The sequence below is a fragment of the Lygodium microphyllum genome, chromosome 9 (genome assembly GCF_053477565.2).
Source record: "Lygodium microphyllum isolate KBCC chromosome 9, Lygodium_microphyllum_v1.1.10, whole genome shotgun sequence".
Classification (NCBI taxonomy): domain Eukaryota; kingdom Viridiplantae; phylum Streptophyta; class Polypodiopsida; order Schizaeales; family Lygodiaceae; genus Lygodium; species Lygodium microphyllum.
In genome coordinates this window covers 77,670,600-77,742,688 of record NC_141143.1, presented here as the reverse complement: position 1 = coordinate 77,742,688, position 72,089 = coordinate 77,670,600, and the positions used below count along the sequence as shown (strand labels likewise).

Sequence of the window (72,089 nt, the reverse complement as noted above, 5' to 3'; positions counted from 1 at the left end):
GAGATACTCGGCACCCATCATATAATGGTATGGATGCTTTCTCTCTAAGCGGATCAGAAGCCTCGACATCCATGGGAATCAATGCATCGATCATTGCCTCTATCTTAGGCTCCAAGATTGTAGGTAGGCCTGGAAGGCTGCCTGTCTCCTCTGGCATTGATGGTATAGATTGGCCTTGCAAGTGGTAGATTGGCTCATGCACTCCATCCATCGCACGCCCACGAACTCTTCTAATTGGCTGCAAAGGGTGCACTCCTCCTTGGGACGAGACGTCACCTCCCTGGATAGAAAATTTGCCAGCCAAACCCAATATTATTGTATATGGTATTCAATTAGCTTGCGAGTACAATGCATGATTGATATTAACTTTTCTTACCGTTTCCTAAAAATCCGCAATCGCCCTGATCAATGATCTCAAATTGAAACTTGCCAAATTGTCGTACATGTTCACGCTGATTAAGATATGCCTCGCGATCTTGAACAACAGGACCTTCATCGTTTTCCATTTTGTCTACGTTACAACAAACAATTTGTTTTTGTTATCATTCTTTTTTTCTTTCTTAAATTATTCTGCTCTCCTTCCATCTCTCTCTTTTTTTTTCTTTCTTAAATTGCTATCCTCTCCTTCCATCTCTCTCTCTTTTTCTACGTTACAACTACGACCACGACCACGACTACGACTATGACCACGACCACGATCACGATCACAACCACGATCACCACGATCACCACGATCACGACTACGACCACGACTACGACTACAACCACGACCACGACCACGACCACGACCATGACCACGACTACGATCATGACTACGACTACGACTATGACCATGACCACAACCACAACCACGACCACGACTATGACTATGACCACAACCACAACCACGACCACAACCACAACTACGACGACTATGGCCACAACCACGACTACGACTACAACTACGACTACGACCACCACCACCACCACCACCACCACGACTATGACTACGACTATGACTACGACCACGGCTACGACTACGACTACGACCACAACCAACACCACGACTATGACTATGACAACCACGACCACGATCATGACCCAGGACCACGACCACGACTACGACGACCACGACTATGACCATGACCATGACCATAACCACGACCACGACTACGACCACCACGACCACGACTACAACTATGAATACGAATACGAATACGAATACGAATACGAATACGAATACGAATACGAATACGAATACGAATACAACCACGACCACGACTATGACTACGACTATGACTACGACCACGATCACGATCACGATCACCACAACTATGACCACGACCACAACCACGACCACAACCATGACCATGACCACGACCACGTCGTGGCGACCATGACCATGACCACGACCATGACTTCGACTACGACTACGACTATGACTACTTATATAGAGATGAAGAGAGAGACAAGAGTTGAAAGAAGAGAGAGAAGAAAGAGAGAGAGATCCGACTAGAGCATTTGACACTCATAGTGAACACACCGTGGAAAACACAAGCACAAATTGACATTGAATTATGGCAAGAAAATCCACCACAAAACAATAGTTATAATACTCAAGGTAGGATTTCAAAGTCTTATTGATTTCAATTGGTCATGGATGCCATACTATGGGTATGTTGCACTCACTAAGAATAGAATTGGCGATTCACCTCATCTTATCTCCATCATCAATAGAATTCTCCTTTACCATTTACAACTCACCCACCTTCTCTCCACACTATTGCACACTACAATCTCTATGAGGGCATGAGATTGGGATCTCCACAGATACCAAAGCATGATCTCTAGCTTGATGGTTGCATATATACTGCTACTACTCGTGAAATAAACCTTAAAATAGTTATTATGCTCAAATATATACTTGTTAGAGCAGAAATTTATTCCTAAGACTATTCTAAGGAAGAAAGAGGGTTAATGATAAAAGAGTGTCCTTCCTTGCAAGTGATTTTATATTATATTTATTAATTAAAATTGATAGTTGAGGATGAGTTTCCTAACAGATCTTATGGTGATGCTGTTTTAGTTTTTTGTATTTGTCTTTTTAAGAAGAGATTGATTTTTATGGAATATCCAAAGTTATTTTTGGATTTACGTTATGAAAAATGAATGTTTTTCATATACTGATAGGCTGATTGCCTTCATTGTATACTTGCGTGGTGGAGGCTAGGACAAGCCCCATGTATGAGAGGTCTCTTTGCAGGAAGAACATTATGCTAGGAGGCACAAGTATGCTAGGGCTCTCTAGCCATATATCCCTTAGGTTTGTTGAGGATCGGCCTAACCCCTATGAGCCTAGGATGAGCTTATTGTAAGGTTTTATTTACTTTTCTCTCTTTCTCTCCCTCTCTCATTTCCTCTCCCTCCCTCACCCTCACCCTCTTTTTCTCTCTTTCCCTATTAGGTTTAATGATTTTTCTCTCTCCTCTCCCTCTCATTTTTTCTCTCTCCTCTCCCTCTCTCATTTCCTCTCCCTCCCGCACCCTGACCCTCTCTTTCTCTCTTTCCCTATCAGGTTTAATGATTTTTCTCTCTTTTTCTCTCTCCCCTCTCTCTCATTTCCTTTTCTCTCTTCCTCTCCCTCTCTCATTTCCTCTCCCTCCCTCACCCTCACCCTCACCCTCATCCACACCCTCTCTTTCCCTCTTTTCCTATTATGTTTAATATATTTTCTCTATTTTTCTCTCTCCTCTCATTCTCTCATTTTTTCTCTCTCATTTCCCTATTATGTTTAATGTCTCCCTTCCTCTTTCACTCCCTCTCCCTCTCTCATTTCCTCTCCCTCCCCCTCTCTCTCTCTCCCTCCCTCTTCCTTTCCCATTTCCTCCCCCTCCCCCTCTCCCTCTCTTTCTCTCTCTCTCCCTCCCTCTCCCTCTCTCATTTCCTCCCCCTCCCTTTCCCATTTCCTCCCTCTCCCTCTCCCTCTCTTTCTCTCTCATTTCCTCTCCCTCTCTCAATATACACAAATTATACAAAAAAAAGTAAAAGAGAGAGAGAATGCACTCTCCCTCCCTCTCCTTCTCTCATTTCATCCCCCTCCCTCTTCCATTTCCTCCCTCTCCCTCTCTTTCTCTCTCATTTCCTCCCTCTCCCTCTCTCATTTCCTCCCTCTCCCTTTCCCTCTCTTTCTCTCTCTCTCTCTCCCTCCCTCTCCCTCTCTCATTTCCTCCCCTTCCCTCTCCCATTTCCTCCCTCTCCCTCTCCCTCTCTTTCTCTCTCATTTCCTCTCCCTCTCTCAATATACAAAAATTAAACCCTAAACAAGTAAAAGAGAGAGAGAATGGACTCATCGTAAAGATTCAAAGAAGGGTTTGGCAGCTCCTATTCGCGACAGCGGCTCCTCTTCGCGACGGTGGCTCCTCCTCTTCTTCGCGAACGACGGCGGCGGCGGTGATGGCGGTGGCAGCGGCGGCGGCGGTGAGATGCCTTCTTTCTCTATTTCTCTCCCTCTAAGCAAAATGGTCGCTCTCCCTCTCGAAAACTTTCACGAATGCACGAAATGAAACGCGCTTGGGTTTCGGTCCGTGTTTTTTTTCTCTGTGGAGCGTCACTATTTGTGTCGTATTTGCGACGCTAATAGTGACACAAATAGCAACGCCGCTATTTATCGTCGCTAATCGCCGTCGCTACGGCCTGATATCCTTGTAGTGTGAAACTATACTTATCACATATCTCCCTAATAAGCATTTGAAATGGTAGCTTTGGAACCACATTATTAAGAGCCTTATTGCCTTTCTAGATCTCTCATAGACATCTCACACCCTGTGAAAATCTCCTTTTATGTTTTGTTAGTGGTTTGAAAGTTTTGAAAGCTTGATGAATCTTTTGAGAAATATTTCAAGAATCAATATTTTGCTTCCTTGCAGTGACTTTTGTGAAAACAGACAAGAGGAAAGAGAGGTGAAGAAATCAAGAGCACACACACATAAAACAATCGAGACTTGAGCACACATAGAGATAGGGCTAAAATTTTCTTCTTCTTCTTTCTTCTTCTTCTTCCATACAAAAGAACTAAGTCTACAACATGATAAACGACTAATATGAAAGTATCACAACATATGTACATGTGGCTAAGTGTGAACCCACTAAGGACAGAAGAGGTGGCATAATGAATGTGCCATATCCAGGGATGGACTACATGGATATATTCTAGTTGTAGAATTGTTGGCGTATCCTCATGTCAATCACTTAACATGCCAGTGAATAATATTCTACCATGTCAACAAGGCACATAATGGATGCTATCTAATATAAAGCTCAATATCTCAACACTCCCCTCAAGCTCAACATGAGCTCATGAATTCCAAGCATAGTCCTAAAGTGTTGAAGCTCCAAGTCCTCATGGAAAATGTTAGTAGCTTGATCCTCTATGCTAACATTTTCCCTGAGGACAGAGGGCTAGGATACAATTGGCTAGGAATCTGTTCCCAAATGAAATGGCAATCGATCTCTATATATTTAATCCATGCATGATACATTGGGTTCCTAGCCAATTGTATGCTACTAAGGTTATCACTGTAAATGATAACCTTCTTGTCCACCTATATCCCCCAATCACCAAATAGCTTGCGTAACCAAGCTATCTCACATGCTGCAATTCTAACACCTTTGTACTCTACCTCTATACTAAACAATGTAACTGTCAATTGTTTATAGCTGCTCCAAGTAACAACAACACTACCAAAGGAAAACATAAAACCACTAGTAGATATTTTGTTTGAAATACTATCAAGCCAATTATATATGTGTAACCATACAAGTCCAATGGTACATCTATACCATAGAATAAGGCATATTCCAATGTGGACTTTACAATAACGCAATGTGTGCCACACTCTATCCAAATGTGTCTTCCATAGAAGTTACATAAACTGATTTCCCAAACCAACTATGTAGTTTAGATCTAGCCTAGTGATCATCTAGCATTAACATCCAAAGGTATAGAAATAGGCTTGCAATCAGCCATATCATACTTCTTCAACATATTCAATGCATATTGTCTCTGTGACAATCATATTACCCTATGTAGTCCTAATTATCTCTCTACCAAGAAAATAGTGCAACTCTCCCAAATCCTTTATCTTAAATTTAATATTCTGGATACTCTTCACATGGTCAATATCTATCTCACTATCACCTACAATGATCAAATCATCTACATATATAGTAATAACCATAATGCATATATTAGTCTCATACACATAGAGTGAGTGATCAATTTTGTGCTCTGCAAAAGCCAATGCTCACAAGGTATTCTATAATCATGTCATGCCATGCCATGGGTGCTTGCTTTAGCCTACACAAGGCCTTACAAAGCCTACATACATAATCTGGATTATTCACATCTACATAACCAGGTGGCTACTCCACATAAACTTCCTCTTGCAACTCCCCTTATCAAAAGATATTCTTAGCATCCATTTGCATGATTCAATCCTTTGATGTAGCCACTGCTATGATAGCCCTTATAGTGCCCATTTTTTCCATTGGAGCAAAAGTCTCCTCATAATCAATACCATGAGTCTTTGCATACCCTTTGGCAACCAGTCATGCCTTACAGCACTTAATAGATCCATCTGTAAACCCATTTACAGCCAATAGCTTTATTGCCTTCAGGTAAGGGCAATAACTTCCATGTATCATTATCTACAAGTGCAATCATTTCTTCATCCATAGAATGATCCCAATACTCATTATCCATTGCATCCTCAAAATATGTGGGTTTCATATCTTGCATAACCTTAGCCATGTATGCATAGTGATGAGCTACATAGCTATCATATTCCAATCATTGCATTGGCTTTTTTACTCTGCTTGACCTACATGGATTTGGATCACTACAATGCTCTTTAGCATCCTCTCGTGCCTTCTATACACCAGGTGTTTTAATAGACAGAATCCCAAACTCCTTATCCAAGCTGCTCAAAGCCATCTAAGTCAACATCAATGTGAGAGAAACCTAATGATACATCTATTATAATTTATCTTTTCTTGACATCTATGATGAACTTGGTGAAGTATCATGTGATCTCAATCTACCACTCCAAGGTTTTTCAATGGAACCATGACTAGGAGATGCTTGTGGTCCACTCAATGTCTGTGAATGCTTACCTATTTTTTACACAACCACACTCATATTCTCATGAGCCCCAAGTGCATTCTGCACACTACTATACCGACTACTCATTTCATCAAAAGCAATATCCTTGCTAAATCTCAACTCACGTATAACAAGGTTATAACATCTATATCCCTTTTGCTCAAGAGAATATCCCACAAGTACACATTTGTCTACTTTGAGATCCAATTCACTATGCAACTCATTAAGAATATCCACATAAGCAATACATCCAGATAGTTTCAAATGGGATAGATTTTTCTTTCTACCTATAAACTATTCGGGTGTTATACCATGTGTACAACAATAGTGGGTGTCCTGTTTATAATGTATACATTAGTAGCAATAGCTTCAACCCAATAATAATGAGGCAAGTTTCTTTTTGGCATCAATGTATATGTTATCTTTGCAATATGCCTATTCTTTTGCTCAGCAACTCCATTTTTCTACAAACTATATATATATATATATATATATATAGTCTCTATACACTACTTTTATGTAAAACAACAAAAAACTCATTAGAGATATATTTTCTCCCTTTATCTGATCTTAGGCGTTTAATATGCATTCTTGTCTCCTTCTCAACCAAAGCCTTAAAGATTTTAAAGTGAATGAATGCCTCACTTTTCTCATGCATAAAGTAAACCCATACTTTGTGAGTATGATCATCAATGAAGAAACATAATACTTAATCACTGAAAGTTGTGATCTTTGTAGGACCCCACACATCAAAATATATCAATTCAAGTGGCTTCTTGCATACATGGTTTTCATATGATGGTCAGTACATCACCTTTTTTTCTTTTGCATTCCACTCTTTCCATGCCTTTAATTCATCTGCAGTCGGAGGGATACCCAACTCTGATCCACAATCTATTTTGACTACATGTCTTTTAGCCACTACACATTCACATGATCAATTTTCTTATGTCAAATTTCAATATTAGCAACAACACCACCTGAATCTTGTGCAAACATGGCAACATCCATTTCAAACAACAAACTTATATCAAAAGTAAACAATATACCAATATGTTTCCCTTTTGCCATCAATCTGCAATCATTTTTTAGATCTTCTACATGACAACCATCATATGTGAACTAGACCTACAATCTATGTTTCACCATATGATCAATAGAAATCAAGTTTTTAATCATATTTGGTACATGCAACACATCAACCAAGTACTTAGTTTTACCATCTTACATACTCAAAGGAACATTTTTCACATGAGTAATGGGGTGAGTTGTATCATTCTCCGTCGCCTTATAGCTTGGAGGCTCTAGATTATACGTCTCTCTAAACCACTCTTCATGAGAAATCATGTGGATAGAGACAGCTAAGTCTACATACCATACATTACTCTTTAATGAACCATTAGCAATCATAGTATTCATAAAGTGTTGTGTAATAAACAATTGTTCACTTATGTCATCATTGTTTCTACTACTAGGTGCATAATTGCCTTATTGCTTTTTTCATTTCCTAATTTCAACCTTCTTTTTTAAATACCTTTTAGAAATGTGATTTTTTTTACCCAAATGCCAATATTTCTTGCTATCACTAGAATTATGTTGCCTATTAGAATATGCAACTTGGCCTCTTTGACTCCCCCTTCCTCGAGACTGCTCTCCTTTATTTTGTTGTACATCATAACTTTGACCACAACCACCACCTAGGCCTTTGCCATGACGTCTACCACTGCTAGTAGAGTAAAACTCTTGTTCAAACTTATTCTTGCCTTGAGAAGAAGAGAAATCCAAGCCAAGGTTCTTCTCCTCAAGTATCAGTATAGAAATCAAGTCTACAAAATCAAGGATGGCATCCCTCGTATTCATAGATAACCTAAAGCTCTTGTATTAATCTCCAAGTCCATTTAAGCATGTATGTACAACATTATTATCATCAACTACCACACATAGATCCAAAAGCTTTCACAATACTCTTGATTTTCAAGGCATAATCATTAATGGACAAGATCCCTTTTTTCACTTGGTTCTACTCTAACTTGAGCTATAGCTTTCTGGCCTTTATGTTTACTTCAAAAAGCCTTGTTAAATTTTTCCATACAATAGCAGGAGTATTAGATTCCTGCAAAGTAGCCATCATGCTACTTGTCACACTAACAGACAGCCAATACATGACTTTACTCTATGTCTGCTCCCAATCTTTCTTAGTCTTTACCTATTTTATAGTAGCATTTTGCACAAGAACTTCAAGTACTACTGCCATGACTCCTTCAATAATTCCAAACACCTTTGCCCTTTAAGAAATTTGTCATCTTGAACTTCCATGTAGAATAATTGTTTTTATCAAGCTTCTTGCTAAATATCTGGTTAAAGTTGTTAGATATTTTGATAAAACAACAACTTGCAAAAAATTGTAGTTTGCCAACAAGTAATTGATACCAAGTGCACCACAACTAAACATATAGCCTTTTTCAGTTACTACACAATAATAACTGCAATTTGCAATCTATATGTAGATGCCTTCTGTGTATGCAATACAAAAAACACTTGAAACCTTATATATTTTAAATATGTAATCTGTGCATCTATAAATGGCTGATACAACCGATATTGCAGTATATCCAAAAAAATTTCTCGGGATCACTTGCTAAAAATCACATCGAGAAAGCCCTAAAGGGTCCATTTTAAATATATGCACTATTATTCTTGCTCGTTAAGTTTCACTACATTCAGAGATTGCAACCTACCAACCTCGGGAACCTCCTGTCAGCTTTAACCCAAGGCAAATCAAGCAAGGTGGAAGAGCTTCTTATCCATTGCTTGTTTGCTTACTTTCATGCTCCAACACCTTCATCTCAACCTTCGATCAAGCACTTCGTGTAGCTTATGAGATAGTTCTAATACCATGAAAATAGATAAGAAGTGAGAGAGTTGAAGAAACCAAAAGCACACACACACAACAATGGAGACTTGAGCTCATAGAGAGATAGGACCAAATTCTTCCTCTTCTTCTTCTTTCTTCTTCGTCTTCCACAAAAAAAAACTAAGTCTACAACATGATGAAAGGCTAATATAAAAGTACCACAATGTATGTACATGCAATTGCTCACCAAATATGAACCCACTAAGGAAAGAAGAGATGGCACAATGAATGACTAAGGATGGACTACATGGGTATAGTCCATCTCTAGAATCACTGGCATATCCTCATTTGGTTCACCTAACATTCCAATTAATAATATTCTGCCACATCACCAAGATGTGTAGTGTGGATACTAGCTCATGTAGAGCTTTCCATCTCAATATTTTGTTTTAGCCATAGTTAAACTCACCAGCTACAAGATAAAAAAGTTGAACACTTAAATCGCATTTCATGTGACAAGCTTCATCAAAGAATTTAAAAAATTAGGTTTTATTGGCCCATATCTTATGATTGACAAAGTTTTTGTTTTGGAGGATCAAGAGTTGCCAAGATGTTCTTGTTGGAGCTAGCCTAGAGCTTGCTTGATATTAAATGAGCCTCATAAGGGGCAAAATGAACTTTGAATTGAAAGATTGGAATGAAATGGTGGAGTTTATCTCAATTAAAGAAAAATAACATTGAAATGATTTACTCCAATAGTGTTTGATTGCATGTGGTCTCCTTAAGCAACATTTACATGCCTCAAAAATAGCCCCACATATGAAAAAAATACTTTTAAAAATAAAAAAATATGAGATCTCTTTTTAGGTTAGCAAGCATCCTTTTTTACATAAGTTCCAAGAACAATGGTTCGATTACTAAATGCTTTTTTTAAAGTCTTTTTAAAATAAGATCTCATATAAGCTTTCCATTTTTGGAGATGCAATCTTCTTGTATCTCCATCAAGCTAAGCAAAGTCCTCCCATGCCCCATTAAAAAAAAACACACAACATCCATCACCTAGTGCTCCACAACATCAACAAATCAAAACTTGTAAGTAATCATTTCAACTCAAATCCTTTTTGAGTGTCTTGTGAAACATAAATTCTATTTTTATGGGTTATCTTTGTCTCAATTGCTTTCACATTTCATATGAATGGTTTAATAATGAACTTTTCTTATGGCTATTGTATAAAACACGAGTTTCATTGTGTGCTTTTCTCCTCCTTATGTCATATTTTGCGTTTTACACAACAAAAATTGTTAAGTTTACCTCACCATGTATTTTTCAATTTTTCTTTCTCAATTGAGTTTCTTGTTTGCACTTGCAAGCTTTTGCAAGGTAAGAATTCAAAAAGGAAGCTTTCCCCCTAAGGAGTGAAACAAAAAGTGTTGGAGGATACGTGTGATGATAAACTCTTTGATTTTCTTCAGAAGATAGAAAAATCATCCAAGTTTGTGTGTATTAGGGATAGCTAAATGCTCATTTTCATTTGTAAGAGCTCTTGGGAGATCTTGAAGAGAAACTTCAAGTATACAAGGAATATTATACTAGATATGCAAAGAGTTTTACAATTGATCATTTGTTCATTTTAGTGATGTGATTCAAGCAACCAATGCTCTTAGGAAAGCTTTGCTTACCAGGTTTAATCTTATTGATGAGGAATTTAGAAAGCATGAAACAAACTGCCATGAACAAAAGAATGTCTTTTGTTCCAAAAAGGGATAGGATTTCTTGTGTATCTCCAATATATGGAAGATGCTTCCTTAGAGAAAGTGTAAGATAAGAAGGGAGAATATATTACATGCATAGATGAAGAGGTTGAAGACAAAGAAGAGATGTTTCAAGAGAACATTGAGAACCATCTAGTGCAACATTTTGATCATGTTGTATTTAAGAGTGAGAACATCACAAAGATAGAAGAAAAGGAGATAGAATTCAGTACATAGATGGAAGAAGATCATATAGATTGGATCCCTACATTTCCTACTTACCTATTAAAAAAAGATATGTATTGCTCACTAATATTCAATACATTTTTTATCTTAGAGAATATCATTATTGAGGTATCCTAGCAGCATGGAGCCAAATTGACAAGGATTTCATAAGTTATGAATCATTCCCACTAGCAGCTCTTGATGTTGATGGGGAGAATTTCCAAGAAAGCTCCATAGCCTTTCCTTCATGTATTAATCAAATTGTGGAATATGGAAAGAAGAGACTACCCACAGAAGAAGGCTCCTTAAATGTCTAGAAAAGTTGGCATTGAGGACATGGGATATGAAGAAATATTGAAGCCTCCATTAGAGGAGAAGTCAAAGAACTCAATAAATATTTATGATGAGTGTTCTTGATGATGATGAAAATCCAAAGATATGAAATATATTTCTAATAACTTCATTAGGCTAAATGCTAGAGTTTTGTTATGCTAAATGGATAAGTGACTTTAAGATTTCATCTATTGACAAAGAAAACTAGTTTGGTTCTTGATAACTTTCTTGAAAGGGCTAAAGGCTCTAGAACACTAAAGCGGGAAAAGTCAAGGCCTTGGCCACTATGTTGGAAGCTTGAATAATTAAACTACTAACATTTATCACAGTAGATTGTCAAGCTCTCCAAGTTTACCAATGATGCTTGGTCTCTTCTCTTACCCCGAGACCCATTACATGCATGACTTCTAGACCTATGAGATATCTCTTGCCTGACAGGTTATTGGTTTGACACTTCTTGGTACCTTCTTGCCCCTTGACACTCACTATTGGATGTATCTTGCTACCTGGCAGTTGTTTGCAATGACATATGTATCAGTGATTGCTTCACTTTGGGACAGTTTTACATATTGATGTCATTTATTACAGCAATCTGAAATCTGCAGATGAGGGTAATGCTAACTATTTGATGTTATCTTGGTCATATTTGGTGGACAGGTGCTTCTCTTGGTGATATCCACTCTTTTAGCCAGTTTTAGCAGTGATTTTAGTGAATTTTCTACTAACTGATAGAGCAAGAAGCTCAATGCATAACCATCCAAGATGCATACAAAACTGACAAACCTGTGATAGAGATAGGTGCCTGCCCCAATAGACATATCAAATCAACCCACTACAGACTAACTACAAACATAAAGCTCTCAAGAGAGAAAATGCATGTAACTGTCCCACAAGCTCAAGCTCAAGTGTAAGTAAAACTCTGTGTACATCCGAATATACCAAGAGGCTCCCACTGGAAGTAAAGTCAGATGCAAAGAGAGCAAGCAACGCTCTAATACATCGAATACATAGCATTAGACATGCCAAATCCCAGTAGGGTACATCCAGAGCATAAATCCCACGCTATCTCAGACCCGTAAAGCATAAGCCTAAAAGCATTCAAAGAGCATGTAACTATCAACCAAATGTAATGCCTACTAGGTCCAAAATGCTCAAATACATCTAAAGACGAAGCTGCAAGTAACTATCAAGCATGGGCAAACCAAGTGGCATCCATATCTAACCAAAGCATAAATATTAAGCAGTGACAATAGGCATAAACCGGTCCAAAGCATGCCAAGTGAAGGCAAATGCCAATGAATGACGACCAAGGTGGAACCTATTCCAAGCTCAAAAGCATTGCGGAACCAAAAAGAAGCATTTAACAATCTCCAAACACATCAGTATGATCATTCAATCCTCCAGTAAGCACCTCGGATCCAAGAGCCAATGCATACACCAAGTAAATGAGCTTCAGCCCATTGTATTACACAAGTATATTTACTGTTAAATGAAGCTCAATCAGTGCCCAAATCTGCTCCAAATCAGTCCCAAAGCATAGACATAGCATCCCATAACATCCAAGCATCATCGGGCATCAATAGGCATCAAATGGGCAATGCCAAGAAGCATCAAACAGTACATGTCAAGTGCTACCCTATTTTGATAATCCTGGGACTGTGTATACAGCAATGGCTGAAGGGGGAAGCACTCAAATCGATCACCGTGAGCCAAGAACTAATGCGGGGGAGTCCAACAATGATCGAGAAGGTTGCCAAGAGGGCCAGGAAGTCGGGGAAGAAGCGAGAAGTGCCAGGAGTAGATCAGCCCAGCCCCCTAAAAATGCACCGCATTTTGCATTGGCTATTCCTAGGGGCTGGGGGGTCTTCAACAGTGCTCGGGAGCACTTGGCAATGTCGAGGGGGCTCCGATATAGCCCTGGAAGGTGCCAATGGAAGTCCAGAAGCTCAGGGAGGAATCGGGAGATCAAAACATACCTGCAAATGAAGGTGCCATGGCTGCCATTGAAGCTCGGGTTCAAGCTCTTCAAATCCGGACTGAAGAGAATGTCGGGCAAGCTCCAATGCCTTTGCTCTAATACCAGTTGAAAGGGAAGTGGAACCCAGGTGGAAGAAGCTTGGCGGTGAGAGCTATGGCGGATGGAGAGCAAGAGTAAGAGAGAGAGTAAAACTCAAAGTGGGAACTCCAACAACCACAATGTGTGGCTGGGCTTTCCTTTATTCAAACTATCACTAAAAGAATAAAGAATAAGTGATTGTGACGGACGCCGCTACCTGTAGTGTGCAGTGGCGGGTACTGTGAGTGTAATAATACACGAGCAGCTAGGAGAAGCCGCCTTTACCCCCAACATTCTTCAAGCCCGTAATAACTGCATAAGCCACTGAAGTAACCAAGGCATGTAACCACAACCAATATTAATCTAACAGAGCTTAAATCACAGCTCAAAAGCATATCATAATATATCAAGAAGTACACATAATAATCAAAGTAGTGGTACATTTACCGAGTATCCCATAAAGCATCAATGAGCATTAGACATAAGCTTTTCACTAATAAATGCTTATTGCCATGTTATTATAGGACTAAAATGATAGTGAAATTTAAGCTAATTCAAGCTCAAATCAGTTTCAAAAGCATAACCATACCATTCAGGCACCAAAATAACATCAAACATGCATTATTAAATTTACTATTTTTGTCCAAACCAAAATAGTTCTATTTAGTGTGATTTTTTTAAAAATGCATAGAATCAACTCTATTTAGGTCGCATTGCGCTCTTCGTTTCTAGCTATAGAACATCTAAATCCTATACCATATGCAAAAGTTATGGCCAAAATATGACAATGCTATCAAGCTACCATAGCTATCCACGACTTCTACAACATGCTCTATATCCACTCAAAAATGAATAAAATGGATGCTCCTTAGCTCAATAAGTACTTAACAAGGCTCAGCTAGGCCTTAGGTAGCTCCTCAACAAGGACGAAGGAGTAAGCTGGAACAAGCCAAAAGAAGGAAAGACTCAATGCATACCTTGAGAGAAAGAAACAATGGCTGCCATGAAACCTTGAGTTGAAGCTTTGAATTTGAGCTGAAGCAAAGATCATTTACCCCTGACAATGGGTGACCTCTTCCGAAGTTTTGTCTTCAAGCGAACGCTTCCACCTCGCGTGCAACCAATAGCACTAATGAAGCCTTCACAGCCTCATTGCCAAGTATGCCAAGGTTGTCACCTTCGTCATCATATGAGACACTTATAGCATGGTTCATTTTGTGATAGTCATGCAATTGCGAGGCCAGTGCAGCCTATTGTCAAATGGTGTCGTGCACTCCTTAATCTTTTATTGTAGCCTTGCTTTGATAGCAGTATCATGCATGCATAGGTGCCTTGCCTTCAACGAACACAAAAGTTAGAAAAAGTTCAACTCACAACATCTTAGCCACTCAAGACGATAGCCTCTTTTAGCATTGCATTGCATGGACTACTTTTAGACCTAGTAAGTCCATTCACACTAATTACATATCATTTGTCCCTTTGGTCCATATACATTTTTAAAACAAAGAAGAGAGGAGAGAGGTGAAGCACCCAAGAGCACACACATACAAAAGCAATGGAGACTTGTGAACATAGATAGATAGGGCTAAAATGGTCTTCTTCTTCTTCCACACAAAAGAACTAAGTCTACAACATGATAAAAGTACCACAATGCATGTACACATAATCACTAAGTGTGAACCCACTAAGGATGAAGAGGTTGCACAATGAATGTGCCATAACCAACATATGTACACACGGTCACTAACGTGTGAGCTCGTTAGGAACAAAGAGGTTGCACAATGAATGTACCATAACCAAGGATGGACTATGTGGGTGTAGTCCAATTGTAGAAACTCTAATGTATCCTCATGTCAATCACCTAACACACCAATGAATAATATCATGCCACTTCACCAAGGCACATAGTGGATACTGGCTCATGTAGAGCTTGACATCTCAATACTCCCCCTCAATCTTAGCACAAGCTTGTGAACTCCAGGCATAGTTCTGAAGTAATGAAGCTTCTCAGCTCTCAAGGCCTTGGTGAAAATATCACAAGCTTGATCCTTTGTGCTAACATAAACTAAGTCAATATCACTTACTAGAACCTGCTCCCAAATGAAATGGTAATGGAGCTCGATGTGTTTGGTCTGTGCATGATGCATTGGGTTCCTAGCCAATTGAATGCTACTAAGGTTATCACAGTAGATGATAACCTTCTTATCTATCTGCATCTTCAAATCACCAAGTAGCTTATGTAACCAAGCTACCTCACATGCTACAATTGCAACACTTGTGTACTTTGCCTTTGTATTAGACAAGGCAACTATAGGTTGTTTCTTGCTACTCCAAGTAACAACATCACTCCCAAAGGAAAACATAAAACCATTGGTAGATCTCTTGTCTAAAATACTACCAGCCCAATCTACATCTGTATAACCATGCAAATCTAATGAAACACTTGCACCATAGAATAAGGCATAGTCCAAATGTGGACTTGATATAGTGCAATATGCGTCACATTACATCCAAATATGACTTCGATGGAAGCTACATAAACTAACTCTCTAAACCAAATGTGTAGTTTAGGTCTAGTCTAGTGATGGATCAAATAGATAAGGCTGCCCACAATCTTATAATACATAGTGACATTCCCAATTAAGTCACCCTCATGTGCACTAAGTGTAGCATTAATATCCAAAGGTATAGAAATAGGCTTGCAATCAGCCCTATCATACTTCTTCAACATATCCAATGCATATTGTCTATGTGACAACTATATCCCCTCTAGAGTCTTGATTATCTCTATGCTAAGCAAATAGTGTAGTTCTCCTAAATCCTTCAACCCAAATTTACCCTCGAGAAGATCCTTCACATTATCAATATTTATCTTAGTATCATCCACAATAATCAAATCATCCACATATATAGTAATGATCACAATACTTGCATCACTCTCACATACATAGAGTGAGTGATCATCATGTGCTCTACAAAATCCAATGCTAGCAAGGTATTCTACAATCCTATAATGCCATGCCCTAGGTGCTTGCTTTAGCCCATACAAGGCTTATGAAACTTGCATATATAATCTAGATTATTCTCATTCACATAACCAAGTGGTTGGTCCACATAAGCTTCCTCTTGCAACTCCCCTTGATGCAAGAAGGCATTCTTAATATCCATTTGATGTAAGATCCAACCTTTTGATGCAACCACTACTATGACAACCCTTATAGTGGCCATTTTAACCATTGGAGTAAATGTCTCCTCATAATCAATACCATGAGTTTGCGTATACCCTTGGGCAACCAATCATATCTTACAATACTCAATAGATCCATTTGACCTTGTAAACCCATTTACAACCAATAGCTTTTTTGCCTTCACATAAGGGCACTAACTCCCACATGTCATTATCCATAAGTGCAACACTTTCTTCATCCATAGCACAATCCCAATATTCATTACCCGTTGCATCCTCAAAATAATTGGGTTTCACATCCTGCATAGTGATGAGCTACATAGCTATCATATGTTACTCAATGCATTGGCTTTCTCACTCTACTTAACCTACGTGGACTTGAATCACTACCAAATGCTTTAGCATCCTCTTGTGCCTTCCACACACCAAGTGTTTTAATAGATGGAATCCCAAACTCCTCATCTAAGCTCTACTCAAAGCCATTTGAATCAACATTAGTATGAGAGAAACACAATGATATATCTATCACAGTAGGTGAGTCCCTAACTTTCTCTTTATCTTTTCTTGATATCAGTGATGCACTTGGTGGAGTACCCTGTAATCTCAATCTGCCGCTCCAAGATCTATCAATAGAACCATGACTAGGAGACTCTTATGCTTCTCTTAATGTCTATGATTGTATTATTCACATTACTATACCAACTACTCATTTCATAAAAAACATCTCTGCTAACTCAACTTACACTTTAGATATTATGTATCTTGTGTAGAAATGTTTTTGGAAGAAAAATATGCAGCTGAGTGGATGAGAATTGGTCAATACCTCAGCATATTCACAAAAAGAGACGAGTGGTCAGATGAAGAGTTTAAGAAGATCAAGAGGAAAGCCTATGGGTTTTTCTTAAAAGATGGGTACTTGTGGAAATATGCTAAGAAGAAACAGGTGGGTGATAGAGCTTCACATGTAAATGTCATGCAAGAATTTCATGAAAGCTTATGGGCTAGCCATAGTGGTATTTCGGGTACTTTTGCAAAAATCAAAGAAAGATGTTGGTGGTAGGGCATGTATAAGAATGTTGCCCACTTTGTGGAAACATGTACGACATGTCAAATGTATTCATGTGTGAGACATCGGGATGGATTGTAGCCCATGTATCCCTTGTCTCTTCATTTTAAATGGATGGTGGATTTAATCAGGATGCCTATAGGTCTTTGGAAAATGAGATATCTCGTACTTGCCTGTGAAGAATTGATTAATCAAGTAGAAGGGAGAGCTCTATGCATCAAGACAACAATAATAGGGTTATAACATCTATATCTCTTCTCCTCAAGATAATATCCAATAAATATACATTTTTTTTGCTTTAGGATCCAATTTATTGCATAACTCATAAGGAATATGCACATAAGCAATACATCCAAATACTTTTGAATGGGACAGATTTGGCTTTCTACTCGTAAACTTCTCTTCAGGTGTCATACCATGTACAATAGTAGTGGGTATCCTGTTTATAATGCATACAACAGTAGCAACTGCTTCAACCCAATACTTTCTAATATCAGTGCATGAGCCACCTAAGCAATATGCCTATTTTTTTGCTCAATAACTCCATTTTGCTGCGAAGTATATCTACATATATATTGCCTTTGTATACCATTTTTCTGTAAAACATCAAGAAACTCATTGGAGAGATATTCTCCTTCGCTATTCGACCTTAGGCATTTAATATGCAACCCTGTCTCCTCAATCAAAGGTTGAAAGCTTTTAAAGTGAGTAAACACCTCACTTTTCTCATGCATAAAGTAAATCCATACTTTGCAAGAATGATCATCAATGAAAGAGACATAATACTTGCAACCACTCAAAGTTCCTGTCTTTGTAAGACCGCACACATTAGAATATATCAATTCAAGTGGCTTCTCGTATGCATGCTTTTTATGTGGAAACACATCTTACTTGCTTTCCAAATTGACATGCTTCACATAATTTATGCATCCCATCAATCCTAAACTTGGGCAAGCCATCCACAATCTATTTTGATTACATGTCTTTCGGTCGTTGCACATTCACATCTCCAATTCTGTTATACCAAATTTCAATAGCCAGCACTATACCTAAACCTTGTGTAAACATGGTAGTATCCATTTTAGGCAAACTTATATCAAGAGTAAACACTCTACCAGCACGTTTTCCTTTTGCAATTAACTTGTAATCATTTTTTAGATCTTCCACATAACAACCATCAAATGTGAACCAAATCTACAATCCTTGTTTTGCCACTTGACCAACAGAAACCAAGTTTTTTGTAATATTCGATACATATAGCATATCAATAAAGTACTTAGTTTTTCCATCCTGCATATTGAAAGAAACATTTCCAACATGAGTAATGGGGTGAGCTGTATCATCCCTCATCTCCACATAGCCTGGAGACTCTAGACTATGCATATCTCTAAACCACTTTCCATGAGAAGTCATGTAGTCAAAGGCACCTGAATTTGTATACACCTAAATTTGTATACCATATATCATTCTTTGATGAACTATTAGCAATCGTAGTATTCATAAAGTGCTAAGTAACAAATAATTGTTCACTTCTGTCATTGTTTCTGCTATTGGATGCATAATTACCTTGCTGCTTTTTTCAATTTCTAATTTCGGCCTTCTTTTTGAAGCAATTTTTAGAAATATACCCTTTTTTAACACAATGCCAACACTCTTTGCTATCACCATAATTTTGTTGCATATTAGAATCTATAACTTGCCCTCTTTGAATTCCCCTTCGTCGGGTTTGTTCTCCTTTATTTTGGTGTGCATCATAACCTTGACCACGACCACCACCTTGGCCTTTGCCCCATGACTTCTACCTCTCTTAGTAGAGTAAAACACTTATTCAAACTTATTTTTTCTTTGAGAAAAAGAGGAATCCAAGCCAAGGTTCTTCTTCTCAAGTATTAGCATAGAAATCACGTCTACAAAATTAGGGATATCATCCCTTATATTCATAGATGACTTGAAGCTCTCGTATTCATCTCCAAGTCCATCTAAGCATGTGCGCACAATATTATAATAATCAATACCACACTGATAGATCCAAGGGCTTCCACAATACTCTTGATCCTCAAGGCATAATCATTAATAGACAAGTTTTCTCTTTTCACTTGGTTCATGAGCTACAACATTCTAGCCTTTGTATTTACTTCGATTAGCCCTGTTGAATTTTTCCATGCAATAGTGGGGGTTTCAGATTCCTACAAATAGCCCATCATGCTATTTGTGACATTGATGGATAGTAAATACATGACTTTACTCTGTGTGTGCTCCCAATCTTTCTTAGCCTTTACCTGTTCTACAATAGCATTTCAGTGTAGGAACTTTAGGTGCTATTGCCATGTCTCCTTCAATGTAATTTCAAACACCTTTGCTCTTTAAGAAATTTGTCATCTTGGACTTCCATGTAAGATAATTGTTCTTACTAAGATTATCGTTGACAATCCAGTTGAAGTTGTTAGACATTTTGATAAAACAAAAACTTTGCAAAAACCTATGATCTGTAAGAAAATATAATATGGCACTTTGATGATCTTATAGTTATAATAACCAATAAGTCTTTAGTGATACATCAAATGACCATGAGAACTTGGGGCTTACTTTAGTGGTTTAGGGATTTATTTCTTTTAAGTGCGTGCCTAGTTTTGGACAAGGTCTTGGTTGCCTTATTGATGCAAGATGATTTGAACAACACTAACATTGTAAATATAATATGGCATTTTGATGATCTTATAGTTACAATAACCAATAAGTCTTTAGTGATGCATTAAATGACCACAAGAACTTCGGGCTTACTAGGGGTTTGTTTCTTTTAAGCGCATGTCTAGTTTTGGACAAGGTCTTAGTTGCCTTACTTGCCTTACTGATGCAAGGTGATTTGAACAGCATTGACACTGTAAATATAATATGGCATTTTGATGATATTATAGTTACAATAATCAATAATAATAATTAGTGATGCATCAAATGACCATTAGAGAGTGCATGATTTGAGTACATCGGTGTATCATCTTTTTTAGGGAATGTTCAATAAGGCATACTTATGTCCATGTTAGCTACTCAAATCATCTCCTACAATAAATCTACTACTCACCTATAAAGTAACATGCCTTAATGCTTCCTTAAAGCAATGATATTGTTTAAGTTAAATTAAAGTCAAAATAGTACATGAAGCTATATGCATGAGATATACCAAACAAAACATGTTACCTTAAAGTGCTTTTAACCTGATAAACAAAGATGAATATATGAAAATGTCCTATTTTGCTTATTTTCTTATTTGTGGTGTCTTTCAAGGTTTTTCAAGGATGTCAATTCTCATCCCTTAAGTGAGTCCACCTTTAAGAAGGGACCTTTAGGACCTTAGGCACTTTTTCAAATTGCTAAGTCTTCCCCATCTTAGAGTAAATAAAATATATAAAGGTGTTGTATGATATGATCAACACGCTAAAGACAAAGTTGTCATGCATAGTCTCTCAAAACAAAACAAAGTGAAGGGGAACATTTTGTTTTTAGTTTTGCACTAGAATAAGCTAGGGAAAAAACAAATTGTTGAAGCCAATAAGTGGTAGATTGGGAGGATATGTGAGTTGCTAGAGGCCTCTCATTCCAAACCCACGATTGCACAATTTCATGGTATCTTATTCTCAAATCTATTGCGTGAAAAAAAAAGGCAAAAAACTTACGAATTGTTGAACCATTTGGCGATCTTCTCCTTGATCCTTGTCCAGTACCAGTCAAACCTTTGTCTTATTGTTATGCCTACTCCAACCGGAGTACCTAATTATTCAAATGAAATGAAGAGAAAGCATTACAAAAAAAAAAAACTTACGAAATGTTTGGAAAAATTGCAAATTGACAAAGTTGAATGCTGTGGTATTTAATGCTTTTTTGGAGCCCTTGGTAAAAAAAGACTTGAATTATCATCTAAACTTGTCAAGTTAGCAAATACATACACATGCATGCATGGAGTCATCTCATGTGATATTGGATATGAAAAGCACGGTTTATGAGATAAATGTGTATGAAAATTAAGAAGTAGATTCTTTCCTCTTTGCCTTTATGTTACAATCTAGCCGACTTTGGTTGATAAATAACCTATAAAAAATTGACTTATAGCCTTAATTTGACAATAGGGATGCATATTTTGCACGAATTTTATAGCTAGTTTTCTTCCATTTTGACATTGTTTATAGACAAATTTGTGAAATGTCTTCTAGCCGTATCTTTGATGGTAATCAAGGATGGTGCAGAGCCCAAGTTACCCTGGATCACCCTTAAAGCCAAATTCTAGGTGCCTAATATGATGTAAATGCTCATTTCTTTACTTTGATACAACTTACAGCATTTCTCCCCCGATAGAAGGGTAATGTCTGCCCAGAAAAGTCACATTGGCTGTATCGACTATCCAAAATGCTGCGAGAAATTTGCATGACTTATTGGACTTTGCATGTGTTTAACTGAATAGGTTATGGAATAGAGCATAGAATAGATCATAGTACCTTCAATTCCCGAGGGTCTTTTATGGAAACGCAGAGCGCAAAAGGGGGATTCGGGAAAGGTTCTGAGAAAAGGCAACGCGCCATTCGGCGACATAGGCAGTACTATCTATACTAGGAACTAGTAGTATATAGCCAGAGAGCAGAGCAGGTGGATCAAGTCAAACGCTAGAGGTCAATGCAATAAGAGAGACCTCGTCGCTCGACCCAGGCCTGATCTGTTTGTCTTCTATTCCATGTCCCCCTCACTTCGATATAATTAAGTCAAGTACCTTGATGATGAGAAGCTGAGATGGCTGTAGCTATGGCGACCTGCAAGCATCGTTTAGCAGACAGGGCCCTGCTCACCAAACTCCTATTTTTGATCATACCCTATTAAAGAACAAAAATTTCAGGCCTTTGGGTCAGAGTCCTTGGACGTCTGCCCAGACTGTACTAGGATCAGTTCTTCAGACTCCCCTCCCCTGTTCATGGGTTTCAGTGCCCCTGTCATAAATGGGTAACACTTGCATCACTTCCGGCCTGAACAAGAACGGCTTCTTCTTCCCCGCAGACCCCTACCGCCTATGGCGTTCTGGCCCTGCTCCCCCACCGGAGGGCTCGCAACGCAGTGACCCCAGCTCGTGCGAATGTGCACTCCACAACGGCGAGCACAAGGACCCCGGCAAGCACTCCGAGAGCCCCAACAAGCCCCCTGATCCTATTGTCATCCATCCTCCTGTGTCTGCAGCCCCTGAGCATCCTAAACCCAAAGCTATGCAACAGACGACAGAGCCGTTCACACTCCCAGGGCAGAGCCTCACAGTCTCGGTCGTAGGCCGGCAAACAGAGAATCTCAAAGATCTGTATGTGCTGGGTAGGAAACTTGGGCAGGGTCAGTTCGGCACGACGTTTTTATGCATTGAGAAGAGTACAGGAAAGGAGTATGCATGCAAATCCATTGCGAAACGCAAGCTTATCTCACCTGAGGATGCCGAGGATGTGAGACGCGAGATCCATATCATGCATCATCTGTCTGGGCATCCCAATGTCGTAAACATCAAGGGTGCCTACGAAGATGTGACATCTGTGCATCTTGTGATGGAGCTATGTGCTGGAGGGGAGCTATTTGACCGCATTATTCAACGAGGCCACTACAGTGAAAGAAAGGCAGCCGATCTCACCAGGACAATAGTTGGGGTTGTGGAAGCTTGCCATTCATTAGGTGTCATGCATCGTGATCTAAAGCCTGAGAATTTCCTGTTTTCAGATAAGAATGAAGACTCTCCACTCAAGGCCACTGACTTTGGGTTGTCCATTTTCTTCAAGCCAGGTAGGCCTTCAAACATGTTTAAAAATTGGAGTTTCTGTGTTGGTCTTCCAGTGCTCCAGTCTATATTCTTTGTTCTGTATGCTTTACCTTTAGATATTTATAGTGAAATATAATCTGCCATTTTGGCTTTGAACAGGGGAAATCTTCCAAGATGTGGTTGGAAGTCCATATTATGTTGCTCCAGAGGTTTTGCATAAACACTATGGACCTGCAGCAGATGTTTGGAGCGCAGGTGTGATACTGTACATTCTTCTGAGTGGAGTTCCACCGTTCTGGGCAGGTGAGTTTTCCTAACTGACATATCACTAGAACTGAAGAGGGGTGTGGATGTGACTGCTTCAAGTTTCTGATATTGTCGAAACCTTGTAATTATGACTTTGTGTTGTTGAGAAAACTGGATAGCTGTTTTGGAAATTTCGTAGCAGAGAGTGAATTCTGTAAGTTCTCCCTTGTATTTTTCACAGTTATATCCTACAGCAGCTGAGAAGGTACATTTTTATATTTGCTAATTTGGGGACATGCTTGACGATTGATACAGCAGGGATGCAGGGTGGGCTGGCTCACTGTCTTTGTTGGAGGGCATTTTACAAAGGTGGAATCGTGATTTGTGTTATGTGTCTCCTAGTTGGTCTGATCTAACCTTCATGGATCTGACCTGGAAACTTTAATTAACAATGCATTCCAGGTGTTATAATGGCTTCTATGTTAGTTGCCAAAACACATTTGGTTTAGACTTTTTGACCAAGATGGCTGTTCAAAACAGGGCTGTCTAGATTTTAGATGTTTTTGCTGCAGTTTTACTCAACTCTTGGTGTTTTGGATGGCTTGTAATGTTTAGGGCCTATTGTACATCTTTATGCGTAAGCTTCTTTACTAGGATATTTTCAAACTTGTGTTCCATCTTCCCCATGCTTGATACCAACATACCAACATAGCATTGGTTCCAAGTTTGCTTCATGTGTCTGCCTCGGTTTGTTGTAAGGATCCATTTCGACACTGTTTGTTGGCAGTACTGTTCATGACTGTTGGAGAGCTCTCAATTATTTTCCTGCAGCAAATATGATAGGGGGCACCTATTTGTGATTGCTGTGACCTGTTTGTGGCTGTGTTTCCACTGCTACAGCAAAGGAGACTGCATGGAGCTAAGGCTGACTGGTGGTTGTGCATTGTTGTGGGCTGGGCTTCAATGAAATGATGTGCAGAGAAGTCAAGTTACATATGCATGATGAAGTCTCATTTAGCAAGGTGTTTTTCACAGGTGATTGCTGTCTGCAGTCCAAACACACCAGTGTGGGTTTGCTCCAGTATGTCACAAGAAGCCTGGGCTGTACTGCAGTCAAATACAGTGAATGCAAGGAGCTGGCTGGTATTTGGTGATACTATTGGCAGCCAAGATAGAAGATGTTTTGAGTTGGCTCTAGAATGATTTGCTGTAAAAACCTTTTAACATTACAGCAAATGTGCCAATTTGTGGAACAGGTGCTATGCATGTGGCTGAGTTAATGCGTATGCTATTCTCAACCTCAGTTTGTGGCGAGGGCCCACTTTTGTGTAACAAGTTGCTGCTGGTTGTGTGCAAGTTATTTTGCGAATGCTGTAGCAGTATTTGGCATCTTTGACCTGTCTTTTTGACATGGGAATTGACTGTGCCAAGCTTGAAATACAAGTTTGCTTGATTGCATATGTGTCAGGCAGTGCAAGGCTTAATTTTGTTGGTCTTGTTCCAACTGCTCTTTCATAACTTGATAGGTCTCACCCTAGGAGGATAGCTCAAGGTCAATTCTTCAATAACAGTAAAAACATCTCAATATCAAACATGATGACACCTTCATACTCATAGTCCTCATCAAGGAATACTACACTTTTCACCTACGGTTTGCAAACTAAGAGAATCAACATCAAATTCTCTTGCAAACCCATAACACATAGGCAAGTAGAACTCTTCTATCACCTTCAGGGAGAGATTCTCTTAAGGCTCTTCCATCCCACAATGACCTAAGCCCCATGTGTAGACTCCACACCTCCACAACCACACTTGAAATCACATGGCCTTTCATTTCAAGAAAGCTAAGCCATTATCTTGGCTCCTCATCTTCTTTTCTTTACTATGCAATGGAGAGCAACTCATTGGCTTCAATCACCATGATGATTAGCTTCCCTCATGGGTCATATAGTGTTAGTTTCCTAACGCTTCACTAGTGATTCTTTTGTAGGGTAGTATTGTGACATGTGGCAATAACTCCTCTTATCTTGTTAAGGAAGTTGGAAAGTGTTGATTGTTGATAATGGCAATACTTTGAGAAGTGAATGACAGAGCTAAATCATTTTAGCCTTTCTCTACATAGTATGGGGGAAATTTTAAAAACGAGGAAAACAAAAATGGAAAAAATTGGAGTTTCAAATTTTTGATCAAATCTTGAAAATGAAAAATTGATGTTTTAGATTGTATATTAAAATAAATATGTTATTACGTAGGTATATAAATATTTTAATGCATATAACAATATGTATCCAAATGTCATACAAAATTTGGGTCTTTATGTTGTATGATCGAAATAATGATTCATTATGCATGTTATGAGTGAAGATCAATGATTAAGACAGCGAAGACTGTGCTTTTAAAACTTTAAATAACAAAATGAATTATAATTTACTAACTCATGGAATCATTTGAAGATTGATATAAAAAAGAGTGGAATCAAGATACATAATAAGTAAAATCAAGATAGATATTTATGTGTCATGTGAATAATTTGTCTAAAGTCCAGTGAGTACTGGTGACTACTGAGTATCAACATGAATGAATAGTCATGATATCATCATGTGCATATGATATATGTAATGCCATTGGCCATTGGTAACTGTAATGCTAAACTGATCCTTAAAGTATCATGGCTTTAGTTTTCAGAGTCCATGAGCCATGACTCATCCGGATTTCGAGGATTAATGTACCATATTCTTATCCATCTGTGAGAAACTTATTTGAGAAGACGATGAAATAGTTTCAGCCTTAGTTATAGACTTTGGCTTTGACTTTGGTTGTGCTACACGACTATGTGTAGCCCCCGCTCTAGTCACTCTAGCTTTTCTTTGTGCATGAGTCTCATGGATTGGTGTCAATAGCTCTTCAAAGAGTATAGAGTAGATATCTCGCTCCTCTAGTAGTATCTTTGAGATGTCATACACCTTCTCTATATCAATTTTATCGATATTCACTTGTAAAGGTGAAAGATACAAATATATGAGAGAAGTTTTAACATATTCAATGTTTATAGATTTTACAATTTACAATTCAACTTTCAAGGAGTGACGAGGTCAAAAGTTACATTATACATTATACATAATATAATTCATTATCTGTGAAGGCTTAGGAAATTGAGTGGTCCTCTCAAGAAGTTGTGAAGATTGCAATGATAAAATATTAAACGCTCAAACTAGGTTGTTGGGAGCTTGTTTTTTTTTTTTGGTGTGGAAGAGAGCCATGTGATCAAGTTTCTCTTAGTAGGCCTTGAACTATAATCTCGTGAGAGAACACGAATGACAATGTGTTTCTATTCGAATTTAAGAGATTAAGGTTAGATAATAGGCAAGCATCAAAATCAACATTTGCTCCATAAAGCCCTCCTTTAACTTCTTACTAGTATGCTGCTCCTTACTTCACTAAAGGGGATACAATACATGCGTGATAACACAGATTGGTTTATGGAACCAATCGGTTCGCGTATTTCACAATGCAAGAATTTCATCAAATCTTTAGAACGATAGATGATGGATCATAGATGAATTAAGTTGGAACAAGCATCAATGAGTTATTAATAGTAAACAATTATTTATATTATATATATAATAGTTAAACAATAAATTACTTATCTCGCAGCAAAAAGCTGTTGTGAAGCAAAGCCCCATTAAATTTATTCATATATTCGTATAGAAGGCCCAAAGTACTCTCCTCTAGATTAGTGATTTGCAAGATAGTATAAGTAAAAATGAGACTCTTCACCAATGCCTCTACTTGAAACCACCAACTCATTTAAAAACATTGTGTTTAAAAGCAAGAGCCTTTGGAGACTCTCTTTCATTCCATGTGAGCCACTCCTTGCATGCAATTGTCTCTATTAAATTTGGATGCATACGTATCAACCTCTTCGATACAATAAACGTATAAACAAATTTAGTGAGACAGAGGGCTTTAATAGCTCAAGTGTGTTATTGGCTTGAAATATGCTAGTGACGAATGGTCTCTTCTTTGAAAAATCTTACCATACTTGTTATTGTCTTGAAGATGTCATCTATCCAAGATATTGTTCAACATCTTCAATGAGTCAAGGCAATGGGATACACATGGAGTCCATACTCTGCTAGGGAACTCATGCTCAAGCATACGTCCCATGGATGCACAATTGCTTTTATTACTTGTCACCACTTGTACCACATTTTGGATTCGTATGTCCATGATAATCTATCGCATGTTTTCCCAAATAAAAGCTCCTGTGATAGTAAGACTTGAGGCAGATGCATCAATGGCCTTAACGAACATGGTGTCTTTGCGTGAAGATACCAAAACATTATATACATTTGTTTGGCGCGTATCCGACAATCCATAATATAAAATTGTGCATCCATATTTCACCCATGTGTTCTTGAAGGGCTCCAATTGAGTCTCTATGGATGTTGTTTTCTTTCAAAGCTCTTGTGTGCGTAAAGTATCTATGGAGATGTCTTTTCACTCATGCTCTATGTGGCATCTTCTTCCATTGATGTGTAGTGGCCACATTGAAAGGGATGGCACAATGAATAAATGAGTGAGTGAGGTCCTTAGTTGCCCTCACAATAGCTTGCCTTTGGAGTCTTGCATGGACACTTGTACCATGTAAGGAACCCCTTTGCCAACCACCAATAGAAGGTTTCAATGGAGTCCTTTGTGCACTAGGACCCGATATGGATTTGGATAGACTTCTTTTTTATGGGCCACTGACACCTCCAATTTGGCTAGTGTCACTAGGGCCACTAGCCTCTCCTTGCTCCACTTGTGCTTCATTATCGCTATGTGGTATTAGATGAGAGAATTCATCCTCTTGTAGCTCAATCCATATATATTTTTGGTGCCAAAGATAGAGACTTACCATTACTTATGTCCCCAAAAACCTACCAGGTCTCTACCACCTTACAGAGTTAGTGCAATCTAGTAGGAGATTACGAGTTAGATGAATGAGCTGTTGGAAAAATGGCTGATTCAGTCCAACTCACCTTCGTTTTGTTCTCTAGTGCTTTTAGTGCAGAAAAAAAACAGTTTATGGCGTATGTGCATTGATTATCGTGCTTTGAACAAGATCACGATAAAGAATCGCTTTTTGATCCCTTAGATTGATGATGTTATGGATAGATTGCAGGGGGCAGCCATAACAGCCATATAGATTTGAAAAGTGGGTATCATTAGATATGCATTAGATTGGAGGATGTGTCTAAGATAGCTTTTGGAATATCTTTTGGACTATATGAGTTTCTTGTCATGCCTTTTGGGCTTACAAATACTTCTATCACTTTCAATCGGATAATGGATTGTATTTTCAAGCCACATAAAGAATTTGTGGACACTTTCTTTGATAACACGATTGTCAATGTAATAAACAAGGTAGAGTATAGAAGACACTTGGACATTGTGCTAAATGAACAATGTAGAGTATAGAAGACACTTGGACATTGTGCTAAATGAACTGTGTGAGCATAGACTAGTTATCAATGATAAGAAAAGTGAAAATTTTTTGCATGAAATCCACTTTTTGAGGCATATTATATCGGCTAATGGTATTTGCATGGACCTTGGAAAGGTTGAGGCAGTACAATCATGGCTACCTTCTCTTCTTTCCCTTTCCATGGCTCTACCTGTAACAAACCTTTTGTATATCAATTGTTATAAAGATATATTGACTCAATGATTTCAAATTAATTTGATGCTCATGTACTTTGAAAGGCGATTTGTATTATTTAAGTATTTCAAAATATGATCAAAAGTTCATATTTCTATTTAAGGATGATCGATTGTCAAAATTTTCTATGATTATACTTGGGTTGTCATTGATGAGATGTCCAAGAGAAATTCAAAGTTTAGTTGAGTGGTCAGATTAACTAGAAAGCTCAGAAGACTAGGATTTTTATACTCAGATAGTCACATTGACTAGAAGTCAATATAATGAGTGGTTTTAGAAAGTGAAACCAAATGCTCATAATTAAAGAAACAAACCATGAAACGATGAATCTATATAATGAAGCTCTCCAAAAGCTAAATTTGACATTCTGTCCGTGTCAAAGGCTCTAGAATTTTGCAAGAACAATTTTGTCTTTAGTAGCTATCTCAAATTTTTAACCATTTAAGAGATTTTTAGAGTAGAAGGTTTGGAAGTTTCTTTCTCTAGAAAAGTGACACGGGATATTTAGAATAGAACATGTGTCATTTTGAAGAGACAAGTGTCCCTACACGTATCATTTTTAATAAGCACTTGTCATTTATAGTTTCTATTTTCCACTTTTGAGCACCCAAGCCCCACACCTATATATTGGAGATCTCTCTCTTCATTTGGAATGAGCTCTCATGTTGAAATTTCAGCCGTATGCTTTGTACTCTTCTATCTATCTCTTATCCAAGAAGCACTTTCTACTTAGCTTGATTTGATCCAAGCACCAAAGAAAAAAATCAGCTTGTTGCTCGTAGTTTGCAAAAATTAGGGATTCAAATAAGCTTGATGCTCATTAGCTATGCGATTTACTGTCAAAAATAAAACAAGAAGTTATGTTGAAATCTTCATATTCTACTACTAGTGCCACTGGGGTAAGGGATCTATCTGTTATAGCCACCGATAGTATGTATCAACCAATAAGGAAAGGCCCAATAAAAAAGCCCTTATATGTAACATGTTCAAAAAGTTGAAGTGATCTACATCAAATGATGTGGATTAAAACCCTTCGCCTAGAGCTATCCAATCCTAACACCGACCCTCTAATTCTTTATGTTTCACTTTCCTCTCCTATGACTATGTTCATCTAGGTTAGAACAATGTTGAACTTTTTAAGTTAGTGGACTATGTAATATCTATGCACATCCATGAAAACCAAAAATGTATCCAAAGGATGCATCGATGCAATAATCAATAAATGCCACATTATGTATGGTAAAATTGGCTCTCGTCTATTGTAGATTGCCTAGTTTGCAAAAATTAAGGGGTTCAAAATCTTAATTTTTAGAATTGCAGCAAATTAGCTCTTTTGTATATGGTTCAAGCACTTGGTGCTTGTGGTTTTGTTTTAATAAATCCCTGTAAAGGGGAAGGGATTGGTTTTTCTCTCAATGTGGTGTCGACTCTTCTCTCTCTCTATCTTCTACTTTTCGTGGTGATAATTGATCGAGTTGGTTAAGTTCAAAGTATTATCATTCTTACATTTTTCCTAGTGCTTACACTACCTATATCTCTATATTCTTTACCTCTATCACAATACCTAAGCCTCTTTATGAAACCGTCGCATTACCCACAGCTCATTGTGAGTCTTGGCCTTTAGTTTTTTTTTGTATTTACTACTTTTTGTACTTGCCACTTCGCATTTGTGACTTGCCATAGCATGATCCATGAATAATGATCCATCATTGGAGCTAGCTTATTTTTTTGATCCATTGTACATATCTTTAATCTTATAAATAAAATTGGATCTTCGAAACTAGAGTCTTGGATTTATATTTTGCCTCAACATTTCATAATATTTATGACTCATTGTTGAAAATTGAAGCAAAGACATTTGTGATTTGTAAACTATATTAGTATTGGATGGATAATGCCTTGTGACACTCTATCTAATGAGTAACCACTTCGATGTTAAAACAAGTAATATTTACTAGTCTAACCCTTAGTTTTCTATGTATTTTTTAGTGACTGTATGAAACATCGGATTGTATTCGATGTTTTTTTGTGTATATTCAGTATCGTATTAAGTCTATGGATTGGACTGGATCATACTTGACTACCTTACTTGAGTGGTACTTAGCACCTTGGCTGTTTTATCCCACTAGATTTACATACTTTCTCGAATTCTAATTGGGTTGGTTGTTGTGACACTCTGGTTTTGTTTCATGCGTGGTAGTTCATGCATATCATGATTGAGCAAGAAGCAATCCATTGTGGGTACTTCTATTGTGAAGTTGCAACTTTCATAGCTATAGTTGAGTGTGTTTGGCTTAGATGCCTCTTGGATGATTTGGGTGTTGGACATTTATTTGCCACCACTATCTTCATTGATAATTAGACCGCATTGGCAGATGCATGGAATCCAATGTTCCATGCATGTACTAAGCACATTGAGGTGCACTATCATTTTGTTAGGGAGAGACTCTTTGGAGGAGAGATCAACTTGGCGTATGTGCCAAGGCAGGACAATCTTGTAAAACTTTTCACAAAGGATTTGCCTTGTGAGAAGTCTGAAGATTTTCGTAAAGCTTTGGGCTTACTTTCCTTTGTGGATTGATTTAGTTCATCGGGTGGCACTTTCCTATAATGAGTGCTAGCTCTTGTTTACTACATCACTCTCAAGGGGAATTTCTTACTATACTTTGGTAGTGATATGTGTGAGCACACTTAGGACCATTGGGACACTTCTTTTTTCCCACTTTAGAAGGTTTTTTCCCTTGGCCTTGCATATATGCCCATTCACTTTTAGGGCATACTTAATCTTGTAAATCTTCTCAATGGATACCTCTCAATACACTTTGAGTTGTGCTCTCTTAAACTTCTTATCCAAACTCTATACTTGCATTCTTGCAACCCTAAATCCAACATGAGATAGAGAGCTGTCATAGCTTCAGCTTGAGAGAGAAATGATACCCAAATGTTTGGATTTGGTAGAGAGTCTCTAATCTCATCTAAACCTTTGTGGTAGTGCGAATATGTCTTATATACACTAGCACGAAATACTCGAAAAGAGAAAAGAGTGGGTTGTGGCATTTAGCTGATTCCATAAAGTTGTTGAGTCCAAGGTTGTACCAACACAGGGATCCACGGTACATTGAGGTATAGGGACTGCAACAAGATCCCAAAGATTGTAGGTGCCAAGGATGCACTTGACTTTGCATGACCATAGAGAGTAATTTGTCCCATTCAATTTCTCAAATGTGGGTAGAGAAGGTAGAAAAAGCACTTGTACAAGGGGTACCAAGCTAGCCAATCAAGGACTTCTAGCCCCAAAAGAACGCAAAGGGGGAGAATGATAGGATTGTGGTCGTAGGTTGAATAGTCTCGATCCACTTGATCCCCCCAAGCATACACATTGGCCATATATGTCCTTTAAAAAGTATTTGCAAGGAAACAAATGAAGATGCTTCAATTGGGATGAAAAGCAACCGATAAGAGGTGTCTTGTGTGTAATGGGCGTCCATTGGTTTGCATACAGTAGAGAGAGTGATGTCAGTAGGGGGGATGAAGAGTATCTGATGCGAAAGGGAGTACACAAGGCCAAGGAGTAGACTAGACTATCAAAGGAAGATGTTAAGGGTTGAGAGTCTGCAAATATAGCCCAGTAGAGGCTTTAGATGGAGTAGAGGGGTCCAAGAAGTTTTAGTGTTTCACAAAATGTAGTGTTCTTGCCTAGGAAGGATAATGTCAGCACTTGCAACAAGCTGCCTAGGTTAGGAGGGACGTTGCCTAAGCTTGTAGGATGTTGCTTAGGTCTATATACTTGCTGCCTAGGAGTTAGCAATACAAGTAGCACTTGGGAGGTATGACATGCACAAAATGTGACACACTCCCTTCCCTCCTCCATGGTGGCCATGCCACATGGAGCAACCATCGTTTTTGCCTCCCAACGTGCAGGGTTCTCTATTTGGTTGAGGCAGCCGGGCTCCTTGTTTTGAGTTCAAGTCGATATGACTCTTAGGAGTTGAGACTCACGAGGAGAGGTGGGATTGACCTATGTCGTTCTTGTGGCGCCGTGGTCCAAGATGGTTGAAAGTGGATCCTTGCGAGCTTGGAGCTCTTTCATGGTGCGATTTTACTCCAAGTGCCAACTTACCCAAGTGTGAGTTAGACAAATGCGTTACGTGTGTTGTGAGCGAGCTGTGACGTGGGAGGGATATCAAGGCGTGACGGCTTGTGACGCGACACGATGCAGAGGGTGTATGCTGTGACGCGACGGCGTATTCTTGGCATATCTTTGGAGTTGGCTTTTGCTGCGTGTTCAAGATGCGACATAGTGCTGTGTGCTCGCAAACCATGTTACTTGGGCTGGTTTCCACACTGCGGACCCATGGGACCAAGGAGCCACCGTGACACTTGGTATCAAGGCTGTCCTTGCAAAAATGCAGCAATTAGGGCCTTAAAAATAGGCCACCTTGTACTAGTTGATGATGAAATGCAAGGTTTTTACGCTTGAAAATAATGTCCAGTTAGTTGCAAAGGTGGACTTTTGCTCCTCTTCAATGATCTGTGGTTCCCATGCATGGCTTTGATGCTATGTTAGAGTTTGCATGAAGGAGAGAAGGAACAAACTGACTCAACGCATCAACGATATGAGGCTGCAATGGTCAGCCCCAACACGCATCATTGAGCATCAATGTGGGTGCCAGCAAGAGGGATGAAAGAGAACGAGGAGGGTTGACTGAATGATCACAATGATATGATGTATGAACAAGAGGGCAGACCATCCATAAATAGGCAAATTGGGGCCACAATTGGGAACCAAGTGTCTAGGCCCATAAGTAGGTGCCCAAGACAACATACAGTGCCCAAAAAGAAATGCACGACTATACCCTCCATCAAAAGTGCCTAAAGCACATAAATTGACTTACAAAGTCAAAGTTAGAGCTCCTAGTATCCTCCTTTGACTTAGATTGAGGCTTATAGGTAGGGGATGATGGTACATGGCACACTTTTGCTAATAGTATCTTTCTATGTGGAGGCAATTTCAGCCTATACGCCGTGCCACTTAATTTTTCCAGCACTTGAAAGGGCCCATATTTATCTTAGGATACAAATGCTCTTTACCTTTCATCTTTCTCAGCCTTGCCTTTTCAAAACATGGCAATACCCAATTGTTCTTTGCAAACTATAGTGCACGTCTATGGCGATCAGCTATCCTCTTTTGCTTCTCTTGAGATTTTTGAAGTGCTTGCTTGACCTTTTGATAAGGCACATCCATGCTCCAGAGTCTCAACATACTTACAAACCGGAAAAATCTTATTCTTTGTGTGCAATATAGGTGGAACTTTCTTTCCGTCGGAGCTCAGCTGGATGCAGTAGAAGTTCGAGGAGGAGTCAGTATGAGAGTGTGACTGTTGGTGAGAGTGAGTTAGAGAGAGAGCAGAGTGAAAGTACGATTCGATTTGAATGTACCAACAATGTGTTGGTACACAAAGAATAAAATATATTTATACTTAGGGCACGTAAGGGTGCATTCACGTGTACAGCTAAATAATGTGCATGTACTTTACATGGAGGTCAAACGGGCCTTTATCCCAACAACCTCCCACTTAAAGGTCCGAAGTGAACCTCTAACCAACACCCACTAGTCGTATGCAATGCTCGTGTTGAGCTTTGCTTAGACTTTTAGTAAGAACATCTGCAAGGTTGTCCTGTGTTTTGATCTTGGTCAATGTGATTTGACCATCTTCCAGAATCTGTCTGATGAAGTGATATTGCACATCTATATGCTTTGTGCGTGAATGATACGTGGCATTCTTAGCTAGATACACAGCACTCTGGCTATCACATCCCAAAATTGCAGGACCCATAGACATGTCGAGATCCTCCGCAAGTTTGCTCAACGATATAGCTTCCTTAGAAGCTTTAGTAGCTGATATGTATTCAGCTTCAGTGGTACTCAGTGCGATGATGTTCTGTAACCTAGAACACCAAGAAACAGCCCCACCAACAAATGTAAAGACATATCCGTTGGTGGACCTTCAGGTGTCCAAGTCACTTACCATGTTTGCATCACAATAACCTTGCAAACTAAGTGCACCCTGCCCATAGCAAATACACTTTCTTTGTGTACCCTTTAGGTATCTAAGAATACATTTGATAACCTTCCAATGTGTTTTGCCAGGATTTGACATAAACCTGCTAACAACTCCCATTGCATGAGCAATGTCTAGACGAGGAGCAACCATAGCATATATAAGAGACCCACAAGTAGATGCATAAGGGGCTCCCTTCATAGCATTTGCTTCCACGTCATCTTTTGGGCTGTCGGCTTTACTAAGCTTAAGGTAAGGAGGTAAGGGTACCCCAAAAGGCGTAGCTTCAGCTATGTTAAATCTGTCCAATACCTTTTCAATGTACTTTTCTTGAGATAAAAATAGCAAATTTTGCATTCTATCTCAGTGAATCCTCGTGCCCAAAATATGCTGTGCATTCCCAAAATCTTTCATGGAGAAGGCTAATTTCAGCTGATTTTTGAGAGCATCCAAGCTAGTCTTCCTTTTCCCAGCTAGCAACATATCATCCACATACAAAACAAGTATGATGGGGTTGCCATATGTATCCTTTTTCATGTATAAGCAATGATTTGCATGGCTGCGTGTAAACTCATGAGATAGCATAAAAGTGTCAAACTTTTTGTATCACTGCCGTGGTGCTTGCTTCAGCCCATACATGCTATGTTTTAATTTACACACCATCTACTCTTTTCCAGGAACTACAAAGCTCTCGGGCTGTTTCATGTAGGTTTCCTCATCAATGTCACCATGCAAGAAAGCTGTTTTTGTGTCCATTTGATACAGCTCTAAGTCTAACATAGCAGTGAGAGCAAAAAGCACACGTAGAGTGGTCATCTTCACAATAGGTGAAAAGACCTCTTGGAAGTCAATCCCTTCCTTTTGTGCATACCCTTTGGCAACTAGTCTTGTCTTGTACTTGGGTTTTCCATCAACTGTCTTTACTTTGTACACCCATTTGTTTGGAAGTGGTTTCCTTTCCTTGGGCAATGACACAAGATCCCAAGTATCATTTGTATATAGAGATTTAATCTCTTCTTGCATAGCTAGCTCCCACTTACTATTAAATTCGCATGACTTGGCCTTTTCGTATGTAAGAGGCTCACCCTCATTTGTAAGCATCACATAATGCAAGGAGGGGTCAACCTATGTGCTTGCTTTCTTACGCGTGTAGACATGCGTACCCAATGATCAACATTTTCAGGAATTGGATCTACATTTGGAGATATATTATTTTCAACATTTATTGGCTGCTGTAAGCCATTTTCAGCATGCTGTTCATGCTGTACAACACCTTCATTTTCATTACTAGCATCTGCATTTTCATAATCAGCAAGTCTATCTTGTTGTCCATGACCTCCTTGTGCTCCTATTTGCTGTTCATCATCATTTGGCTCAAAAATAACCGACTGATCATCAGTTTCAGCCTGTGGTACAACACCATGAGGCTCATTTTCAAAAGTAATAGGTGGTTGCAAACTCTGAAATTTGACATTTTTCATATCTTCATTTGAGGCTAAAGTACCTTTCAGCAAATTTTCCTCATTAAACACAACATTATGGTTGCAAATAATTTTCTTGGACTAAGGTAACCACACTCTGTAGCCAAATTCACCCTCATCACCATAGCCCATGAAAATGCCTTTGGTGGATTTTGGGTCAAGTTTGTTCCTCAGCTCATCTGTAACATGCACAAAAGCATCACAACCAAATATGAGTAAATGGTCATATGAGTCCGATTTGCTAGACCAAACCTCCTCAGGAATGCCATTATTTGAGGACCTGTTTGGAGAGCGGTTGCAAATGTGAACTGCGGTTTTGAGTGCCTCTCCCTAAAATTCATGAGGGAGATTAGCAGTGGACAGCATGCACTACACTCTTTTACATAATGCCCTATTATATCTTTCAGCTACCCCATTTGAAGAAGGGCTGTAAGGGGCTGTAAGCTTCCTCTTAATTCCATGCAAGTCACAAAAGGACTTGAATTCAGTTGATGTGAACTCAACCCCATTATCAGTTCTCAAGCATTTCAGCTTTCTATCTGTCTGAGTGGTCATGAATGCATGAAAAGTTTTAAAAACAGCAAACACTTCACTTTTCTTTTTCAACAGGTATACCCAAATCTTTTTGGAACAATCATATATAAAGGAGACAAAATATACAGCACCACCCAATGATTTCACGGGCATACTACATACATCAGAATGCACTAAGTCCAAGATATTGGACTTACGAGAGACACCAGAGTAAAAGGAAAATTTTATTTACTTTCCAAGCAGATACTCATCACAAAAGTCAAGTTTAGAGCCTTTTCCATCAACCCTCTTCAGAGAGGTAAGAACATCAAGTTCTTTTTGGCTCATATGGCCTAATCTCTTATGTCATAACTCCAAGTGACTGCAAATTTCGACAATTGTAAGAAACTTGCCATTCGAGGCTTCACAGTGCAAACAATACAAAGTGCCCTTCTTGGTTCCTTTTGCAATCATCATGGAACTCTTTTTCACTTTTCACAAACCACCACCAAAGAGTGTAGTGTAACCATGCAAGTCAAGTTGACCAACAGATAGTAAACTCTTTTTAATGCCAAGCACATATTTGACATCTTTCAACACAAGCTCTTGACCATTGTCCAAAGTCTAAAGACAAGTGTACAGTGCCAATCCCATCAATGCTACAAGCATGGTTATTTCCAAGATACACCTTTCCATAACTGTCTACATTGAACATAGCAAAACACTCCAAGCAAGGAGTTACATGAAAAGAGGCACCAGAGTCTACAATCCAAGTTTGAGTGACACCATCATCAAGTGACAAAAGTGCATCAATCACATAAGCCTTGGTAATTTGCATATTCTGCATGTGGCATACAAGGGCATCATAATCAATTGCACATAATACATCAGTCTTTGTATCTGAAAGTTCCTTTATAACCACACTAGAGGTCACATTGGCCTTTTCCTTGCCTTTGACTGCCTCAAATGCAGTGACACCATCATCAACTGACAAAAGTGCATCAATTACATCAACCTTGGTAATTTGCATATCTTGCATGTGGCAGACAAGGGCATCATAATCAATTGCACATAATACATTAGCATTTGTATCCAAAAGTTCCTCTATAGCCACACTAGAGGTCACATTGGCCTTTTCCTTGCCTTTGACTGCCTCAGATGCATGTGTCTTATCCTTCTTCTTTTTCTCTCTTTCTCTCTTGTTCCTTCTTGTAATACCTGCAATCAGGTTTTTTTCTTGTGGTCCTTTTGACCACAGTGATAGCAGGTAATGTCACTCTTTTCCTTTCCTTTGCTCTTGCTCTTGTTTCTCTGTCGTCCTATATTTGCATTTTTCTTTTCAGCCCTACCTCTTACATTATAAGCTGAGTTACTGTCTTCTCCACTAGACATACATTTAATTTCTTCATTCAAGATTGAACCCCTCACCCCATTATATGAGAGATTGGGGTTATTGTTGAGTGACACCACCAAGGTCTCCCAAGAGTCGGGCAGTGTCATGATAAAAAAGATCGCCCTCAACTTATCATTAAAGTCCAAATTTGCATCCTTGAGCTGATTTAAAATGCTTGTAAATGCACTTAAGTGCTTGGTTGCAGGCTTTGACTCATCCAATGGCATATTCACCAAGTTGCGCATTAAATGCACCTAATTAACATGTGTGGTGATCTCATAGGTAGTTTTCAGCTTCTTCCATATTGCATAACCTGTATCTAAACCCTTTGATGTCTGTCAAGATGTCATCAGTGACACCCATCTTAATGTAAGCCACATCCTTTTTGTTTACTCTGGCCCAATCTGCATCAGACATCAGTGCGGGTTTATCTTCTTGCAAAGCATCCTCACAATCCTTTAGGAACAATATGCCTTGCATACGGTCTTTCCAAAGGTCAAAGCCATGACCATCAAACCGTTTGATTTCCATCAAACTCTTGATGTTTGAATTGGAAGAAGTTGTAGCCATTTTTTCACGAACACGAGTAAATGCCCCTGAAATGCAAAAGCACAAGCTGAACCAGCAAACACTCTCTTCCTCAACTAGAAATAAGTCTTTGCTGTTTGTACATGAATCAGCCACCACACGAGCAAAAACTGCAGAATTTACCAAATTCTGCACAAAGCCCCAAAATTTCAGGTCCAATATTGCATAAATGTCAACCAATCTAACAACCCAGTTGAGCAAGATTTTACCAATGCATGAAAAGCCCCAATTTTCCAGGGTCCAATGTCAGGAAGTTTTACTCAAAAAGGTGAAATACTGAAAAATTTGGCAAAATCCCCAATTTGATTGAGGTCAACACGCACAATGTTTGCAATTCTTGACCTAAATGTTGCTGCCAAGCATGAACATCTTCGAATCTGGGAAAAGCCCCAATTTTTTAAGGCTCAAATTTGCAAAAGTCTAGGACTTGTGCTTCCATGTGCGAACTCCCATCAAAGGAGGGTGATGAGAGAAATTAAGGAAAATTTTTGACTGAAAAAAAAAAGACTAGCGGGGCGTGCAACCAGGGGGGGGGGGTGGTTTTCGGTTTACCCACACCAGTCACGTGACATGATTGGCCCAACAGTTGGACCCATTGCCACGCACTAGCACCTCCACGCTAGTCCCCCACCTGGCAATCACGATTGACCCCTGTTGGACACGACGACTGCCCCACGCTTGCACTAACTGCCACCACTACTCACAAACCGGGACTTGTCCCACGCCTGCACCAATTGCCACCGTTGGTCGCCCTGACGCTTAGTACTTGATGCTTGATCTTGGTCCCTGTTGCCTAGTCGTCATCGGTTTGTCCTTCAAGTCGACTTGTCAGCTGCGCCCCTTAGTCTTGGAAGCGTGCAAAACCTTGGGCTCTGATACCAGTTGTTGTAGCTCAGTTGGATGCAGTAGAAGTTAGAGGAGTGAGCATGAGAGAGTGACAACCGGTGAGAGTGAGCCGGAGAGAGAGCAGAGTGAAAGTACGATTCGATTTGAGTGTACCAACAATGTGTTGGTACACAAAGAATAAAATGTATTTGTACTTAGGGCACGTAAAGGTGCATTCACATGTACAACTAAATAATGTGCGTGTACTTTACACGGAGGTCAAACGGGCCTTCATCCCAACACTTTCCAGCAGCCACAAAGAACGCAATGATATCTCTTACTGTTCACAATTGCAATACACTTGGTGACGATACCATGTGAGTGCACATGTAGAAGCAATAGCGCGATTGAGAGAGGAGAGAACAGAGAGAATGAAATGCAAAACCTGTATGATGCTGAATGAATCAGGAATGCATATAATGTTGACGACAACAGATTGGGCACCCTGTAGGAGTTCTGGAGAGGCAGGGCAGTGAGGTTGGTGGCGTTGGACCATTGACGGCAGAGCAATAGAAGAGAAAGATCTGGTGATGAGGAGTGAGGAGAGAGAAAACATTGGAGAGGCTGGAGAAGGCTCCAAAGAGTAGCAGATGGATGACCATGACGACGAGGATGTCATGATAGTCAGCAACATAAAAAGCACTTGCTATAAGTAGGCCAAGCTGACCAAAACTGGATGACCACCTTGAAACAGGTTGGACCATAAAACGATAACAGCATGGAAAGTGAAGCTTTGTCTTCTTATGCCCTGCTCATAATGGTTGGCTAGATAAAATCACAAAACGTGGAGATCTATTGTATACATTATATCATCTTCAAACCATGAGACAATATTCTCCGTTTGTTTTGACACGAGTGGACATTACTAGAAAGGGGAATACTGTTTGGCATTTTAAAGCTATGATTCCTTGTTTGGGCCTGAAAATGTTGTGCAAGTTTGCATGGATAATTTTGCAAGTTGTGTTGGTGCATGATGACTCGTGGCATTGTATCTTTTTAGCATTATTTAGATTTGTTCTTAGTATAATGTTGTTATTGCTGTGTCTAACCACTTTTATACATCCATTCGTAGTTGCATGACAAGTAGAATGATGTCAAGTATGGTCACCTTGCCTTCAGGCACCAATGAATGTATGCCATGTATGAGGGCCACTGTACTTCAAAAAACTCTACCAATGGATGTATGCCATGTACGAGGGCCACTGTACTTCAAAAGACTCTACCCACTGGTGCACAACCGCTTCTTTGCATTGACAGATCTACATCATGCACTCCAAAAAACTCTACTTCTGCCCAAGTGCTGCAACATGTGCTCCTCCGCTTGGTCCCAAAGGACCTCTCAATTATGGACCGGTCACAAGAGAAACATCAAGTCAATGTGTGGCACACTAGGTTACTCACCTGGACACATCCAACATGCGATTTGCTTAAACGAAGAAACTGTCAATGCTGGAAAAAGTTACTAAAATCCTGCAAACCATACTGAATGAACTACAAAGAGGTGGCTGTCACTTCTGCCACAAGTGGGAACAACACTGCAAGAAATGATTAGTCAAAATCTGAAGTACAATGACTAACAACAATACCTACTAGAGGTATTGGGTCCACCAATATGTAGTCAAAATTTGTAGAAGATATGATGTCTGAGATGTGCCATGTCAAGATGGAGGGCTTAAATGGTAAAGGAGCACTGCTACAGCTAAACAGCAGGATTGAAAAACATAACTGTAAGAGACACATGAGCAACAGCCGAACTTGAACAGGATGGTGTTGACCTAAGCGAGAACCATGAGAGGGGCTGCGGTTCAAGCCTTAAGTGACATGAGTAAAGAGTAGCTTAGTCAAAGTCTTTGTAATGTATACTCCCAGCTTAGGTTGGAGTTTATCTGTTTGCTGTGAGATCAGTTTTTCTCCCCAATTGTCTTCACCATCATTGGGGTAAGAGTGGGGATGGATTCTTGTTGAGTGTGATCCTTGCTTTCTCAGATTCCTTAAAAAAAAAAAGAAAATTACAGAATTCAGAATTTTTTTTTGGGCTTTTCTCCTGTTTCTCAAGTATGTTGAACACATTTCAATGCGCTTGTTCAAAAACTTATGTAACAACTTAAAAGAATTTACTTGTAACAGAGACGGAGCATCAGATATTTGAGCAAGTCCTGAAGGGTGACCTGGACTTCGAGTCAGATCCCTGGCCTAAGATCTCATCAAGTGCAAAAGACTTGATCAAGAGGATGCTTGTTAGAAACCCTGAAAAGAGATACACAGCGCATCAAGTTTTATGTAAATTTTTTGATGGTGCATTATACTATGCTCTCTTACTATTTAAAGGCCAGATGGTAGTTGCTAAGATGTTGGTGATGCTGCCAGGTCATCCTTGGATTAGGGAAGAGGGTGTGGCTCCTGATAAACCTATTGACTCTGCTGTCCTTTCTCGAATGAAGCAGTTTATGGCAATGAACAAGATGAAAAAGATGGCATTGAGGGTCAGTTATTGGTGCTTACATTACTCCTGCTTAAACTATCATGCATGCACTGAGAAGCACCAAGCAATCTCTCTCACATTCTTCTTACATCATTCTCCTACCACTGCATCCTTCCACAAATATGCCTGATCAATCAACTTATTTTTGTCTTTCCCGGGCATGTAAATACAGATCATAGCTGAAAGGCTGTCTGAAGAGGAGATTGCTGGGTTGAAAGAAATGTTCAAAATGATTGACACTGATAACAGTGGTTCTATCACATTTGATGAGCTTAAGAATGGTTTGAGAAGACTTGGTTCTTCACTCAAAGATACCGAAATTCAAACCTTGATGGAAGCTGTGAGTAATATTCATTTAGTGGTGGCTTCTCTGTCATCCTACTTGCAATGTGACGGTGTACTGATTCAATGCTGGAAAATTTAGAAACTTTCTGGGTCTTTCATGTACCTTGGCTACGTTTTGTGCACTCCAGACTTTATAGTTTGCAGATCATTGCATGTATATGGTCATCTGCTGTTATCCTTGCCTTTTTGCTTGTCTGTCAGCAGAACTTGCACATCATTTGGATCTCGTCTGTTTTAAAGATTTGAAGACTTTCAACATTTTAGAAACTGTCTTTCATATGCACGGGGAAACAGAAAAAGTGCATCTCAATTTGTCAGGGGTGAGAAAATGAGTAGATTCCAGTTCACCAATCTTCTTGGTTCACGGTTTGGGGAATGGCTTTACTGTTGATGTCAAAATTGAAGAATGCGATTATTTGTTGGGACTTCTATGATTGTATAGATCAGGGAAGGATCATGTGGAGATGAATAACTTGTATGTCTAGAATCAGACAGACACCTAATCCCATTCAGTCATTCTTGTCTACCGGAACTGCTAGTTTAGTGAGTTTGAGTGATAGGGATTTGCATGTGGATTAGAAGGGTTTTTAAGGCTTTATATCTATGATACAGATCCAATAACGTTTGTTGTGTGTCCATGTGGTAAAGGGGTACATTGGTCCAATGTCATCTTAGGGTATTGAATACCTGTGTTTTGTTTCCTTTCCTGGTCCTTGGTATCTCTATACCTGCATAGTGAATGCTTCCTAGTTGCCTCTTCATATTTCTGTTTGTACAGATAAAATGATAGCAACTGTACTACTGGATGTGCAGGCTGATGTAGATAACAATGGTACGATAGATTATGGGGAATTTATTGCAGCAACTCTCAATCTCAACAAAATAGAGCGAGAGGAGAATTTGTTTGCTGCATTCTCTTATTTTGACAAGGATGGCAGTGGTTACATAACAGTGGATGAGCTACAACAGGCATGCTTAGATTTCAAAATGGGTGATGTTCACATTGAGGAGATAATTAGCGAGGTTGATCAGGATAATGTAAGAATCTGGCAGCTTTTCTTGAAGCATGTAATTTGTATGCTGTTTGTGTCGTTGCTTGATGTTGCTTTATGGGACTTGATGTAATCGTCTGTTACCCTTTGTGTACAGGATGGGCGAATTGACTACAATGAGTTTGTTGCAATGATGCGGAAAGGGAATGGTGGAATGGGAAGGAAGACAATGCGCAATAATCTTAGTGCAAGTGTCAGGTCTGGAGGTTTGAGAGAGGCTTTGATGATTGGCTGATGTTGGGGTTGTGGTTTAAACCATATTTTGCTGTTGGTCCTTTGCTAAATGCAAGCCAAACAGTGGAGATCTCATGAAAACCATGCCAGGGATGCAGTGATGCATTCATGCTTGACCAAACCCCCAAGAAGCTTGTGTTCACCATAAATATGAACTGGACTTTACAGGTTTCTCCATATTGAAGCTCATAGTAGAGTGGTGCACTCGTTTCTGCTTCTAGAGGTAGAAACATTCAACAAATGAAGTATTTTCAGAGCTTTTGTATGGAGGAACTTGTAGTACCAAGGCATAGCTTTGCCTTCATGGTCGATCGGCACAGTTTTCCCATAAGCTTGTCATTACTTCATTTACTGACTAGATCTTGTAGAAAGGTTGTATCGATGAGTTTTTAGGCAGAGGTCTTGAGTATTTTGGAGGGCTTGTGAAGCCTTTGAATATTTGAAGCAAATCACCCTGTAAAACTTTTATGATATCCATGCAATGTACCCATAGAGAATGCAAGGTGCATGCTTGTTACGGCCATCTTTATGTTTCCCTGTACACTTTTTGTATCAAGGTTCGCTTCTGTTTGTTTGATCAATGGTACTGGATGATCTGCAGCTCTGCTATATAGTTTATTTGTATAATTTCTGTTTGTCCTGTAGTCTGGAACTTTGCTTTCTCAGTAAAGCATGGGAAGATTGTGTTTCCACTGTTGATAGCAAACAAATCAAAAAGAAAAACATGCTAAGCTGGTTGAAACCAATTGATTCCTATAAGGCAGCTATAGAACAGAGGAAGCCTGGCACCGTAGTGTCAGAGATAGGAATGTAGTGAGACATGGTCCATGTTGCACCATTGCTTGTGTGATGGCAACATTTGGTTATAATCTCCTAAATCTAGCCTAGCCATAGAGCATTTTGGATGATTATTTGCACAAAGCCTTGCTTGTGTATTGTGTAAGATTGAAGCTAGCCATGTTGGTGACTTGGCTTTTTCATTTGCAGGATAATCTATTGAAGAGTGTTCACACGTCCTTTACATTATTGTTTCCAAGCATGCACGTGTGCGTGCATGTGCGTGTGGTGTGTGTGATGCCACCTCTTGATTAATCATAGTTACCTATGGTATGATGCATTCAATTAAATGCTTCATCTAGTAGTCTCCCCACTACTTGATCGGTTTATGGAGATGCGTATATTTTGTTAGTTTCATCATTTTTACCCATGAATGTAGAACATCATTCAAGATTATGCTAATTGGTTTACAAGTGAAGAAAGGATGATATTGCAAGAAGCGCATTTCTGTTAGCATTTGATGGGAGCTAATTAATACAAACTTGTATAGGACATTGAACAAGTTCTTATGCAAAGCAAATTATCACAAGAAATGATCATCATAAACTTGAAAATGGATGACAAGGGCAAGGCCAAAATCGGCAATGGACAAAATACGTATCCAAGGAATTTTTAGAAGACTTACATACTCTTGGAATGGAAAAAGTATATATAGGCGATTCATGAATTGAACAATGCTATGTGGATTATTTTATCAATTTATTTGCACTTATGCAATTCATGTTTCTATGCTTAAACTAAAACTGTTATGATACGTTGATGCAATTCTAAATCCAATCAATTCCATTGCATTGAAAATGTGAGATTAGATGAAACTACAACATGGCCTTAATATCTTGAACATACACGATCGTAGGTTGGCAAGAAAATATTCTTTGTTAGTTAAGTTCAACAAAGATAGCCTTGGTTACTATTTCTTGTAGCCATGTGGATTGACATGTTTTCTTTGGCCTTTAAATATTGGAATTGTCCCCTTAGGAAGTGGTTTTTTGGTTGCTTTCAATGAAATATAGATGGTTATTCTTTCTCCACTTAGTTGCTTATAAGAGAGAGAGAGAGAGAGAGAGAGAGAGAGAGAGAGAGAGAGAGAGAGAGAGAGACCTATGAGATCATAGTTACAATTGCCTTGTTGAGATGGCAAGCTCAACATGCAGAGACATTGATAATTGATCACTTGGTTGGAGGGATCTCTGTATCTACTCTTAGCACATCGGTGGTCATTTTGACTCTAACGTGACCATTGGCTTATCACTTATTGTATTTTGTTGTCTACTTACAATTGGTGTAATTATAGCGCTAGTCGATTAGTATAGTCAATTATAAATTTTTTGACTTAGTAGGCTACTTTACTTTATGTTGTATCTTATAATTTGTGTAACTTGTGTTATATGAGATGAAAAAGAAAAAACCACTAAGAAAATGTTAAGGTCTCCATCTCTCTTATTGTGTTCTTGAGTCAACTCTTCCTTGCATGTATAATGTATGTTCGATGCAGTAGTTTGAGTGAGTCGCCCTACCATGCAGGGTTGAAGTGGAGGAGAGAGAATTCAAGTGAGATAGCGATGGGCAAGAAAATCTTCCATTCTCCCATTCTTTTCCTTGGATAGTGCTTGTGGAGACAATGGAAAGCAAAATAGAGAGAATATTTGATTATTGTGAGTTTTGGTGTGTAAAAAGAATGATGTATATTCTATAGATAAGTCCTTTAGGACCATCCCCTTGTGTTTTTGGGGTCTCATTTTAGCTCCACAAGTTTATGAACAACTTTAGGGTATACTATGATTTCAACCGTTTTTATTGTGCTCGGGTATACAAGTTATGGATTTCAAATCTATAAGTTCTGAGGTGTTTACTAAGAAGCAAACACAAGGTTTATCTATAAACAGGTTGCAGATTGTATGTATGGTTGAATAATTAGTGAAAAAGATTACTTGATTTATTGTTGTGCACTTCTTATAAAAGATTGCAAAAGACTTGCTTGTTAGTTTTGACATGATGACTGAGAAGAGTGAAAACCCTGTTTTGGAGAAGCTAGACAAGAATAACTAGCCATCATGGAATTTCAATGTGATGAACTTCCTTATTAGAAAATGGATATACGTGTCTACTCAGGTAAAGAAAAGAAATCAGAGCTTAAGTGATTCTCTGACTGTAGAAGAATTAAAGGTGTGAAACGAATGGAATACAAAAGAAGAAAATGTTATGTATTGATTGTATATAGTCATTGATAACACTGATGAGACATATAAAAAATGCATAGAGTTAACATGTAGCTTGAACTACCTTCAAAAATATATTTTTAATAAATACAAAGGCATGAAAGATTCAGCTTAAACAAGAGGTAAATACTTTAAAGAAGGGAAAGATGCTTGTAAATGAGTATATTTTGAAGGTGAGGAGCATTCTAGATGCTTTGATAGCTATTGATGCAATGCTTGATGATAATGATTTGGTTTCATCTACTTTGGGTGGTTTTAATAATAAGAAGATATGGAAACCTTTTGTTACTTCTATTTATGTAGGGAATCCATTTATAGATTTTGATGAGTTTCTCTCTCATGATTACTGAAGAGATCAATATGTAGGGTGAATACAAGGCCAAGCATTGTACTTAAGTTTAGGAAGGAGATGCAATAGGTCTTCTTCAAGAGGCCGTGATATGGAACATGGTGGTGGTAAGGATAAAATAAACTAACTCAATTGTTTAGTGATATGCATGTTTTAAGAGGCTTTGGTAATTTTAGAGGCATGCAAGGCTCTAAAGGAAGAGGTGAATGGTAGAATAGAGGTTTTGGTAATTCAGGCATTGTTTGTTATTGTTGTGGAATAATATGTCATATTGGAAGCCATTATTATGATAAGAAGGATGGCATTCCCAATGATAAATTGCAGTAAATAAACTTTGCATCATCCTCATGATAGAATAATAATAAAAATGAGCACATGTTTGTCATGCAACATATGATGAGTATTGTTACAGAAAAGGAAAGTGATGATGTATGGTATGTTGATTCAGATGTATCTAATCACATGACCGTCCATGTTGAATAGCTTAAAGAGATGTAGGAGTTCGAGTCAAGGTTATATAGAGATGGGTGATGATTTATGCTATTGTGTTTGCATGATGGTCAAATAAAATGTTTGTCAAGTGTATTACATGTTCCATCTATCATAGAGAACTTAGTATATATTGATCAAATGGTAGAGCAAGGACTACATGTTTGATTTAATGCAAAGGGATGTTTTGTGGAAGATTGTAATAAGTGTAAGTTAGCTACAAAAGGAAGTAGAGTTGGCCGCATATTTACTTTGGATGCTGGAATTCTTGCTATAAATGTTGCTATATATGACAAAGGAAAATGTATAGTTGCAAACATTGAAATATGGCATTAAAGTATTGGATATACAACTGTGCAAATGCTAAAATTAGTGTAGTCAAAATGATTGATCGGCATGTTTTTTTTTTTTTTTTTTGCATTTAGAGTTGCAAAATTACAAGAGGTTTGTGAAGCATGCTAGTCTCGGAAGTAGAAAAGACCACCTTTTTAGCATGATAGAAATGTAAGCACGAATATACTTGATGTTGTATATAAAGATATGTAGGGGTATACACAAAATATATCTCTTGTGGTAGCAAGTATTTTGCTACATTTAGTAATGATTATTTTGAAAAAGCATGGGTGTATTTCATGAAGACAAAGAGTGAAGTGTTTGAACACTTCAAAACTTTCAAGGCTGATGTTAAAACATAAACACAATCAAGGGCTCATTGGTGAGTTGGTCCACTAGATGAAATTTGCAAGCTGCACACCTACATGTAACTACCAATCACATTGTGATTTGCACATAGTAAAGTTGCAACACACATTACACGCCTATACAACCCATAGGTTGTGCTAAATAATGATTCAACTCTTATGTGTACAAGCTACATAACTCAAGAGTGGATATGAGTTGAGATCTATTGAGTGTCCATACCTGAGATTAGTACAAAAGACTGGTAATTGAAGCATGAAATACTCTTAAGTCATTGCTAAATTAGTAGTATAGCTAGAGACTTAGGTCTTGACTTCTCTTTGTAGGATACTCATAGTCTTGACTCTCATTGTTCACAGCTCATTCTCTATCTCATTTTCAACTTTCGTATTCATGACTCTTCAATGTTAAGCAAGTACAATAGAAGGTACTTAAATCTTGTTTCTCACATATTGAGTAACCAAGATTGGGATTGGGGTCTAAATTCCAATGCCTAGGCCCTGGGCCCGCATGTGAAAGTGACTATTCATTTGAACTTTGTAAGTTTTAATTTATTTTATAATTTCAATTGTAATTTGAATCAATATTTGCTTTAAAAATACCCTTTAAATAGCTCTTGGTTTTAGATGGGCACTTCTTCAAGTTGCCAATTAGATGATGTTTAAAAAAAAAAGTTAGGAGTCAATTAGGATTGGCAATTTTTAAGTTTGTTGTTCCCATGAATAGTTAGATGTTTAGTTGCCAATCATGTAACAAGTTAGGGGCCCTTGGATGGGTGGACAATCATCAAATCCTAATGTTGCATCCCACATATGTGTGCAAATTAAAGAAGGCCCTTTATGGACTAAACCAAGCACCTAGATCATGGTTTGATAAGATGGAAGAGTATCTTGTTAACATTGGCCTTTTGTGTTTTTAATGCTAACTACACATTGTATGTGAGACAAGGCGATGCAAGTTTGATTGTTGTAGTTGTCTATGTGGATGACTTGATAATTACAAGTGATGGTGATAATGGGATTGTTGATGTCAAGAGACTTTTGAAGCAAAAGTTTGGGATGAAGAATCTGGGTGAGTTGAGGTATTTTCTTGGTATTGAGGTGATTAGATGTACTAATGATATATTGCTATCCCAAAGATATAGACTTGCATATGTTATCTAAGCACGTTATGACTGTGTGTAAGCCTTTTTTGGTGCCAACAAAATGTAAAGTTGAGTGCTGATTTTGGGGATGAGATAAAATAAAGGATAGTAGGGAGCTTGATTTATATGACTATTATAAGGCCACACTTGAGTTATGCTATTGGGCCTGTGAGTTAGTTTATATATATACCTATTAAGTCTCATTTGGATACAATTAGATGCATATTATGTAGCTTGGGATTTGAGAGAAGATCTATTAGTGGATTTATATTTTAACTTAGTAGTATAGAGGCTAAGTACAAATACCCTATTATGGCAACATGTGAGGTGATATGATTGCACAAGTTATTGGTTGTTTTGGATGTGTAGGTACTTGGTACAATTACAAGGTGCTTCAGTTACATAGGTACTTTGGGGCTATTTATTACAAGATATTAGGAAACTACTTATAAAGTCGGTTTTTGAAATAAATAAAGTGCATAGGGACTATTTACGAGGTACTAGGGAACTACATATAAAGATAGCTAGATATAGGGAAAGCACACATGTAGAGATATACAAGAAACTACTAATATAGGTAGTTCTGCACAGATACGTAATAATATTTTCAAATGGAGGAAAAATCATTGTGGGGTTATATGAAGTTAATATATTTTATTTAGTGTACTCTATTTTTATTAAAAGCATCAATTACCCAATCAACGACTAAATTATAAACAATCATAGATTTACTCTTGGATTTCAGGACAACAAAAAACAATAATAATAGGTACATTTGGGTGGCTAATATCTCGCAAAGGATGCAAAATTTGAGTTTGTGTTGAACTACAAGGTTGTAGTCAATGATATGCTTGATGCCCCTACAAAATCTTGCAAAGGATGAAAAATTTGAGTTTGTGTTGAACTACAAGGTTGTAGTCAATGATACGCTTGATATCCCTACAAAATCGCATCGTGTGTTAATCCCTCATCGATAAGATATTAGCTCTACAATGAGCCCTAATTATGTAGGACTTTTAGGTAGACTACCATACAACCAATTCCTATATAAACTCATATACCCAATAGATATAAATATATGATCAAAAAAATCTAAGTGAGGTAAGAGTGACCTAGTGTTAGTCCCATTAGTATAGTAACAAGGGTTGAAGATATTCTCATTCTTGCTACAATATACTTAGACTATTGAAGTCTTGCTAAGTAATACAAGCTTTCTTTATTTTAATGTCCTTTTTATTAGTTTTCTTATTCTATTTCTTAGTATTTAGTGCACCTATAGTTATTACAGGCTAGTTTAAGATCAATTCATAAGGTGGTTTTTATAGAATGCTAGTTGTTTTACTACATTAATATTGATTGTTTGCAATAATAATTAGTGTGTGACCACTTTTTCAATATGATATCATAGCAACTTCTAGAACTCTAGTTTGTGCAAGTCTTTGAGTATTTATAGAAAGATTAGGAGTATCTCTAGTTGATTCTTCATATCCATCATTTTTGAATGGCTCCAAGTCCTACTTGATGATGCAAGCAAGTTGGACAAGACCAATTGCCATGCATGTAAGTTCAAAATGCAAACCCTTTTAATGCTTAAGAGTATGTGGAGGATTGCTCATTAGGGGAGATTTGTCTTGAAAATACCTTGTAAGAGATCCTAGAGAGAGAAAATACTTTAGAAAATAAGAATAATTTTATGGTTTTTATTTTTTATATTTTGATAAATAAACATATCTAAAACATAAAATATTATTATCATAATATTCTCATGGCTTGCATCAAGCCTAAAATTGTGGGCCACCATAAAGGTGATAATGATTGACTTAATGAAGATCCTATCTTCTCTTGATAAAAGTGAAAGTGAATATACAATTTGAATTTTCTTGACATTTGGTTACCTTCATCCTCATTCTCTCCTTTCTTTCTTCTACTTCTTACTAGTTACTTTCTTATTCTTCTAATATGAATCCACATAGTTTTCCTACTCAAAGTTGTAGATCACATTCTTAAATATGGATCAATCATCCAATGATCTTTGTAGCACTGATGGTAAGATTTCTCTATCATCTTCACATTGAGCTAGAATGTGAGTATGAATCAATCAGGAAAATAACAAAACAAAACTTGATCTTTGGTTGGACGAAATGTTATATTCAAGAGATTCTATAAAAAATAGTACTCCTTTTTATAATAGATCTTTATTGATGAGGTTTATTGGTGAGGATTATAATGGATTTTAAAGCTATATGCTGAACCAACCTTGTTTGCAAAGAAGGATGTTCTTAGATTGAAAACCCATTTATTAACAAAATATAGAGATGAGTTGATGTAAAAACTACATGATTGTCAATAGAGGATGCATTCATTGGGGAAACTTATCAAAGCATAACAACGAAAACAAACTATTATAGGCATTTAAAATCGAAAAAGAAATCTCGAGAATATTTAGAATTTGAAATGAGGAGAAGGTGGATGCCTTAAAAGAATCCAAGTAAGAAGATATACCTTTTTACTTAAGGAACGTTCAATATAACTTTGCTTATAATAGTAATTGAGTTGTGTTGTTGATCTTGTTTCGTCTATTCTTTAGCCAAATGCAAGTGAGAGGGATGCTTTAAAGGTATCTCATTTTTATTATTACCTTTTGCACTCAGTAGTCTCAAAGTATATTATCGAGAATAAGAAATTAAAAAAAGTAAAGAGAGAATGCTTGGATTCTTTCACTAAGCATCATTCTTTAGATTTTGAGCTAGTACAAAAGACTTTGGATAATATTGGTATTAGTTGAGATACATACACATACATTTTTCAATTTATGTATTCAAATATAAAACAAGGTTAGCTATACAATTGTTTACTTCTAAGGCCATCTGTGGTGAAGACTATCAGATAAATAGTTAATGATAAAGTGATAGAAGTTTTAGGTGGGACTTTACATATCAAGGCCAACTTCAAGAGTGAGAAGAAAGAGATCCTTTTCGATAATTTTAATAATATTTTTCTTGATCTACCTAATGTATAACATTTGTTGATCAGATTCTATGATTTGTCTTTAGAAGAGGTATAAAGAGTAGCAAGGTTTGTGATTAAACTTGATGAAAGTAAGGCTTTAAAGTGTAAAAAATTAAAAAAGGTCTCCATTATCTTGATGAATAGAGAACTTTCATAAAGTTATTGAAGTGATTCAATGCTATTTAGTATTTACTTTAAACAAAATGTCTAGTGGTTAGAAGCTTTTGATATAGACACAGAGGATTTTGATATACTATATTGAGTTTTTCATTAGACTTCAATACTTGATGTGATTAAGAGCCAACGAGCAAGAGAAGAGATATTTGTTGAGGAATTGGGAAACTACAAGCTCAAATGGCATATAGTTGGTGACTTGAAGACACTCAAGTGCATGCACAATGTGTGAAACAGAGCCAACTCTTGATGTCCCTGTCTATATTGCATATCTCTAATTGGAGAGTGGAGCTCAAGCAACTAAAATAGAGCCCTCTCTAGGCATATAAAAAATCCACAGATTCACACTGAAGCCAATTTTAGATATTTATTACGCCAATGCTCATATATGTATATTTCATGCACTTTGTAAAATAATTAAAAATCTAAATTAACTTTACATAGAGTTTACTTGAAAGCACACCCTTAAAAGCACAAGGATAGAGTTTACATAGAGTTTTATTTACTATTGGTATGTATGTAAGTAATGTTGTTATTAAACCACGCCCTCAAAAGCACAAGGATGGAAATTATGTCTCCAAAAAGCAATCTATTGGCAGGGTGAAGGCTAGAAGGTTCCTAGGATTTCATGGAAAACTTAACAAGATGAACTCTAGAAATGGGGCTTAAGCATTAAATAAAATCCATGGAAATCCCTACATAATGCACTTAAGGATCATATTGATAATGGATATGCTTTGGAAAACGCCAAAGCTTGGAAAACACCGTAGAACATATTTTTAAATTATGATAAAATGTATTGAAAAGATGATGATCCCAAAGACTTTAAAGACCAATTGAAACTTTTCAAAAAGGCAATGATAGAAGCTTGGGATAATCAATACCTCACTCACTATATGTTAAAAAGTTAGCATTGTTATGTTTATTCATTATTTAACTTATATAAGATTTTTAGTTAACTTTTTTAATTTATAATTATGTCACACATTTTATGTAGCCATGCTCCATATCTCATAAAATTTTGATCAATCCAAGGCATAGAAAAATCACATTATAAGAAGGCAAGAATAAAATACTTTAGATGTGCATGACATGAAGGTGAAAGAGTCAAAGAAGATAGTTTACTAGAGGTATTTCAATGGTTCTACAAACAAAATTGGCATAAATATAAGTTGAAAGTCACAATCACATCATGTAATACATTATCTTTGGCAAAAACCATACAAATGGTTACCTAAAAAAGAAAAGAGGGATATCTAAAGTCTTGTGCAAAGCAAAGATTTTTAGAATGGCTACGAACTAAACAAAGAGAAAACAAAAGATGGGTTTCAGGAAATCCTTGTCTATTTGGGATCTTTCAATGTGATTCTATTGTAGAGGAATCTTTGGGTTCATCACACTTAATAATGTCTCTACAGTTCAAAAACTCCTGCCTTTTGTAGTTAGGGAGGAGAAGCTTCAAATCTTTTGTACCTCCTACATGGGAGAGTAAATAGGACCCAAGAACTCTAAAGTATTTAGCTTTAGACCCATTGTAACTAGGCATGTAGCCAAAAATCCCTGTGGCTTCTTCCTTCTCCACCAAGTTTATCTTATCCACTCCTATGTTGAAAACTTTAGATCCAATGACTTTGAATAATAGTGTTTTACTTGGATGGGTGGCTACCATGGCATACATAAGACTACCCACTGCTAATGCATAGGGAATCTTGGCCATATCGGCCCTCTGCTCATATATTTGTGGACAATCGGCCTATGAACCTTCACATAAGAAGGTAATGGACAATAGGCTTAACATCCTGCATATGGAAGCACTCAATGACTTTATGAATGTACTCCCTCTCTGATAGATAGAGTAGTCCCTGAGATCTATCGCGCGTAATGCACATACCAAGTATATGAGAGGCATGCCCTAGATCTTTCATGTCAAAGCTCTTCTTGAGCTGAGCCTTAAGAGCATCTAGCTCCTCATGAGCTGTCCCTGTTAAAAGCATGTCATCCACATAGAGTACCAAAATCAGTAAAGAACTGTCACGGGCTTTTTTCCAAGCACAGATCCATAGTACTGCGGCTATAGCCTTGTGACTGCATGAATGTATCAAACTTATGGTACCATTCCCTAGGTGCTTGCTTCAAGCCATATAGACTCTTCTTTAGCTTGCACACTAAATGTTCCCTACTAGGGTCTGCAAAGCCCTTGGTTGCTCCATGTAAATCTCATCATGCAAGTTCCCATATAAAAAAGCCGTCTTGATATCCATTTGGTACAAGTCCAGGTCAAGCTGTGCAGCCAAGGCCAAGACTAAGTGTAGGGTGGTCATCTTGACAACATGAGAAAATACTTCATCAAAGTCAACACCATGCTCCTGCTTTAAAACCCTTAGTAACCAATCGAGCCTTGTATGCCGGCTTGGGGTATCTAGGGTACTTTTTAGCTTGTACACCCACTTGCATGGCAAATCCTTCTTACCCCAAGGCAAGGAAACCAAATCCCAAGTCTGATTCTTATACAATGAGTCAAGCTCAGACTGCATAGCCCTCTCCCAAGAGTGACAATCACCCCTGTGCGTAGCCTCATCATAAGTGAGAGGCTCTCTTGCATCTGTAACTAGTACATAATCCATAGAGGGTGCAAAATGATCAGGAGGTCGTCTATCTCTAGTAGAACGCCTCAACCCAGGATCTGCTGCTTGACCGACATCCTATCTAACATCAGCATGTCTAACATCTGGGCAGTGAGCATCAGGTGATGCTGCACGCTGTCTAGTTGGCTAAACGGGAGCATGTGGCTCCTCCTGAAAGATAACTCTGCGTACCTCAACCACTTTCTTAGGCTGCATATGCATTTTGTCCTCATGAAAGATGACATCATGGTTGCAGATCATTTTCCACGCTTGCGGATCCCATAGACAATAACCTATCTCTCCTACATCTCCATAGCCAATGAAAATGCATTTGACACTCTTAGGATCCAGCTTATTGCATTTGTCCTTAGGCACATGGCATAATGCCTCACATCCAAAGACACACAAATGATCATAAGAGGGGGGCTTGCCTGCCCATACCTCCTCTACAACCTGAAAGTCAATGCCACTGCTAGGCGACCTGTTAATGAGATGCACTACAGTAGTAACTGCCTCAACCCAAAAGTGCTATGGTAAGCCAGCCTGGCTAAGCATGCTGCACACCCTTTCCTGAATGGTCCTATTCATGCATTCACCCATACAATTCTGGGGTGGGGTGTAAGGAGCAGTCAACTGACGCTTAATACCCGACTCATCACAAAATTGCTCAAAAGCACGTGATATATACTCACCCCCATTATCTGACCTTAGGCATTTTAGCCTTTTTTCAAACTGGTTCTCTGCCAATGCAAGCCAACGTTGAAAAGTGTCTAAGATATCAAATTTTCTCTTTATGGGATAAGCCCAAACCTTACTGAGTAATCATCTATGAAAGCAACAAAGTACTTTGCCCCACTGAGTGACTGACAGGTTATGGGCCCACATACATCTGAGTGCACAAGAGCCAAGGGCTCACCCATGCATTTCTTACCAAACTTTTTATGTGTATTTCTAGTCTACCTGCCATACAAACAATGATCACAAGAATCAAAATGCGAAGAGTCAAAAGGCGAAAGATACTGCAAAGCACGGAGCATTTTCATTCCTTTAAGGGACATATGCCCCAAACGAGCATGCCAGAGGGATACATGGGGGATAGAACCCACAAACAAAACATGATCCAATGTAGCTCCAGATACAAGTAAGGGATATAGGCTGCCAAACTTGGCACATCTTGCAAGCACAAGCCTGCCACGAGTAATCTTCCATGCAGAGTCTCCAAAAGACACAAAATACCCTGCATTATCAAGCTATCTAGCTGACATAAGGCTGCGAGTCAACGCAAGTACATGGCATACATAATGAAAAACAAAAGAACTGCCAGAAGAAAATTGCAGCCTAATATCTCCAATGCCCACAATATCAAGAGACCTGTCATCACCAAGACACACAGAACTAGAGATGGTACGATAGGTATGAAACCAATCTCTACATGGTGTCACATGAAATGACGCACCCGAACCCAAAAGCCAGCATTGCGCATACATAGAATGTATCTCAGAAGCTTGTAAGGAATCACATGAAGAAGTTGCAAGTATGTAATCATCATCTGAATCAATGGCCTGCATGACATTAACCTCTTCTATCTTCACACTAGACTTTGTAGGTACAATACTGCGCTCAGAAGACTTTTCCTGCACTTTCTCTTTTCCCTTTTCCTTGCGCTTATTATCATGCATCTTATGGCAATGCGGCCTAATATGTCCTGCTTTCCCACAATAATGACAGGTAAGATCAGACTTCCGTCCACGGGACTTATTGCAACCACGTGACTTGGACTTGGACTTCTGAGACTCCCTGCCCTTATGATCATTATCATGCCTGCCATGTTTGCCACCTCTAACGGTCAATGTGAAGAGCGGGAAGCATCATTATTTCTCCTGTTGATTTCCTCAGTCAATAAAGCACTCTCAACATCTTTGATTTTTAGCCCATCAAGCTTGTTCGTGCATATGGTAGTACGGAAGACATCCCATGATTCAGGCAAGGTGCCAAGCAGAAACAACGGGTGCAAGTTGTCTTTGAACTTAATACCCTGTGACAACATATTCTTCATGATAGCATGAAATTGGCTGAAATGAGATGATAGGGATGTCCCCTCCTTCATGTGAAGATCCATTAACTGCTTTAGCCAATACATTTGTGATGCAGGACTCTGCTGCGCATAAAGCTCCTAAATCTTCTCCCATAAATCCCATGCACTCTGATTTTCATCTTCAATAACATTATGATGGACCTCTTCTGAGAATGACAAGATGATGATAGACTTGCATAGCTCATCAACTTCCATCCAAATATCATCATCCATATCCTTGAGTTTAACACCCTTGAAACACAAGGGTTTAATATGCAATTTCTTCACCAAGATCTGCCATATCTGGGACTTCCAATACTCATAGTTGGTACCATCCAATTTGGCAATGTTAAAGAGAGCTGTGTCTTTCAGATGGCCAACCATACTGTCCCAAATCAATGCAAAAAGAAAAAATTGCAGTTGGGATTGTCGCACGTTATATGGCTACACCTGGCAAGAAACATTGGGATGCCGTGAAAGGTATCATGAGGTACTTGAAGGGCACAACAGATATGTGTCTTTGCTATGGTAGCTAGGATACAGAAGTCGTGGGGTACACTGACTCTGATTATGGAGGACATGCAAATAGTAGGAAGTCCACTTCTTGCTATGTGTTCACTTATGCTGGAGGGGCTATATCTTGGATGTCCAGGGCGCAGAAGTATGCGGCCCTTTCTACTACAGAGGCCGAGTCTATTGCAGCCATAACGGCTTGAAAGGAGGCTATCTGGTTAGGCCGTTTGATTGCAGACCTTGGTATGACAGATGCTATGCCTACACTACATTCGGATTCTATGAGTGCCATTCAGTTGGCCAAGAAACCGGTCTTCCATGTGAAGATGAAACATATTGAGGTGAGGTATCACTTCATTCGTGAGGTTGTTGAGGATAGGTCTGTTGACTTTGTCAAGATTCCGACTGAGCAGAATCTTGTAGACTTGCTCACAAAGAGCCTCACTATCGAGCGCTTTGCCTTTCTTAGGAGATTGATGGGCATTGGATGAGATGACGCCTTTTTCCTCATCCTGTTGTACATGTGTACATGTTGTACTGTCTTTTCTTTTTTCTCTCTCATTGGGGTAGATTCGCCCTTAAGTAGGAGGTTGTTGGGGGTAAAGGTGCCTCCGCCTAGCTGCCCTGTATTACTACACTGACAGTACCTGCCACTGCATACTGTAGGTGGCGATCGCTCGTCATAGTCACTTATTCTTTATTCTTTTAGCGACAGTTTGAATAAAGGAAGGCCCGGCTACACATTGTGGTTGTTGGAGTTCCCACTTTGAATTTCACTCTCTCTCTTGCTCTTGCTCTCCATCTGCCATAGCTCTCACCGCCAAGCTTCTTCCTCCTGGGTTCCACTTCCCTTTCAAAGAATCTATTGGGTTTTATGCTCTCAGCTTATGTATCATGTATCTTGCATACTTAGAAGTCATTCACATGATGTTTTGAGCTTTGCTTACTTATTTGGCATTTGACTTTTTCTTCAATGGGAGCTACTTGGCTTTATGTACTGAGCCACACTGGCACTTGGATATACTATAGAGCATTTGGTTTATGCAGTTCAGTATCACAATGAGACAGTGGAACTTGGTGTGATATATACATGCTCTCTTGATATTTATTGGATGCAATTACTCTATCATGGGCTAATTTGATCTCTTGGCTTGGACCTAGTACTTATGTCTATTAGGGTGATGTCAATTATATTTATATGCTTCTAGGTTATGTATTGAGTTTTTACTTAGTGGGTTATGCATTTGGCAATTCTCGTCACTTACCCTAGAGACACATTCGTGCATGACATTTGCCTATTACATGTTTGGTTTCTGACACACTACAGTTGTGACAATCTTCAGTGCTTGTTGTTCTTGGCTTCTTCCTTCTTGGTTGCTCATAGTTGGTTGTTGGCATATTGCTGCAGTTTATTAAAACAACTTATCATTTAGTTTTATGCATTCTATTTGAGGGTAGTCACTCGGACTTGACAGTCTTTTGCTTATAGTTTGTGGGAAGCTCATTACTTTGGTAGTATCTCTATCTCTCATTTGTTTTGGTAGCGGTTTTGGAGCTGATTTGCAAGGTATTACAACAATCCATCTTGCCCTTTTTGTGTACTTGCTTGGTCTCATTATGGCTAGTAATTTTGGCGATAGTGCTATGTTTAACATTAAGAAACTGGATGGGAATAATTATAGCTATTGAAAGATCTAGATATGACAAGTTTTAGTACATAAATTCCAAGTTAGACCACTCAAATATGGGGGTATTAAACCCCAAAACATTGTAGTTGAGGATTAGGATGAAGTGGATGAGCTACGTTAGTCCATAATCATATTATCACTCTCTAAGTAGGTTCACTACAATGTTGTAATTGGAAATCAAATTGCATATGAGCTTTGGACACAGATTAAGAATCTTTATGACAAGTAGTCCTACATCTCAAATGTATTGGCTAAAATAGTTGATTTTTTCAGGAGACTGAGTTTAAGGATACTTTATATCTTTTATTTTTACTTGGTACTCTAATTGAGTCATGGAACACTTTCCATATGGCTCTATGTGCTAAGGATGGACTGAAATTATAGGATGTTGAGGGTGCCCTCTTGAAAGAAGAGGTGAATAAAAAGAATGTGGATTCTTCCCATACATCATATGCATTGACTATGAGAGGCTAGAGGATGGAAATGGCCATGGTAGAGACTCTAATAGGTCTCAATCTAGGACACGTGGATAGTCTTGCAGTAAATCCCGAGGCTGTAAGATTGGTCTTACTTGTCATTATTATGAAAAAGTAGGCCATATTCGGCCACAATGCCATAAAATGCATGAAGATAACCTCAAAGAAAAGGGAAAGGGTAAAGCATAAGATAAGAATGCTGATTATAACATTGTGCCTAGCAAGTCTAGTGTCAAGATTGAGGAGATGAATGTAGTGTAGCCTAATATATCCAATGATCTTATCTTGTCAGCTTCTTCTTTGGATGCTTTGCAATTGACTAATTCTTGTTGAGAATATAGGCATATGAACCCTCTTTATGTAGGAATGGATAAGGGCAGGCATGTGTGAATGGTCCTCAGGGGAAGGGGAAACCTTAACCCTAGCTAGTTGGGGCTATATAAATAGCCCATGGGTCTACATCAATTGATTGAGTGAGGTGACCCTAGTTGTACTCATAAACAACTTTATAAGCAAGACATGTTCTTGTACTTTGTGCCTCTGCTCCCTCTTGTACACACTCTTCAATGTTGGTTTGCACTTTGATTTTCCACATGGTATTAGAGCCATCTCTGATCTCTTCAGCTTCCTTTAGCATCATCCATCACTAAGTGCACATGAGCCTTCATCTTCTTCATCTTATCTCTTGACCTTGGAGGAGTTGGTGTGGGCAAAGGAGGCAATATTAGCTTTGATTTCTTTTGTAGACTTCACTCTCGACTCAGGGTGCTCCAGCACGGTACATCAAAAGCAAACATTGGGCAATATGGAGGGCAGCATCGTTGAGTTTACAGAAAATGGCACAGTCTGGGCAGTGTGATGTCTCAAAGCGTGGCGCAATCAGCACAAGCGGTGGCACAATCACTCTAGCTACCATAGGGATTTCATAGCCCCCCTAGTGGGCCATCTCCCTTTAAGAGGGTTTGACCTCATTCCACTCCTACTGTCTGCTGTGACCAAAACCCTAACTGTGGGTTTGGCAGCCATAGCCAGCAAGCTTCAAGCTTTCCTATTCTCACCTTTTTCAATATGGGAATTATCAAACAATGATTCTAATCAGTGAAAAACCTTTGTTAGGATTAGTTACTGTCCTGCGAAGCTCAAATGCAAAGGTTTTTCTCATCTCATGGGCACTACTAAGCTCGTGAAGTTCGACCTTTATTATGAGTAGAAGAATGGAAGTTGGTACAAGTGCTTCTTAGCATTACTGATATATTTAGCTAGTGTTTCTTACTCTTCGCTCTGCTGGTAAATTAGAGAAATGAGTATTATTGTACTCTCCTCTGATTCATCCCATAGCATAGATTTGATTGATCAACCTTTTTCCACCAAGAACTCCTCTAATAAGCCACATCATCCAGAAGAGCCAGAAGTGTAGTCTAAGTTCACTTCACTAAAGCCAAGGAAAACAATCAAACATAGAAAAGGGGTTGTTTAAAGGCAAGGACCACCTAAGTCCTATTTTGAAATACTCCATGTGTATGATTTTCAACCATTCTCATCCTTGTAGTTTTAATTGTAAAATCTACATTGTTTTTGTTCTTGTACTAGTGGCCCTTTGTAAAGGATTAGACATTGCTACTTGCACTAAGCAAGTAGTAAGACCTTCCTATGGCCTTAGCCTATGCCGACCTTCGTCCTCAAATTCGTAAATTTGATGGCAAAGACTTTCACCCATGGAAAGTACTCATTAAGTACAAAATGATGGAGAGAGGTTATTGGCCTCTCATTCAAGGGACTAGAGTTGTCGATTCTACAAATCCTTCTGATGTGGAGGACGATCAACATGCTCAAGCAATAATCATGTTACACTTAGATGAATCCTTGATTCACCATGTTGATCAGCTCAAAACTGAGAAACGGGATGAGCTTGAAAATCTCTATGGTGCTACAAGTAAAAACGCTAAGATTTTCCTTAAGATTGAATTCTTTAGCTTGGAATATCAAGAAGGAGAAGAATTGGGAAAATTTATTTCTCATATGGAGGGCCTCATGGCACAGCTTTCTTTAGTGCAAGCACCAATCCATGACGAGGACACTATTCCCATTCTTCTAAAAGCTGTCAAAAAGGTCTTTTCCACATTTGTAAGAACTCTTACTAATATTCCCAATCCTACCTTGGCAAGTACCATCCAATCCTATTTGGATGAAGAAAAAAGGAATCACAAAGAAGGAAGCACTAGTCAAGCATCTACTTCAACGTCCCGTGACCAAGTCTTGGTGCATATAGTTGTCAATAAGTGTACTTTTTGTGGGAAGAAAGGGCATACTATAAACACTATTGGAAAAACTACCCAGAAAAGATGAAATGTAATAAATGTAAGAAGACATGACATATTACTAGTAAATGTCCTAACCATCCTTGTAGCCTGATTTATAAAGGCATCCTATTTTGGGTTGGGGGGGGGGGGGGACATTCTCTTATGCTTTGTATTCCAATGCCACCTGGCATTGAGGGGGGCTGTTGAGAGTATAGGAATATGAACCCTCCTTATGGAAGAACAGATAAGGGCAGGCAAGTGTGAATGGTCCTGAGGGGAAGGGGAAACCCTAACCCTATGTGGGAGCTTTCACTCAACGGCCGAGACCCACGGACCGCTTATTGTTTCAAGCGTTCCAAGCCGAGCACTAATGGCTACCTCTCACATAGCCAACGCGCCATCCATATCTACAGGTGTAGTGAGCTTACCTTGATGCCGTTCGAGTTACCTCCTCTCCCGCACACTCCGGTAGCTCCACGATCCAAGTGCAAGCTTCAAGCAAGCTCCATCCTCAAGCTCCACGCTCCAAGCTCCATTGCCGCGAGCAAGACAAGAGAAGAGAAGAGAAGAGAAGAAGAGAGGAGACGATGGAGAGCTTCTCCTCCTCGGTCCCTCACCCTCACACACTCACTCCCTCACACTCTCACACTCCCTCTCTCAAGCACAAGCTCAAGCAAGCAAGAACAAGAAGAAGAAGAAGAAGAGGAGAGCTACTTTTGGCCACACACAAGAATGAGCTTCTCATTCACTTTTCAACTTTATATACAAAACCCTAAATCCCTTTTGGGCGGTCATCCCCTTTTCCCCTTTTTTACATGGCCGGCCATAGTCTAGGCCCTTTTTCCCATTGTCCTTCTATCACATGGCCGGCCATAGTCTAGGCCCTTTTTCCCATTGTCCTTCTATCTTCCTAGCTTCCTTTCCACTGCCCGTCTACATTTACAAATTGCACGGGTGAGAGCCCGGTGCTCTTTTACAAGATTTCAGGGTGCACCTTTTTATTTTAAAATGCGCCTTTCCCCTTTTGCCTTTGCCTTGGACTTTTAAGGTTGCCCTTGCGCTTTTGGCCTTTTCTCCTTTTCTTTCTTTAGTCGGGCTACCTTTTTTTCGCCTTTTCCCTGTGTCTTTTCCACTTCTTTTTGCTTTCTTCGTGTTGGGGTTAACATTACCCCTCTCCTAGACGAGTGCCAGTCCCATGGCACTCACCGTCGTAGGTAGCAGGCTGTAGCATGCACCGAAGACGTGGGTAACAAGGACGCCTGTGGTTTTCCTGGAGGAATGTTGGTGGTGGTGTGGTGGAAGGTCATGGGGGCCTTTGGTGGCCAAGGTGGCTGGTGGAAGGTTGTTGGAGTTGGTGGTAGGGTTATGATGTATTGGGGATTGCATTGATGGCCAGCACAAGTGTTGGTTTGTTGGGGATTTTGCGCATGACGATTTTTTGGGGGCTTGTCAGATGGTAAGGGACAAGCATTCAAAGTTGAGTGTTGATAAGGAGCGATTGGAATTTTGTGGGAGGTTTCTTTTCCTGCAATTTGAAAACCTCTCGTGTGATCTCTCCCTAAGGGGTAGTGCTAGTCTTCTTATCGTGCACAAGACATATTTGATGAGTTTGGGAGACAGGTCGAACTCTAAGCAAGCTGAGAGTATTGTCCTGCACTTGAGGACCCAAACTATGGATATACTTCGGTGCAAATATTATGTGAGTGCTCGTGCATACTTAGATATTACATAGTTAGAAGACCGTGGGCTAGTTTCTCATAACAATTCGTGGACGAAGCAAAGTTGTCCATGTGGAGAAGGAGTACGCGTGAAGGCATATGAGACATCCTTTGCATTGTGACTGCACGATGTAGCATAATGGAATACAAGGACACTGCACGTTCAATAGGTGGAAACTATTGGACTTGCTTGATGAGTACGGTGTACTTTTCATGGCCAATCGTGCGGTGCTTATCACCACTGATTGCAATGGTACGAAGGTAGAGTGCAAAAGAAAATTGTGCAAGTGGGTCAGGGTGACAGGTCTAACCCTAGGCGAGACAAGCTCCCCAGGTATGTCCTGCCCTTGATGTGCCCTGAACAATTGTGGGTGAGTGTAAGGGGCTAGGGGACTAGGGACGAAGCCGGTCGACCAAGGTCACCATACGTACCTAATTTGAGGACCCCTAGGTGTTGTGCTGTGATCGTGGGTGCTTCTTATTTTTTCATTCATTTCTTTTCCTTTTCTTTTCCTTTCTTTTCGTTTTTTTTTTTTTTTTGATTTTGCATGAGTACAATCATTACAATATGTTGAGGCTATCATCCTTTCAATGGGTTGGAAAATGTCAAGCTTCGAAGGCTTAGAAAATGAGTAGTACAATGATGATGGTGCCCTAGCCTCGCTGTTAGAGAAGCATTTGGTGAAAGGGGGAGATACACTTGAGATATTGCAACCCTCCTTGCGGCACATGCGATGCTGGTACCATTGAGGTAACGACTGCCGTGAGCCAACTATAGAGCCTGACTCAGAAAGGGAGCGTGGCAATGTGGGCGATTGACAAGGGTGCTTTCGGCAGCGTGGCTTTGTCGCGGCTTGCTATGGGGTTGTGGGTGTTGCGGTGATTGGCATCGAGCATTTTTGCACAGGGACCTGTATTATCCTGCATCCACTTGTCGCTTTATGAGAGCATATGCATTGTGTATGCGGCAACTATAATAAACCAGTGCAATGCAAGGAGACATCACTTATTTGAATTCTATGGTGTTGACTAGACATTTATCACCTGCGCTTGATTAGCTTTTTCTTTTGCTAAAGACGTAGCATATATTAAACGCAGATATAATAAGTTCATCCAAGTCAGGAACATGTCAACACTTAACAAGTCGGGAACACTTAACCATTAAAAACCAAAAGTCCTGGCCAGTTATCATTTGATAAGCCCTTTATGCATTATGGGCTACTCGATTTGTACGAGGCGGGGCGAGTCTGGATGGCCGGGTGATTGGGGCTCTGCTGGTGTGGGGCTCCCGTGGGGGCGAGCAGGGAACATGTCGGCCGGGATATGAATGGTGTAATCCCGGCTCGCTACCGTCTCCAGAATTTCTTTAAATAATTCATTAAATTCTTCTTTTTCTCGAGCTGCCCTTTCTGCCTTTGAGCGTCTGGGGCTCGAGCAAGAGCTGGGAGTGCGCACCACTAGTGCTGCCACCTGTTGCGCTTTTCGAGTCTCGACTTTCTTGACTCGAGGATTCTTCGGCCTTCACCCTGGGCAATGTTGCTTAGGGCCTCGCTTCTTGGCATACCTCTTGATGGTGGGCACATAGCGCTCTGGTGGAGGGGCGCGTGCCACATGCTCTCGCCTTCTGCGAAGAGCATCTTTGCAAGCCAACTCTTCATGATTCTCCATGCGTTCCGCCAAAAAAGGAAACCTGCCAGACGCACTCCAAGGGTTAGACCTTGATACAAGATACAACTGTTTGTATGAAAGGGATTTTAGTGTGGTTTATCAAGCGCATATGACAAAAAAGGGAGGAGTGAGGCACGCGGTGTTCGTTGTAGGGGAATGGTCCCCATGCTGATGTTCGCATTGCCTGCAGTCATTAGCGGACATTAGTTTATGCTAAGTCGCGTGGACTGGTTGTCATGGAGTGGGATAGGGTACTTCCTCGGGAGGATAGACCAAAAGGGAAGAAGGTGTATGGGAAGGGACTACACCCTGTCTACACCATCAGAGTTGTTGGTCAAGGCCTCCTATGGCGGCAATATGGGTTGCATGCCCTTCACTTGGAGGTGGGGCTAGTCACCGACTTTTAAAAGTGCGATATGAGGAGGACCTGAGGAGCTTAGCCTATCAAACCCGATTCCTCTCCCTGCGCTTAACTATCATTGCTTGTGTGTGTTGATATTGTTTATACATGGTGACACAAAAATCAGTGTTTATTTATATACATATCTATGAATCCATGTCACATCACGAGGATAAGAACCAAGTGTAGAACTCGAGGTTGTACCGGAGCATGGCATACGCATCTAGTATTCGTGGCAGCTAACTTAATACTGATAGATATTTTGCCACGTCGAGTAGTATGGAACCTTGACCGAGTCTACTGGCAATATGTAACTCCTCTTCGGTGAGAACCTTATCAATCAAAGGGCCCTGTAGCCTAGTCCCAGCCAAGTCCGCACCCCGAATGTCAGTGAGCACTCGAAGGGAAGTTGGTGCCACGTAGGTTGGGTCTCTTTGAGACCGCCACTTGGCCAATCACTCTTCTGAGACCGTCATGATTTGAGCCCCTAGTTCGGCCATTATGACGCGGCTTTCGCACCAACGCCGCTCAAATTGACTCTGGCCTGCTGACAGTTGCTTTAGTAGCTCTATGTCTACGAGATTCGGTCGACAGAGCACTTCATTGAACGTGATGGTTAAGTGTAGTTCGTCAGCCTCCTCGTCAGGAATGAGTCGCATCTGTTCATGCAGGAGCCTGTCGTAGTGCCCGTTAAGATGTTCTTGTTCTTCCCATGATAGAGGAAAGGTCAAGTACTCTCCAAGCTGCTCCTTGGGGATCGTGCCCACGTCCGCAAGGACGTAGACACGTGCGACCACTTTGAGCTTAGCCTCCAACTCAGTTAAGCATTCTACGACATTTCTATGTTCAACGAGGCTTGCTCGGTTGCTATCTCATGCAAAGTTCTAAGAGTTTCTTTAGGCTTTAGCATGGCTGGGGGCTCAGGCCTAGATGAGCAAGATTGGTCAACGCTAGGATTTCTTATGCTCTTGGGGTTCTCACGTTTCTCCTGAGGTTTTGCTACCATTTTGTCATGGTTTTTCTCGGATATGACTGGTATAGATTTGTCACCCTGTTGTGACAGCGTTGCATCCACTCTTGATTGATCAATGTGAGTTCTATTGTCAGTGGATAGAGTGTTGCAAGCAACTGTTGATGGCAACTGTTGCTTTGGTTTGTCAGAGCACACAGGTGTGTCTGAGGTTTCACTGCTATTAAGAGAGGCATCAGTGGGTTCATTGGTGGGTGGACTCGATGCTTCATTCATCAGCTCTCCAGTGCCCTTCGTCTCAATGTTCTTGGGGTCCACAACCACCTGCATCTGTTGCTGTTTTCTCTACTTTCTCCTCTTTTTCTTGGTCAATGAAGGTGCCTCTCTCAACGACTCAGGACCCTGGACTAGATCAACCGTTGATGCGCTTGGTTGGGCCTCAGCCTTCTCTTCCTCTAGTGTGTCCTTACGGGACACAGCTGTGGCTTGCTGAATAGCAATGCCCGGTTGTGAGGATACAATTGCCTCCCTTTTTGGAGAGTCCAGCCCTTCAGCCAACTCCCTTGTGTTTAACTCCTCCATCCTAGGCTTTAGGCACTTTGAAAGTGCTGGAGTTGTCGAGGGATTTGGTTGCGACACCTCCTCCACAGGTACACGTTCCACATAGGGTATTGTCACGGCCAAGGGCTGTGACTGCTGTGATCCCTGATTGGAAGTAGTAGCAGCTAGTTTAGTGGGCTAGCTACCCTTGGTGGATTGCGGTGTCAAGTCCCTAGGGCGATCAGAAGTGGTTGTGTCTTTTGTTGGCCTTTGAGCACTCATCTGTGTAGATCGAGCATGAGTTGATTTAGTCACATTAGGTTGCTCATGCATATATTTGAGTCGAGAGCTACAGATGGCATCATGCCCCACCTCTTTGACGTTTGGAAGCTTAAATGGAGATAGAGATTGGAATTGAGTAGTCGCCCTTGACAACTGCTGTAGTGCTTCCTGTGTCTGTTTGGGAGAAGAGGGCGTAGGAGATCTAGGACTCCTAGGTGGATGTGGCACTAGCTGAATGATTTTCTCAAGGCTATTAGATGATTGTGCCATTTGCTTTGTTGAGCGAGTAGCCTTGCCATGAGCAATGTTGTGCCTATGATGTTTGTTCTCCCCTTGGGAAATCAAAGGCTCATTGGGCACTAATGGCTTTTGTGCACGCTCAATGGTTACATATGACATCTGCTTATTAAGCATGCTAGGTTGAGGCTCTTTCTTTCGAACACTCATGCCTGGTTTCTTGCCTTGAGACCTAGAGTTTCTCTTAGATTTCCTCCCGTGCCATGCTTTTGAGGCACTCTGGCCTTCGGCTGATGGAGGCGGTTTAGCAGGGGATTTTGGTACCCAAATCCATTGGTTACCTGCGTAGTATCCTTGAGCACGTAGCAACGCTTTGGATATCCATCGCGGCGTTGTGCTAGCTCTCCATCGATGCCTTCGCCTATAAGGCTTGGGCTTCTTTCGTGGTGTTCTACGGTTTTTGTGAGTCCAAACCCTGTCCTTAGCCTTGTCTCTTGACCTTCTTGTTTCCGACATGGCCTCACTCACTGGTTCTCGTTGTTTGACCTGTGCTTGTATCAACTCTTCCAACAAGTCCTTGCCCTCGTTTGTAGGCTTGACTGTTATGTCATCACCTTCCTTGCCTTTCCCTTGAGGTTTGATGCGGTCACCCTTGCTAAAGGTTGTGACTATCCTCACACCTGGTAGTGTCAGGTGTATCCTCTGTGCTACATAGTCAGCCTCACACTTGGTCGCCCTTTTGAAGGGTCTTCCTAGGAGGGTTTCTTTCCCGCAGCTAGCACTATTTGGAGGAACATGAAATAGGATAGGCAAGCTTTCTATTTCAATTGTCACAAGGATTTTGCACTTCCCTATGAGTGCTTGTGGGTGTCCCCCATAAGGGCTAAGAGTTGCACTAGTCGGTGTGAGCTTTGGTTGGCCTAGTATGGTCCACGATTCATAGGTCAAGATGTTAAAATCTGCTCCTTCATCAATCAGAGCATCGATAGTATGCTCTCTTTTCGCGGTGAGTTTGACCCTAAGATAAGCAGGTGGTACTATGTCTTCATCTTCCGGGTCTTGGCTTGTAAATTTAAGCCTTCTGATAGATGCCGTTGAGTTCTCGACTGCACGACCAGATGTGGATTCTCCACTGCTATCTTGAATCGTCAGTGCAGTGCTATTCAAGGTACATCTCTCGTCAAGAGTGTCATGTCTAGTCATCTGCGCATTTGTAGCTTGCTGAAGTTGCCTTTTGCTCTGACTAGACACGGTTTGAACACAATGTCTTTGTGTTCTCGTGGTGTGGCCTTTTTGCCCTTGATGGCTAGATTGGCTCGTTGAGGTTCTAGGGTCTCTGTTTGTCTCTGTTCGGTTATGGGCTTTTGGCTGCTCTTTTGCACGTGAGAATCCATGCTCGTGTAGAGCCATTACTTCACTAGGGTCCAATTTGGAAGACTTGTCACGGCGCACGTTTTCTCTCCAACCTACTTGGGGGAGGTGCGGAGGGGGTAGAGCCCCCTCTGCGGGGGTCCGGGGGGGGGAAGTCCCCCGGCCCGCAGGGCCGTTATGGTAGACACCATATGCAATTTGGAGGACCGTTTATAGCCAAATTTTGAACTACGTGCTCTAAATTTAGCCCGGTTATGGATCTGTGATGTGCCTTTAGCTCTACGTAGCCTTTGGGGTCAACTTCGGGGTTTAGATGCGTCAGAATTTGTGTTCTGGATACCTGTCCGATTTTGACAGTTTTTGGTCCGATTCTAAGATGTCCGATTTTCAGGAGTCCGATTATTAGAACCGGACGTCCGATTTGGGTGGGTCCGATCGGACCAGTGGTCCGATTTTGGTCACGTCCGATTCTAGGAGTCGGATCAAAAAGTGGTCCGATTTTCAAAGTGGTCCGATTCTGGGAATCGGATTGGACAGGGTGGTCCGATTCAGTCTGGTCCGATTCTGGGAATCAGACCAGACTGGTCCGATTGTCAATGGTCCGATTATGGACTCGTCCGAGTGTCCAAGTGTTCGAGTCGGACCGGTTGGTCCGAGCGTCCGATTCTCAAAATCGGACGGGTTGGTCCGAGTGCCACATGGCACATCCGATCAGGCTGGTCCGATTCTGGGAATCGGACCACAGCGAGTTGGTCTGAGTGCGTCGACGGGCGGACGCGATTCCCGTGCGGTTGTCCCCTCCTCACTGTCTGGTGCACAAAATCACCATAGGCTTTCTAAATTTGATCAGGGCACTTGTCGGAAAACATCAGACTCACCTGGAGCAGCACGAATCACCGATGCCTAGGAATCGGGGCAGCGCTTCCTCGTCCTGTGAACCAGAAGTTCTCTCTCTCTCTCTCTCTCTCACAAGGCAAACCAAGGAAATGAGGTCTGTCCTGGCCTCCCAGGCCTCTTAAGGTCCTTTTCGAGCACTACAGAACCTCACAGCTAGTTCCTTGTCCGTATCTTACCCAGAAACTTGAATCAGGTCCCCTATTTCCCTGTTTTAGCATGTTATACAGCAACAGAAAACCCCATTGTTTGCCTGTTTTTTTCTTCTTTTTCTTTGTTTTTTCCTACCCTAAATGCATCCAAATCACAAAATAAATACCTACACTACTCCATTCCACAATATAAATCTCAGAAAGCAACAAACCTACTTGCCAAGGAGATCGAATACAGTCTTCAATCCCCTTGCTTCCTACCTATCTACCTCAAGCACCGGTTCGGGGGAAACCCCTTACTTTGATGCTCAATTCGAAGTGCGCAAGCGCTCAAGGCTTGAATCCGTTTGTCCCGGCAACGGAACCAAAATGTGGAAGCTTTCACTCAACCGCCGAGACCCACGGACCGCTTATTGTTTCAAGCGTTCCAAGCCGAGCACTAATGACTACCTCTCACATAGCCGACACGCCATCCATATCTACGGGTGTAGTGAGCTTACCTTGATGCCGTTCGAGTTACCTCCTCTCCCGCACACTCCGGTAGCTCCACGATCCAAGTGCAAGCTTCAAGCAAGCTCCATCCTCAAGCTCCATGCTCCAAGCTCCATTGCCGCGAGCAAGACAAGAGAAGAGAAGAAGAGAGGAGACGATGGAGAGCTTCTCCTCCTCGGTCCCTCACCCTCACACACTCACTCCCTCACACTCTCACACTCCCTCTCTCAAGCACAAGCTCAAGCAAGCAAGAAGAAGAAGAAGAAGAAGAAGAGGAGAGCTACTTTTGGCCACACACAAGAATGAGCTTCTCATTCACTTTTCAACTTTATATACAAAACCCTAAATCCCTTTTGGGCGGTCATCCCCTTTTCCCCTTTTTTACATGGCCGGCCATAGT

At 39.8% G+C, this 72,089-nt stretch overlaps 1 protein-coding gene across 1 annotated transcript; it reads left to right on the top strand.

Annotated features, from left to right (window-relative positions):
- The first annotated feature begins 22,123 nt into the window (after positions 1–22,123).
- LOC148031215 (calcium-dependent protein kinase 26-like) lies at positions 22,124–44,985 on the top strand. The gene is made up of 7 exons (XM_087684747.1): positions 22,124–23,408; positions 23,545–23,688; positions 42,385–42,537; positions 42,625–42,740; positions 42,912–43,079; positions 43,898–44,122; positions 44,234–44,985. Exons 1-7 carry the CDS (start codon positions 22,592–22,594, stop codon positions 44,369–44,371), a joined length of 1,761 nt encoding a protein of 586 aa, XP_087540873.1. The 5' UTR covers positions 22,124–22,591; the 3' UTR covers positions 44,372–44,985.
- Positions 44,986–72,089: the final 27,104 nt, after the last annotated feature.

Bases quoted from the DNA above. Each gene is read 5' to 3' on its own strand.
- LOC148031215 (XM_087684747.1), top strand. From the start codon at position 22,592: ATGGGTAACACTTGCATCACTTCCGGCCTGAACAAGAACGGCTTCTTC. The intron at 42,741-42,911 runs GTCAGTTATTGG...ATGTAAATACAG, and splicing joins TGAAAAAGATGGCATTGAGG to ATCATAGCTGAAAGGCTGTC. The intron at 43,080-43,897 runs GTGAGTAATATT...CTGGATGTGCAG, and splicing joins TTCAAACCTTGATGGAAGCT to GCTGATGTAGATAACAATGG.